Raw genomic sequence first — 72,089 nt, forward strand, 5'->3', positions numbered from 1 at the left:
CTAGGTTCAGCTTCAAAGTTACAAAAACAGGAATAAAATTCACTCTTAGCATAGGGAAAATTCACAAGCCAAAACAAAAGATAATCTAATGCATTTCCTTGCCCACACTTACAATTTTTGTAATCTTATATGCTCATTTCAGGAATGTTTTCAGGAGATGTTTTTCCTGTTTGGTCTCTCTCTCCATCCAGAGAGGGAACAAACAAAGAGAGCACAAACAAAACCTCCTCTCCCCTCCCTGCCCCACCAGCTTTGAAAGTATCTTCCTTCCCTATTGGTCCTTCTTGTCAGGTGCCATCTAGGTTAATTGAACTGATTAACCCCTTACAGGTAAGGCAATTCAGTACAGCTACTCAGGAGGGATTTTATGCCACCCTTAGCTGTATGTTTATGACACAGGCTGTGAAATAGTGTCTGTAAGGAAGAGGTGGAAGCTCCATAATTTGAGTCCTTTAAAACTAGACAAAATAAAAAGCTGGAGAACATACTGTAGGGAGCATTCCTATATTGACAGTGGAAGACTAGATCTAATAGTGCCTTTCCAATTCCAAGAAGACCTAGGCCTATATTGTGATTTGCTAGCATAGATCTTTGCGCTTATACAGAATTCCACTGAAGTCAGTGTTGAGTGAAGGAGTCTACACTTGCATTTCAGATGCAAGGCCAGGCCCTGAATCGCTATGTGACATATACATAATGTTGAAATGAAACTGATCACTTGCCCTGGATAATAGAAAAATGTGGGTTTTTTTGGGCGGGGGGAATTATAGCCATTAAGAAGCCTCTTGAATCTCTTCATGCATATTCCAGCAACCTGCCATAAATGGAAGTTTGGGGATCAGATTAATAAAGCAATAAAATTACTGTCAAGCAAGAACTAATGGGCCAGATCCACAGATTCATGTTCAGCGTTTACTTCTTGTTTATTCAGTCTTTACTTGCACTCACAGTACTACAGTCAGGGGGAGTTAGAACCTCGGGATTTGGCCCCAGGGGCTTGATCCTCAGTTGGTGTAAACTGGCATAACTGCATTCTGCCAGCTGAGGATCTGGTCCTTTTAATGAAGGATTTATTTCAAATATACAAATAAATTGGAAGAAAAAAACCAACCAGATGAGTGATGGGACATGGAAAATAAAATATTACATAGAAGAATGGCCCTACTGGGTCAGACCAAGGGTCAATTTACCCTAATGTCCTGTCTTCTGACAGTGGCCAGTGCCAGGTGCCCCAGAGGGAATGAACAGAACAGATAATCATCAAGTGGTCCATCCCCTGTTGCTCATTCCCAGCTTCTGGCAAACAGAGGCAAGGGACACCATTCCTGCCCATTCTGGCTAATAGCTATTGACGGACCTATCCTCCATGAATTTATCTAGTTCTTTTTTGAACCCTGTTATGGTCTTGGCCTTCACAACATCCTCTGGCAAGGAGTTCCATAGGTTGACTGTGCATTGTGTGAAGAAATACTTCCTTTTATTAGTTTAAAACCTGCTGCCTATTAATTTCATTTGGTGACCCCTAGATCTTGTTTTATGAGAAGTAGTAAACAACACTTACTTATCTACTTTCTCTACACCAATCATGATTTTATAGACCTCAATCATGTCTTCCATTGGCTGTCTCTTTTCCAAGCTGAAAAGTTCCAGTCTTATTAATCTCTCCTCATATGGAAGCCATCCCATACAACTATTACCTGGACTTACAAAGTAAACAAAACTATTTGCTAGATATGGGGCAAATTCTGCTTTTCATTCAATCCAGAATAGTTCTAGTGACTTCACTGGAGTTACTCTACATTTAAACTACTGTCACTGAGAGCAAAATTTGATGTGGGGACTTAGGTAATAATTGGAAATATACCAATCTCCTAGAATTTGAAGGGACCTTGAAAAGTCATTGAGTCCAGCCCCCTGCCTTCACTAGCAGGACCAATTTTTACCCCAGATCCCTAAGTGGCCCCTTCAAGGATTGAACTTACAACCCTGGCTTTAGCAGGCCAATGCTCAAACCACTGAGCTATCCCCCTCCGCTTGATTTTATTTTTAATTTAGATTTGTATTAAAGTGTGAAACTTCTTAATGATAAATAGCTTTGTTGCTATACAGTCTGGCCCTGATGGTTTGTTATAATATTATTTATTGTGCAGGTCCATCACCTCTCGCGGACGTCTGCACTGCTCCATTTATTCTTATTATTTATTTGTATTACAGTAACAGCCGGAGGCCCCGAATGAGACCAGGGCTCCATTGTGCTACTAGACACTGTACACAAACACAGTAAGAGATGGTCTCTACTGTAAGGGGTTTACAGTCTCAATAGACAAAGGATGGGAGGGGAGAGATGGCCCTGAGACCGACTTACCCAAAGTCACACAGAAGGTCAGTGACTGTGCCAGGAAGAATCCAGGTCTTCTGAGTTCCAGTCCAGTGCCCTACGCACACTGCCTCTATTGTAAAAAGCAGGTACCCTGGCATAGGTATTTCCCCATCATACTCTGTTGCTAAATGCAAAGGAATTACTTACAGTTGCTTCTTTGCAATTTTCTGACTCCTTTGATTCCTACATTCTTCACTGCAGTGGCCTGGCAGCTCATTATTGTACAGTGGCTCACAGTACTGGACAGCTGGCATTGGAAAGAAAAAACAGAAGTGGAATTTTTATTTTGAGACTAAAGCAACCCAACTGTTATTGATTTCCCAAAGTGATATCAGAAAAATATGTCAAATTTGGGGCCTTTCTCAAGTTTTGTGGAATTATATCCATTTAGCTATTTCATTCTTTCAGAGTACACTATTGGCCAGCAACCTTTATTATTTACAATATGCCTCATTTAGTGACATGAAAATTAATTGCCAAATTCCCACCCTGCTGACAAGCCTGCACATTTAATGCAGTGCTTTTTTTATTGGCTGTGCTGCGGTATGTAGACCTAAAGAAGCCTGAAAATGGTTAGGTAGTGCATATTACCCAGCGCAGAACGAGTGCATTGTACTTGAGTTGCACACAATGCAGAAACAGAACTCTCTTGGATTGCCCCAGTTGTAGGTAGATATACACTACTGAGCCTCAGGCACATGAAGGGAAATAATGGGCAACCTAATTTAATACAGAATTAGATACACTAGCTCTCACTGTATTCAGTATTAGGCCTTGCTATAAAAATGTCTACACACCTTGGAAATCATCTTTATGTAGGATTTGGGATAGCAAATGAGATCAAGTTTGAAAGGACAGGAACCACTGTATCAAATTCTGTCAGAGTCAACCTCATCCTTCTAAGCACAGTTGATATCAAACCACAACTCCATATTCAAACAGCCCAAGCACTGGGACAGCATGACTCTGAAGCTTGAGGTTCTGACTTATTTCTGCTTCCAAGGCAGATAACTGTGAAGTTTTGCATGAGACCCAAAAAACCAGTGGTCCAAGTCTGATCTCACTTAAAAGTACATCAGGATTAACACTCACATCAAAGTAAAAATGCCATAAAATTGATCGGAGAGATCAGAATTAGGCCCTGATGTCCTAGCTAATCTGTGTGGAACCACACATGACATACTCCAGTCATGCTGAAGGTGCAAGGATACTATGGGATGAAGGCTATATTAGAAAAGAACAGACTGGATATTAAAGATGCCATGGCATTTTTGTAAGAATTTGGGTGTTCCTTCCTGTCTTCACCCAGTATTTCCTCTCTCACCACTGTTATTTCCCCACCTTCTCACTCCAGTGATGGCTGCATTTTAGCTGTGCTGTATGTAAATAGCTTTTATTTTGGATTCCCGCAGGAAAAAGTGTTTATCTTTGAAAAGTCATGGAAGATGGGAGAGATTCCAGAGGACTGGAAAAGGGCAAATATAGTGTCAATCTATAAAAAGGGAAAAAATGGACAACCCGGGGAATTACAGACCAGTCAGTTTAACTTCTGTACCTGGAAAGATAATGGAGCAAATAATTAAGCAATCAATTTGCAAACATCTAGAATATAATAAGGTGACAAGTAACAGTCAGCAGGATTTGTCAAGAACAAATCATGTTAAACCAACCTGATAGTTTTCTTTGACAGGGTAACAATCCTTGTGGATGGGGGGAAGTGGTAGATGTGGTATATCTTGACTTTAGTAAAGCTTATGATACTGTCTCGCAGATCTTCTCATAAACAAACTAGGGAAATGCAACCTAGATGGAGCTACTATAAGGTGGGTGCATAACTGGGTGGAAAACCATTCCCAGAGAGTAGTTATCAGTGGTTCACAGTCAAGCTGGAAGGGCATAATGGGTGGGATCCCACAGGGATCAGCTCTGGGTCCGGTTCTATTCAATATCTTCATCAATGATTTAGATAATGGCATAGAGAGTACACTTATAAAGTTTGTACCCTCCCAAGCTGGGAGGGGTTGCAAGTGCTTTGGAGGATAGGATTTAAATTCAAAATGATCTGGACAAACTGGAGAAATTGTCTGGAGTAAATAGAATGAAATTCAATAATGACAAATGCAAAGTACTCCTCTTAGGAAGGAACAGTCAGTTGCACACATACAAAATGGGAAATGACTGCCTAGGAAGGAGTACTGCAGAAAGGGATCTGAGGCTCATAGTGGACCACAAGCTAAATATGAGTCAACGGTGAACACTGTTGCAAAAAAAGCAAACATCATTCTGGGATGTATTATCAGGAGTGTTGTAACCACGACATGAGACCTAATTGTTCCGCTCTACTCTGCACTGATTAGGCCTCAACTGGAATATTGTGGCCAGTTCTGGGAACCACATTTCAGGAAAGATGTTGACAAATTGGAGAAAGTCCAGAGAAGAGCAACAAAAGTGGTTAACGGTCTAGAAAATATGACCTATGAGGGAAGATTGAAAAAACTGGGTTTGTTTAGCCTGGAGAAGAGAAGGCTGAGAGGGGACATGATAACAGTTTTCAAGTACATAAAAGGTTGTTATAAGGAGAAGGGAGAAAAATTGTTCTTCTTAACCTCTGAGGATAGGACAAGAAGCAATGGGCTTAAATTGTAGCAAGGGCGGTTTAGGTTGGACATTAGGAAAAACTTCCTAATAGTCAGGGTGGTTAAGCACTGGAATAAATTGCCTAGGAAGGTTGTGGACTCTCCATCATTGGAGATTTTAAGAGCAGATTGGACAAACACCTGTCAGGGATGGTCTAGACTCTAGATAATACTTAGTCCTGCCATGAGTGCATGGGACTGGACTAGATGATCTTTTGAGGTCCCTTCCAGTCCTATGATTCTTTGATAAACATAAAATAATATTAAACTTCTCAAGACAATGGACCAGATCCTCAACTGGTGGAACTAAACTTCAGCTATGCTGAATTATTTCTGCTCAGGAACTGGTCCAGTATTTTTAATTGATACACAAATATTTCTAACCTCTTTGTCCATTCCCCCTCTCTCCCCTTTTATTTTAATGTGTGGATGTTATGCTTCCATTTTTAATTTTGATTTCACCCAGGAAATGCTAATCTGGCAGCCAGCCAAATAGCTCTCCTGGTTCCAGGTGGATTTGCTTTCCCAAGCAAAGGAATAACTTAAACCTAATTTTTCTGCAAGGTATCATCTGCACCAGTGGCTCATATCCTTTTTGGCCTCTTCCCATCTGACAACCGCTGTCAACAAACACCTCTTTTGTTTAGCCATAAGATTCAAGTTTAATAGCTGTTCTCACAGCTGCTACAAATCCTCTTCTTGATTAGACTGCAATGAACACTGCAGCACAGCACATCCAAGATTTTTTTTCCCTCCCACCCAGGAAGAAACACTAGTCACACACATCTCAGAATTGCCTTCTTGAATACACTGTCCACATAGCATCTGAATGTAAGCAACCTCTATTCTCAGGGCCCCGGCTCTGTTGCTGAGCTTCTTGCCAATAGTTTGTGTTATTGCTTTAGACTGTTTGAGTTCTTGGAAACGACGACACGTCTTGATTTTTGTGTATTTTCTCTACATGTTTTCCTAAAAATGCCATTATAGTAGGGCTGTCAATTAATCACAGTTAACTCAAGCGATTAACTCAAAACAAATTAACTAAATTAAAAAAAATTAGTCATGATTAATCACAGTTTTAATTGCACCGTTAAACAATAATAGAATACCAATTTAAACTCATTATAAATATTTTGGATGTTTCTCTACATTTTCAAATATATTTATTTTAATTACAACACAGAATACAAAGCGTACCATTCTCACTTTATATTATTATTTTTTTATTACAAATATTCACACGGTAATAATGATAAACAAAAGAAATAACATTTTTAAATTTACCTCATACAAGTACTGTAGTGCAATCTTTTTAATGTGAAATTGCAACTTACAAATGTAGAATTATTTTCCTTACATAACTGCATTGAAAAAACCAAACAATGTAAACCTTTAGAGCCGACAGGTCCACTCAATCCTACTTGTTCAGCCAATTACTAAGACAAACAAGTTTGTTACATTTATGGGAGATAATGCTGCCTGCTACTTATTTACAATGTCACCTGAAAGTGAGAACAGGTGGGTTCTGGACTTGATAATGATCCAAAGCAGTGTGGATTGGTGCACCTTCATTTTCGTCATCTGAGGGTACGTCTACACTACGGGATTATTCCGATTTTACATAAACCGGTTTAGCAAAACAGATTGTATAAAATCGAGTGCGCGTGGCCACACTAAACACATTAAATCGGTGGTGTGCGTCCACGGTCCTAGGCTAGCGTCGACTTCTGGAGCGTTGCACTGTGGGTAGCTATTCCATAGCTATCCCATAGTTCCCGCAGCCTCCCCCGCCCCTTGGAATTTCCGGGTTGAGATCCCAGTGCCTGATGGGGCAAAAATCATTGTCGCGGGTGGTTCTGGGTAAATGTCATCAGTCACTCCTTCCTCTGGGAAAGCAACGGCAGACAAGCATTTCGCAGCTTTTTTCCCTGGATTGCCCTGGCAGATGCCATAGCATGGCAATCATGGAGCCTGTTTTGCCTTTTGTGACTGTCACCGTATGTGTACTAGATGCCGCTGACAGAGGCGATTCAGCAGCGCTACACAGCAGCATGCTTTTGCGTGACAGCAGAGATGGTTACTAGTCATACTGTACCATCTACCATACCATAAATTGGTAATAAGATGATCATGGTTACCAGTCCTTTTGCACTGCACCATTTGCTGTTGTCATAAGTGCCCCTGGCTGAGATCAGCCAGGGGTGCAAAAGCCAAAATTGGGAATGACTCCCTGAGTCAATTCCTCCTTTTTGGTATCTAAAAATAGAATCAGTCCTGCCTAGAATATGGGCAAGTGTACTAGAAAAGCTGTGTATCATAGAACCAGAGAGCACAGCTGCTCTGTGTCAGATCCAGCAGAAATTATGAGCTGTATGCTATTCACAGGGGGTGCTCCTGCAACAACCCCACCTGTTGATTCAGTTCTTCCCCCACCCTTCCTGGGCTACTGTAGCAGTGTCCCCCCACTTGTGTGATGAAGTAATAAAGAATGCAGGAATAAGACACAGTGACTTGTTAGTGAGAAATGAGTGGAAGGCAGCCTTCAGCTGCTATGATAGTCCAGACAGGACATTAAGCAGGGTGGAGGAGAGGAGCCTAGCATCCCGCTGCTAGTCTAGGGACAATTGAATCTTTTCTTTACACATGAAGGGTGGGGGCTGATGGAGCTCAGCCCCCTGTTGCTATGATGAAGACGGTTACCAGCCAGACTGCACCATCTACCAGGAAAAATCAGGAGTTTTTTACACAGGCACCCATGATTGACTTCACTGAATGCTAGTCGGCATGGTTACCAGTCCTTTTGCACTGTCCCATGTGCCAATAGTCTGATGATGACAATGGATATCAGCCATATTGCACCATCAGCCACCCATGGTGGGGGGTGGGGAGTAAGGATGTTGGTGCTGACTGCTGCAGCATCACGTCTATCTGCATCATTCAGTAAAGATAGGGTGACATGTACAAGAGTCAAGAGAGAATTGTTTTCCCTTTCACTTCTGGGGGTGGGTTGGGGGGTGCGTAAATTGCCGAGCTATGCCCTGAACCACCGCGGGCACTGTGTTTGACCCTAGAAGCATTTGGAGCTCAGCCAAGAATGCAAATGCTTTTCGGAGACTGCAGGCACTGTGGGATTGCTTGAGTCCTCCAGTCCCCACTCCAGTCCCCCCTCCATGAGCGTCCATTTGATTCTTTGGCTTTCGTTATGCTTGTCATGCAGCAGTGCGCTGAGTCCCTGCTATGGCGTCTGTGTGGAGATTTTTTAAAAATGATTTTGAATTCCGTCTTCTGTAACGGAGCACTGATAGAACAGATTTGCCTGTCCTTACTGCGATCACATCCGCATGGTCCATGCTGGAGCTCTTTTTTTATTTTGATTTCAGACTGCATCGCCACCCGTGCTGATCGGAGCTCCACGCTGGGCAAACAGGAAATATTCAAAAGTTCGCGGGGCTTTTCCTGTCTACCTGGCCACTGCATCCGAGTTCAGATTGCTGTCCAGAGCGGTCAGTGGTACACTGTGGGATACCACCAGGAAGCCAATACCGTCGATCTGCGACCACACGAACCCTAATCCGATATGGTAATTCCGATACTAGTGCTACTCCTCTCGTTAGGGAGGAGTACAGAAACTGGTTTAAAGAGCCCTTTATATCGATATAAAGGGCCTCTTAGTGTGGACGGGTGTGGCATTAAATCGGTTTTATGCTCCTTAAACCGGTTTAAACGCGTACTGTAGACCAGGCCTTAGTCAGATGCCACCACCAGAAAACTATTTTCTTTTATGGTGGTTTGGGTTCTGAAATTTCTGCATCAAGTGTTGTTTGTCCCTCTCCGATTTTGGAAGGGACTTCAGATTCTTAAACCGTGGGTCGAGTGCTGTGTTTTGTCAAATCTTCAGTAAAAGTGTTCTTAAATCAAACAACATATGCTGGGCCATCATCCGAGACTGTCATAACACAAAATATATGTCAGAATGTGGGTAAAATCATGGAGCAGGAGACATACAATTCTCTCCCAAGGAGTTCAGTCACAAATTTAATTAACACATTTTTTTAATGAGCGTTATCAGCATGGAAGCATGTCCTCTGAAATTATGGTCAAAGCATGAAGAAGCATATGAACATTTAGCTTATCTGGCAGGTAAATACCTTGCAACACCGGCTACAACAGTGCCATGTGAACGCCAGTTCTCATTTTCAGGTTATACCTAGGCATAAGGGTTCCAATCCCTTTCCCTATATCCATGCTTTCACACCCCACTAATTTAGCTGTGCCTCATTTCTTATTGCCCTCAGTTCCCTTAGTCTTATAACATCTACATCAACGAGCTACCATAGCAACTTAAGGTTACTACAGAATCCCCTGAAATGTTACATTCTACAGTATTAACTGGCACACTGCAATATATTTTTCAGACTATTGCTGCATAATTTTCAGAACATCATCACTTAACACATCTTTTACTGTAATCTTACACTTTACTGGGACAAGGTTGTCTTTTGGTCAACTATTCATGCCGACCTGCTTCAGGCCTACAGCCTTGTGTGGCTAAGCTAAATATTTTGCAGGCCTGAGGCTGTAGGCCCTGTGTTACAACATTAATTAATACTAATATTTCACCTCTATATACTAAATATACTTAATATCTTTTATTCTTGGCTACAAGGGGACAGGGCTGGGAAGAAAAGGGTAAGAGGTGGGACAGGTATGGAGTGAAACTCAAGTGATGAGACAGAAAGGGGAGGTTTGGAGCAAACATCCAGTCAGCACTGGGCAGAGAAATGCTGGGATTCTCTCTGAGTAGGGTTGCCAACTTTCTAATTGCACAAAACTGAACACCCTAGCCCTGCCTGTTCCCAGGGCCCCGCCCCTTCCCTGAGGCCCTCTCCCACTCACTACATTCCCCCTTCCCTGAGGCTCGCTCTCCCACACCCTCACTCACTTTCACTGGGCTGGGGCAGAGGTTTGGGGTCTGGGAGGGGGTTCAAGCTCTGAGCTGGGATGTGGGCTCTGGGGATGGGAGTTTGGGGTGCAGGAGGAGGCTCCAGGTTGGGGAGTGGGGCCGAGGGACTTGGAGTGTGGGAGGGGGCTGAGGGTTGAGGCAGGGTGTTGGGGTGCAGGAGGGAGTGAGGGCTCTGGGGTGGGGCTGGAGATGAGGGGTTCAGGGTGTGGGAGGGGGCTCTGGGCTGGGGCAGGGGGTTGGGGTGCAGGGGTGTGTGGGCTCTGGCGTGGGGGTGTGGGCTCTGGGCTGGCGCCTGGGCTGTGGGGTTTGGGGTGCTGGAGGGAGCTGCTGGTTGTGGCTGGGGGTTGTGGTGCAGCGGGGATGAAGATTCCATTGGGGTTGCAGGCTCTGGGGTGGGGGTGGGGCTGGGGGGTTTGGGTGAAGGAAGGGGCTCCAGGTTTTGGGGGGCTGAGGACTGGGGCAGGGGGTTGGGGTGCAGGGTGTGTGTGTGGGCTCTGGGCTGGGGCCAGGGATGAGGGGTTTGGGGTGCAGGAGGGGCTGCAGGTTGAGGCAGGGGGTTGGGGTGCAGCAGGGGTGGACTCCGTCTGGGGATGCAGGCTCTGGGGTGGGGGTGGGGCTGAGGGGTTTGGATGAAGGAGGGGGCTCCGGGGTGTGGGGGGCTGAGGACTGGGGCAGGGGGTTGGGGCATGGGTTTACCTTGTGCAGCTCCTGGTCAGCAGTGCAGCGGGGGGAGGCAAAGGCAGGCTGCTTGCCTGTCCTGGCATCACATTGCATGCACACCAGAAGCGGCCAGCAGGTCTGGCACTAGTAGACAGGGGAGAGCGACAGGAGGCACCTCACGCACTGCTCTTTCCTGCAGGCACTGCCCCTCCAGCTCCCATTGGCCGGTGCTGGAGTGAGGGCAGCACACGGAGCCCCGTGGCCCCCCCACCTAGGAGCTGGACGTGCTGGCCGCTTCTGGGACACAGCACGGTGCCCCAGGACAGGTCGGGACTAGCCTGCCTTAGCACCGCAGCATTGCCGACCGGAGCTGCCAGGGTCCCTTTTTGACCAGGTGTTCCGGTCAAAAAATGGACACCTGGTCACTCTACCTCCGAGACCTCTCCAGTCAGCTTATCTAGAACACCTTGTCCAGTCCTGGAAGAACACTTCATACAGTTCTCTGGGATCCAAAAAACTCAATTAGTCTTCAGCACATCATTCAGGTTACTTTATTAGGCCTGATACAGCTCTTTGCCCACTCTAGACCCAGACATAGGGGGTTTAGGTACAGGGTGATATCACAGTTCCAATTCAAGTCACATTCTACTCAGTTTATATACATCTTTCCTAGCTACAGAATTCTCTACTTTTTGCATGTAAGGACCGGTCACTTTGCAGATTGTATAAGGACCAGTCACTTTGCAGATTGTGTAAAACAAATTTATCAATTCAGGGCATTCAGGCCTGCTTTGTTTACCATAAACATACCCATATTAGTTTAGTTAGTTTCTGCCTCCCTTATTTACTGTAAACATTCACAGTAGGTAGTTGTTTCTGGAATTACTTGTTTTATCCTGGCTTGTTCAGGCTTGTCTCATTTCAGTTAAGTTAGACCTACAAGAAAGTCTGCTCAGAACTATAGAAAGTTCTCTGACTGTCCAAAGGTCCCTGCTTTGGCTGTCTCTACTCCTACCGGCTGGAGCTTCTGGTTGGCTTGGCTGCTCTCTGCAGTTTTTCTCCAAGATACATGGTTCGGGAAGGGGAGGCACCCACTAGGGTTGCCAACCCTCCAGGATTGTTCTGGAGTCTCCAGGAATTAAAGATTAATCTTTAATTAAAGATTATGTCATGTGATGAAACCGCCAGGAATATGGCACCACCTGGGTCCCAGTGCCCCCAGAATGTGTGTTGGCGGAGTCCTCTGCACAGTTCTGAATTCAGGGAGGTGTTGGGGGAGGGGTGGCCCAACCTGCATCCTATTTTCCCCGTCCCCTCCCAGTGTAGCAGTCCCGCTTTAGCTGCTTCTATCGGGAGTCTGTCTGGTTCTTCTCTGCAGTTTTTCTCCAAGTCCACATGCCAAGCTGAGGGCATTTGACTTCCACCTTTTTTCAAATCTCACCTGACCAGATGTCTTGCAATCCTTGCCTTGACCTGTCTGCCTCCCTGTCCCTCATCACTGAATGCTCTAATATATTTGCCATACTGCCCTTTCCTATGGTGAATACTACATAATGGTCTGCTTTCTTGAACTTTTTATTTGACATCATCTGGACTGCTCACATGCTTAAAGTTAAGTGCATGCATGAGATTTTGCAGGATTGGGGCCTGTGGGTTTATGTACCTCTTAGGTGGGATTGAAGTAGCACCTAAGCCTTGTGCTGGTCTCTGAACAGGGGTGGATTTCATGCAAAATGTGTAGGTTTTTTTGATCCCTTCAAAGAGAGATCTGCTGGTAAATATCTGCAATCCCATTAATATGTCACCTTAAACCAAATTATGGATTTATCCATGGGTGAAAGTAGAAATAGGGACTTACCGGTATGGGGCTGGGTTGGGGCCAGCTCTGGTGCCTGGAAGGGGCGGGGCCTCGGGTGGATGGAGGGGGGATGGGGGGGTCAGAGCCAGCCCCAGCCCGCCCTGTACCAGTAAGTGCCCTCCCCCTCCCCTGCCAGGATAGCAGCGGCAGCCGGGGGCTCTGGCAGCAGTTTAAAGGTCCCAGGGCTCAGCCACCTCTACTGTCCTGGGCCCTTTAAACCGCTGCTGGAGCCCCCGACTGCTGCTGCTACCCCAGGGCTCCGGCAGCAGGGCTCCAGGGGCTATTTAAAGGGCTTCTACCACCCCAGCCCTTTAAATAGCCCCCGGAGCCCTGGGGTAGCGGCAGCGGGGCTCCGGCGGCTATTTAAAGGGCCCAGGGCAGTAGAGGCAGTGGGAGCTCTGGCCCTTTAAATAACCCCTGGAGCCCTGCTACTACTCCAGACTCCAGCAGCAGGGCTCAGGCGGCAATTTAAATTGCTGCCTGGGGAAGCCGGGCCACCCCCAGTACGGTGCACCGGCTCTTGCCAGTACGCCGTACCGGGGCTTACCAGCTTACTTCCACCTCTGGATTTATCCACTGTAGCATATGAGGGGGTAGGGAGCAGCCTGTGCCCCAGGGTAGGTTGGAGAGTGGACTTACAGCTGTAGAAGTCGTGGGAGTCTGTGAGGAGCATGGTTTGCACTGTCTCTTTGTGTCCCTGCTGGACAGACATATAGTCTGTGCTCCCCTTGCAGCTGCTTATTGGTACCATGGGAGGAAGGGTCATGACCTTGCTTAGAAATGTTCTGTAAGGCCACCTAACACTGCAGGCAGCAGTAGCTGCCCTTTCCTGCCCTAGCCAATTCTGACTTCCTTCTATGCACTGAACAAACAGGACTTTGGGGCCCTATGTCCCCTCGGTCATGCACTCTGAAGGGTCGCATGGTTTAACCTATTCACTGGGCGTGATGCTGGTCCCACTGAAGTTAGTGGAAAAATTCTCTTCTTGAGTGGGAACAGGATCAAGCACATTATTTGTTATGGCTGGGAATTACACTGACGTACCTTCACTAGGTGCCTTTCTAAATTAGCAACACAGGAATGTGAAAAGGAGTCCAGCTGCAATGGCTGTCATGTTTTAGGGAGTTTAATTATTTTTCAATTACTTTTTAATTTTTTTTTTCATGTTTAATTACTTTTTGTTTCAATTGAACATTTCTTCTCATCCATATTTGCTCAGTCTGCCTGACTATTGAATGGCAGCTCATGTGTAATAGCAGCATTGCATAGTCTTTGATGCACAGAAGACCATCTTGAAGTTCTTGGCTCCTTGGATAATGCAAATAAGGCTGATCAAAAGATTTTTGACTGAACCTGAACATTTCCTGACAACACTATATGAAAAGACGCCAGTGTCTTATATTTTCCAGTCATGATATGGGGAAGACAAAGATTAGACGATTAATCAGCCTTTAGGCTGTAGAAAAATCCATTTTGATCTTGCTGAAACAGTCAAACTACTGCTGTATCAATTTAGTTATTTCCACATGATGCAGAGACTGAGAATATAAATTCGTCCCAAACTTTAATCTCTTGAGCTTCCTCCCCAGAGGAAAATGAAGAATGGGCAAGAGAGGGAAAATTGGTAAACGTGATTGTACAAAGAACTTCCAAAGGAAGGATGAAAGTCAAATGTTGAAAGCCCGCTGATATTTCCTTTAGTCTCTTCCTTGTGTGAGTCATGAAAATCCCAGTTATACGCTTCCCTCCCCCCCCACCCCCCCAGCCCCCCAGCATATTGATTTTATGGCTTGATGGAATTCATACAATTCAAACCTTCCTTTAATCTTTAAGTTTTTAAGTGTGCTTTCTTTAACCTTGCCTAAACCAAGCAAGCATACTTCTGTCCTCACAAAAGCTTACAACTATAATTGACAAGCTGATATAGAAGGTTCTGCCAAGGGAACAGATCATAAAAAAAAAGTAATTATGTCGAACAAACAAGGTAATACTGGAGAAGGCAGGAACTAGGCAAACTGGGTGACAAGGGCAGACAAAAGCAGAGACAACAGCTGATTGATAAACGTTAATGAACTTATTTCTCAGCAGGGAGTAACTAAAGTAGGCAGCATAGCACGTTGCAAACTCTGGTAGTGTTGGACCAATACTCCACATATCTTGTTAGGAAGCAAAATGAATCATGATCAAAGTAGGTTTGGAGCTGTGGATATCATGTTGGACTATTACTTTTCTTTTTGGAAATGTTTCTATCCAGCTCTCCAATTAGGGCAGGCCAATTTTAAATAGATCCTTCTGTTAGAACTCAGCAGTTGATTTCCAAATGAAGTCTACAACTCATCTTAATGTTTCTTTGTTCTCAAACGAGGCTACATTTTCAGCATGCTGGATCACTTCCAGCAACAATGATGGGAAATGGGCATTTAATTTCCCACACTGCTCAAAATGTCTTGGAGTAACACAGCTCCAGGGGAGGAGAGAGGTAATCTCAGCAAATGGCAGGGCTTTAACGTGGCTTGTGTAGTCATGGCAAAGCGCTGGGAGAGAGCTCTCCCAGTGCTCTAAAAAAACCCACCTTCATGAGGGGCCTAGCTACCAGCGCTGGTGCACTGTCTACACTCATGCTTTACAGCGCTGAAACTTGCTGCGCTCAGGGGGGTGTTTTTTAAAGTGCCAGTGTAGACAAGCCCTCTGATAAGGCCCAATTTTCAGAAGCACTCAGCACCCAACTGCTCACATTGTCTCACTTGTGGTGAGATTCTCATGGAAGCTCAGTACTCAGTGTGCTGGATTGTCTTGAAACTTTAGCTTGATTGTGGCTTAGAGCCACACCCTCTGCAGGAAGTGTGTGCGAGGGGGATCTGTTGCAATAGGACTGGAGTCTTCATAAAAAGCTGCTAGTGAAACACAAACTAGCCCGGAGGAATTCTGGCCACTGTACTTCCTCCGGAGGAATTCATGTCTCAGTGACAGCTCTGCTGGGCCAAAGGGCATAATATATGCTCCACTCTGTGACCAGCCAACTCCAGTGGCTATAGTTGACTGAGTTACATCCATGACCCCACTTGCCTCTCCCCACTTCTTTTTGGGGAAGACTAGGACTACCACCAGTACAAGTCATATGGAGGCACTGTAGTTGCCAGTTGTCCCTCACGCAGTGTGTGGTCCCGTCCGCATAAACCCATTCACAACCTTAGTGATTATAACAATCCTTATCTATCTCTCAGGGGTAATTACTTGTCCTATAGTTCTTTGAGGGTACTAAATATCATCATCATTAGTGTTTCACCACCCTTTCCCCATGCAGTATCTCACCCAGAATGTCTGACCAGAGCAACTGTGTGTGGAAGTTTGTCAGATGAATCTTGCTGTGCAGCATTTTGTTGCATGCGATTGCATTTAGCATGTGGAAATGTGTGCTTACACTGGCGGATAAACTCCGCCCAAGTTGTGCCCATCCTTTCCTGGTTAGTAGTGCCATCAGATACAACACAATCAATAATGTGTTCCTTTAGAGAGTCAGCAGCTAATTAAAAGCCTAATGAAGAATTAAAATAAAACAACCTACCCATCCACATGCTACAAACAGTATTTCCCACTGGAAACTAGCACCTAAAGTAGAGCTGTGCAAATAACTGTTTTGTTTTTTTTTGATTCGCTGGCAGTTCCAAAATATTGAAAATGTTTAATTTTGGATCAACTGGAACAGAAAAATGTTTGTGAGACAAGAAGTAAAAAAAATCACTTTGAGTTGAATAAAATGTTTCATTTCCCCTAGAACAAAGTGTTTTGTTTTGATTTGAAACAAGTGAAGTACCCGCGGCCAAAGTGCTGCCGAAGACCCAGACCACTGCCGGGTGAGTAAAAATTAAAAAGTTAGGCGCTCTTCTTTAGGGTGTGGGGCCATCTAAGGCGTGGGCGTGGGGCCCTCTTAGGCGCAGGGCCCGATTCGGGGGAATCAGGGGAATCGCCTAAAGCTGGCCCTGACCCTGGCTTAACCAGGAGATCTTCAATGATCTGAAACTCAAAAAAGAGTCCTACAAAAAGTAGGAACTACATCAAATGATAAAGAATGAATATAAATAAACAATACAAGCATATGGGGACAAAATTTGAAAGACCAAGGCACAAAATGGGATTAAACTAGCTAGAGACATAAAGGGTAACAAGAAAACCTTTTACAAATACATTAGAAGCAATAGGAAGACCAAGGACAGGGTAGGCCCATTACTCAATGAAGGGGGGCAGGGGGAAGATGGAAAACAATAACAGAAAACGTTGAAATGGGAGAAGTGCCAAACAACACAACAAATCCTGTATCTTGGCAGGAGGTAGACTAGATGATCCATACAGTCCCTTCTAACTCTATGGGCTTGGATACACTTGCAAGTTAGAGCGCATTAAAGCAGCCACGGGTGCCCTGACTCCTGAGGTGTTCACACTAGCAAGGCACTTAGAGTGCCTGGACTCTGCAGCTGGAGCGCTTCTGGTAATCCACCTCCATGAGAAGCATAAAGCTTTCTGTGCCCCAGCTGAAATGTCCGGGCATCAGTGTGGATGACGTGTTGCATTACTGGGCTGTGATTGGCCTCTGCAAATGTCCCATGATCCCCTGAAGTCAAGTGGCCACTGTTCTCATTGTTTTGAGCTCAGCTGCAGGAATGTTGATATCCCCTTTAAAAGCTCCGTTTCTGACAGCCGGCATGCTTATCTGCTCCAGGACAAAGCAACCATTACTGTGGAATTCTGTGTGTGAGAGAGAGAGGGCGGGGTGGAGGGGGTGGAGGAGAACCTGCTGTTGTCTGAACTTACAAGACAGCAGGTGGACACACTCTCTGCCCCCCAAAACACACTCTCTCTCCCCCCACATACAAACAATGCACTCCCTGTCACACTCAACCTCCCCCCCATTTGAAAAGCACGTTGCAACCCCTTGCACACTAGGATAGCTACCACAATGTACTGCTCTTTGTGGCATTGCAAGAGCTGCTAATGTGGCCACAGCAGTGCGCTTGCAGCTGACAGTGTAAACACACAGCAGCATTTTCCCTGCTGTGGTCTCTGAAGGCTGGTTTAACTCCCAGCGCTCTACATCTGCAAGTGTAGCTAAGCCCTATGATTCTATGACTTTTGTTTCAGTTTTCACCAAAGATTTTTAGTAGCAATTGGACGTCTAACATAGCAAACACCAGTGAAAGTGCAGTTGGATCTGAGGCTAAAATAGGAAAAGAACAAATTAAAAATTACTTTAAAAAGTTAGATGTCTTTAGATCACCAGGGCTTAATTAAATACATCCTAGAATGCTCAGTGAGCTGACTGAGGAGATATCTGATCCATTAGCGATTATCTTTGAAAACTCATAAAAGATGGGAGAGATTCCAGACGACTGGAAAAGGGCAAACATAGTGCCAATCTATAAAAAGGGAAATAAGGACAACCCAGGGAATTACAGACCAGTCAGCTTAACTTCTGTACCCAGAAAGATAACGGAGCAAAAAATCCAGCAATCAATTTGCAAACACCTAGAAGATAATAAGATAAGTAACAGTCAGCATGGATTTGTCAAGAACAAATAGTGTCAAACCAACCCAATAGCTTTCTTTGACAAGGTAACAAGCCAGTAGATGGGGGGAAGTGGTAGATGTGGTATATCTTGACATTAGTAAGGATGAAATTCAATAAGGACAAATGAAAAGTACTCCACTTAGGAAGGAACAATCAATTTCACATATTCAAAGTGGGAAATTACTGCATAGGAAGGAGTACTGTGGAAAGGAATCTGGGGTTATAGTGGATCACAAGATAACTATGAGTCAACAGTGTAACTGTTGCAAAAAGAGTGAACATCATCCTGGGATGTATTAGCAGGAGTGCTGTAAGCAAAACCCAAGAAATAATTCTTCTGCTCTACTCTGTGCTGATAAGGACTCAACAGAAGTATTGTGTCAAGTTCTAGGTGACACATTTCAGGAAAGATGTGGACAAATTGGAGAAAGTCCAGAGAAGAGCAACAAAAATGATTAAAAGTCTAGAAAATATTACCTCTGAGGGAAGATTGAAAAAATTGGGTTTGTTTAGTCTGGAGAAGAGAAGACTGAGAGGGGACATGATAACAGTTTTCAAGAACATAAAAGGTTCTTACAAGAAGGAGGGCAAAAAAATTTTCTTGTTACATCTGAGGATAGGACAAGAAACAAAGGGGTTAAATTGCAGTAAGGGCAGTTTAGGTTGGACATTAGGAAAAACTTCCTAACTTCAGGGTAGTTAAGCACCAGAATAAATTGCCTATGGAGGTTATGGAGGTTTTTAAGAACAGTTTAGACAAACACCTGTCAGAGATGATCTAGATGATACTTAGCCCTGCCTTGAATGCAAGAGACTGGACTAGAAGACCTCTTGAGGTCCATTCCAATCATATGATTCTACGTGAATCCTTCCACCAATTGTACAAAGACTTCTTATAGGAATAAACCACTGTAGTAACAAAGAGAGTTGTTTAGTAGCTGAAGGATATAGCAAGGAAGATGAGAGGTGGGGGTTGTGACAGATTCACTGTCTTCCACCTTGTATCTGGGATGTTTAAGGGGTGTGGAAGCCCCATCAAAGTTTCTGGAGTGATTTTCAGAAAAGGTGGGATTTCCTGCTAGTAGGAGAATAGTAAGATTGGCCCTCAGGTTCAGAAAACATCCATCATTGGAAATCCTGGCTCCCCACTGCTGACTTCCTCCATTATGGTCACTGGTGCCAAAGAAACATGCTCTGGGTGTCCAAAACTGCATAGGCTCTAGTTTCTAGAAAACTCTTGGCTTGGCTAGCTAGAGGATTGTTGTCTTAGGCATTGCGGAGCAGGGAGAAGGAGAATATTGGTGGAGTGGCCTGTGTGTGTCTTCAGTTTATGCAAATGAAAGGGACTGGCTACTTTGAGCAGCTTTGCTTTGATAGGCAGCCTAGGGAAGGGGTTGTGGAGGACAGAGTTGAGAGCCAGGATCTGCTCACTTGGGGCTTCTCATAGTGCTCTCTCTCTCGTGAAAACCAAATTGCAGCAACAACCAGTTAGAGAACAACGTGCCAGAATGGCCTATGACTGGCAGGGTGGGTGCTAGTTAAAGCTATGTTTCCAGGGATTAGTTCTCTATGGTGTGGTGTCTTCTTCTGAGCATAAGAGTGACAGAAAGCACCATTTTGTAGTAGCTGCTTTCTGCTGTAAAAGAGTGTCCTGTTTTTTTCTGAGAAGAGACAGGGACACAGTCTGAGTGATTAACTATAGGCTTGTACTCTAGGGTGTGATTATGGGGAGCTGTGCTGCTTGTGGGTTTGGTAGGCTAAGCCTGCAGCAATGAAATGCTCTGTTTCTTTTCAGCTGCTTAGAGGTGCTGACTTCCTAATATGCTCTAGGCAGTGGCCCTGCCCCCACTTCACCTTTTTCCCCAAGGTCCCACCCTGCCTGTTTCTGCTCCTGCCGCTGAGCACACCCCATTCTCATTTTTCCCACAGCACCTCCTACACTCTGCACAACAGCTGATCCACAGCAGGTGGGAAGTGCTGATGACAGGGCTGCCAGTGGGTGTTCAGCACCCACCATTTTTTGTCATGGGTGCTCCAGCCCTGGAGCACCCATAGAGTTGGCACCTATGCAGCTGCTGTATGACTGGGCTGTACTTTTGAACAGTCTTTAGAGAAGGGCTTTTTTTTGCATGCATACTGTGCGCCTGTTAAGTCTTTGTTCCCAATATCTGCAGTCAGATGGCTTACCATTAAATGATTATATTTTTCTCCTTGTTTTACTTCATATTCATAGCTATTTCTGTCCCTCCATTAAGTCTGACAGTTCCTGTCCACATGGCACTTCAATTATCATCCACACTGGGATGATTGGATGACACTTTGCTGCTAACACCGCCAGAGCAATTGGTGCTTGGGAAGATTTTGTCTGTTCCCACCTGGCATTTCAGAGATCAGGACAGCAGCCTGTATTTTCGCCATTCTTGCTCTCTGAGGAGCCTAGAACACGCCACCAATTCTAGGTTACACACTGCCAAGCAACTTTCTTCCAAATGAATAGCGATTGGACATTTTGACAGGGTTTATTGGGACTCTGGTCTGGTTCAAAGGAAAGCCTATGGCAATATATCTTTGCTTTAAAGTAAAAACTGAAACCAGAAAAATTGGGAGCTCCTGCTCCCTGGAGAATGGTGAGACTGGTCTTCAGGTTCAGGAAACACCCCTTGTTGGACAGCCTGGCTCCCCGCTGCTGACTTCCTCCATTTTGGTCACTAGTGCCAAAGAAACGAGCTCTGGGTGTCCAAAACGGCATAGGCTGTTGTTTCTAGAGAGCTCTTGGCTTGGCCAGCTAGAGGATTGTTGTCTTAGGCTCCGTGGAGCAGGGAGAAGATTGGGGGAGTGGCCTGTGTGTGTCTTCAGTTTATGCAAATGAAAAGGGATGGCTGCTTTGAGCAGCTTTGCTTTGATAGGCAGCCTAGGGAAGGGGGCCATTGAAGGCAGAGTTGAGAGCCAGGATCTGTTCATGTGGGGCTTCTCGTAGTGCTCTCTCTCTCGTGAAGGCCAAATTGTAGCAACCACCAGTTAAAGAGCAATGCACCGGAATGGTCTGTGACTGGCAGGGTGGGTGTTGGTTAAGGTTTTGCTTTTAGGAGTTATTTTTCTTGTTAGTAGCTGGAGAAAAATAGCTGTAAAAGACTAGACTTGCTATCTATGATGTAGTACTGTAGTGTTTCTTTCTGACTAGAAGTATGATAGAAAGTGCTGTTTTGTAATAGTTACTTTTTGCTGTAGAAGAGTCTCTTGCTTTTTTTCTCAGAAGAAGAGAGCAGAATCTAACTGGTTAGCTTTGAGCTTACTGTGTTGGGTGTGTGAAAAAGAGTTTGGGTGGGGGGTGCTGGGATCTGTACTGCTTATGGATTAAGGTTGCTGAGCTTTGAGCAATTAAATACTCTATTTGCTTTCAGGTACTGTGTGAGTCAGTTGTGTTTTTCAATAGTTTTTAGGAAAGGGTTTTCTCTCTATGTGTAGTGTGTTTCTTTTATGTTTTTGCTCCAAACTCTGTAGACAACAGGTTTACCATAGAAAGATTGTCTTTACTCTCTTGTTTGTTCTGCGTCATCTTCGTAGCTATTTCTGCTCCTTTGCTAAATCTGCAGATTATCTCTTCATGGCGCCCTGTTGATTGTCCTCCACACTGGAATGAATGGATGATTCTTCACTGCTAACAACACTGGATCCACTGATGTGTAGGAAGTTTTTGTTTCTTCCCACTGGTATTTCTAAGATCAGGAGAACAGCAACCAGCATTCCCACCATTCACACTCTCTGGGGAACATTTTTGAGATCAGAAGGATAGTGGCCAGCATTCTCAAAATTCAGTGTCCATGAAAAGTCTAGATAGAATACCTCACCAACTCTAGGTGACATACTGCTGAACGACTTTCATCCAGGTGCATAGTGATTAAAAATTTTGGCGAGGTCTATCTGGACTCTGGTACAGATCAAAGGAAAGCATCTGGTATATATCCTGGCTTTTAAGTAGTATCCCACATTTTCTTTTTTTATTTGTAAAAAAAAAAAATCTAGGAACTTTTCAGTTTATTTTCCAAACATTAAACCTGGGATGAAATCATGTTAAAAACAAAAATAAGAAAACTGTGAAAAATTGGGGGGAGGGGGGGAGGGAAAGAAAAAAAAAGCTTTTGTAATATACACATTTTACTATGGTATAATTGAAACTTCTTTTTTTAATGCACAAAGATATATTTTGTCTCTCTCAGAGCTGGTAGTTTTTTTCTAGAAATTCTGGTTTGTGTATACGCACATAATTTTCTTCAAAGTATCCTCTTGCTGGCTTAGAGATAGTCCACCTTTGAAAATAAGTGCTCTGCATCAATAGATAAGGGGGTACACTCAAAGCTTGCCATGCCACTCTGCCGAAGTTGGGAAGTGTGTCTTGATGACTGTTCCAATAAGCCAGCACATCCAGTTTCACATTGTCAGGGTAAGGCAAGTTCATATAAGTAGTAAATTCCCTTTTCAGATCTGAAACTTCATCTTTAGTGACAAATAGTTGAGCAGCTCTGGTATAATGGTCGCAATCTGCTGCCAAATTCACTTTGAGAAAGGGGGTGAAACACCTGGATGACATTCCAAAAAGAAGCTTCAGCAGTTTCTGATTTAGAACCAACAAACTCAGCATGATCTAGGCGATGCATTAGCACAGTCCACACATTATTTACATGGCAGGCAGCAAAGTACAAGGTCATCCACCGATGTGGCACAACAGGAGTAGGTAATCAGCTGTTGGCTCTGTACTAGTCTCGCATTGTGTAAAACAAAGCCTTCAACTTGTTCGCACGCTTGAAAATGGTCCCAAATCCAATGATGCAAAATTTCACTTCTTTCATTTCTTCTGTAACAGTAACTGCTGATGGTGCAATGTTGAGCAGGACAGGTAATACATAACAGCTCCAGTTTCTGATTGAGTTTAATCTCCTGTGTAAATTTAACTATGTCGGAAGCAGAATCTGTGTTAGTTGTGGCCACGTTTTCCCAAGTTAGTTGGTCCTTCTCAAACATGTCAGTTATTGCTGTGTCGACAAAACCAGTGTCAGCAGAGGGGACGAATGTCACCTCAGCACAAAACAATGCAGATTTATTCACTTTGAAATAAAAAAACAAAACCAAAAGGCCAAGAATCAGATGGTCGAAAGCATCAGGAGACTAATAAAAAATCAGACTAGGCACCACATTTCCTGCAATTAATTCCATCATTTTCTTTCAGATACTTATGAGTGAAGTTGTCCACATTAGGAAGGGCTTTTGCTGCTGGACACTATTGCTGCACAAAGTCACCAATAGGCCTCCCAGCAATTCATAGAATCATAGAATCTCAGGGTTGGAAGGGACCTCAGGAGGTCATCTAGTCCAACCCCCTGCTCAAAGCAGGACCAAACCCAACTAAATCATCCCAGCCAGGGCTTTGTCAAGCCTGACCTTAAAAACCTCTAAGGAAGGAGATTCCACCACCTCCCTAGGTAACCCATTCCAGTTCTTCACCACCCTATTAGTGAAAAAGTTTTTCCTAATGTCCAACCTAAACCTCCCCCTCTGCAACTTGAAACCATTACTCCTTGTTCTGTCATCTTCTACCACTGAGAACAGTCTAGATCCATCTTCTTTGGAACCCCCTTTCAGGTAGTTGAAAGCAGCTATCAAATCCCCCCTCATTCTTCTCTTCTGCAGGCTAAACAATCCCAGTTCCCTCAGCCTCTCCTCATAAGTCATATGCTCCAGCCCCCTAATCATTTTTGTTGCCCTCCGCTGGACTCTCCAATTTATCCACATCCTTCTTGTAGTGTGGGGCCCAAAACTGGACACAGTACTCCAAATGAGGCCTCACCAGTGCTGAATAGAGGGGAATGATCACATCCCTCGATCTGCTGGAAATGCCCCTACTTATACAACCCAAAATGCCATTAGCCTTCTTGGCAACAAGGGCACACTGTTGACTCATATTCAGCTTTTTGTCCACCGTAACCCCTAGGTCCTTTTCTGCAGAACTGCTGCCCAGCCATTCGGTCCCTAGTCTGTAGCAGTACATGGGATTCTTCCATCCTAAGTGCAGGACTCTGCACTTGTCCTTGTTGAACCTCATCATATTTCTTTTGGACCAATCCTCTAATTTGTCTAGGTCCCTCTGTATCCTATCCCTACCCTCCAGAGTATCAACCACTCCTCCCAGTTTAGTGTCATCTGCAAACTTGCTAAGGGTGCAGTCCACACCATCCTCCAGATCGTTAATGAAGATATTGAACAAAACCGGCCCCAGCACCAATCCTTGGGGCACTCCACTTGATACCGGCTGCCAACTAGACATGGAACCATTGATCACTACCCGTTGAGCCCAACCATCTAGCCAGTTTTCTATCCACCTTACCGTCCATTCATCCAGCCCATACTTCTTTAACTTGCTGGCAAGAATACTGTGGGAGACTGTATCAAAAGCTTTGCTAAAGTCCAGAAATACCACATCCACTGCTTTCCCCTCATCCACAATTAACAGTGGTTGTCCAGCAAAACAAAGATCACACACACATTCATGGCTATATTCTCTCTTTTATTAAAGCCCTGGTGAAAGCTCCTGATACTGACTGTTTATCCCAAAGCTCATCTTCTTCTTTAAGCTTCTTGTGTTGCTTGCTTTTTATTCTGTCAACGTGAGTACTGACCTCAATGCTGCCGTACTTGCAGCGCAATGCATCCTCTTCACTCCTGTCTTTATTTGTCTTGAAAAGTTCTAAGCACTGATTTTCTTGTTGGTATTCAGGCATATATTTGTGTTTTCATCCCATGTTTACCTTTTTACCTTATCTTTATCTGTGGAGGATTGATTAAATTCAGTGCCACACTAAACAGATGCAAAGAAATAGGCAGCATCTCCTTGTGAGCCAATCATAGCGTGATATTCACATTCTTTGATTTTTCTGACCTCTGATGTGCGTGTGTTCTGTATTTTACACTGCGAGACTGCTTCAATCTCAGAGCTTCAGGACACAACAATTGCATAAAGTGTTAGTGTTTAACAAAAATAAATACCCCAAAATATTGAATGGCTTGATAAATGGGTGTAAATCAGTAAAATCTGAACTCCTTTAATTAAAAAACCTGGTAACTTATCAGTGAATATCTGTAAAAACTGAAAACATAGCACACTACTTTTAAGTCAAAGCTTCTGGGGTGGTTCCCCAAAAAATTGGGAGTTCCTGCTTCCTGGAGAATGGTGAGACTGGTCCTCAGGTTCAGGAAACACTCCTCGTTGGAGAGCCCGGCTCCCCACTGCTGACTTCCTCCATTATGGTCACTAGTGCCAAAGAATCGTGCTCTGGGTCAGTGCCGTAACAAGAGCGAGGCTAGTGAGGTGCTTGCCTTGAGTGCGCAAAGCGGAGGGGCGCTGCTCTACCGCGATCAGCAGCAATTCGGCAGCAGCTCTACCGTCACTGCTTCTTCGGCGGCAATTCAGCGGCGGGTCTCTGAGTCTCTCTCGGAGAGAAGGACCCACTGCCAAATTGCCGCTGAAGAATGAATGAAGCGGCAGCTGCAATTTGGCGGCAGGTCATTCCCTCCGACAGGGACTCAGGGACCCGCTGCCGAAGAGCCTGGAGCCGGCCCTTGCTTGGGGCGCAAAAATTCCTTGTTACGGCTCTGCTCTGGGTGTCCAAAACTGCATGGGCTCTAGTTTCTAGAGAGCTCTTGGCTTGGCCAGCTAGAGGATTGTTGTTTTAGGCTCTGCAGGTGAAGTGGCCCGTCAGTGTCTTCAGTTTATGCAAATGAAAGGGGCTGACTACTTTGAGCAGGTTTGCTTTGATAGGGAGCCTACAGAAGGGGCAGAGTTGAGAGCCAGGATCTGTTCACATGGGGCTTCCTGTAGTGCTCTCTGTCTTTGAAGGCCAAATTGTAGCAACCACTAGTTAGAGGGCAATGCGCTGGAATGGTCTCTGACTGGCAGGGGGTGTTTGTTAAGATTATGCTTTCAGGGATCATTTCTTTATCTGATGAGTGGCTGTGAAAGGTTGGTCTTGTTAACCTTGATGTAGCCTTGTGGTGTTTTTTCTGAGCATGAAAATGGTGGAAAGTATTGTTCTGTGGTAGTTGTTTTTTATTGTAGAAGAGTGTTTTCTTCTTTCTCAGAAAAGCAGGAATGAAAAACACAGTCTGGTTAGTTATCTTTAAGTGTGCTTTGCTGGGTATGTGAAAAAGTGCTTGGGTGTGTTTGTTGGGAGCTGTGCTGCTTGTGAGTTTATTGCGCTGAGCCTCTAGTGGTGAGATGCTCTGTCTGTTTTTCTTTTGCTTGTTTTGCTTCATCTTCATAGATATTTCTGTCCTTCCACTAAGTCTGACAGTTCCTGTCCCAATGGCACTTGTTGATCTCCACACTGGGATGAATTTATGATGCTTCCCTGCTAACTTTGCTGGAGCCACTGATACTTGGGACTATTTTGTCTGTTTCCTCCTGGCATTTTGGATATCAGAGGATAGCAGTCAGCATTCTCATCATTCGCTCTCTCTGAGGAGCCTAGAACACGTCACCAACTCTAGATTACACACCGCCGAGTAACTTCCATCTAGGCAAATAGTGATTAGACATTTTGATGGGGTTTATCTGGACCCTGGTCTGGTTCAAAGGCAAGCCTCTGTCTATATATCCTTGCTTTTTTGGAGCAGTTCCCCAGGGTGGGGGGGTTTCCATGCCTCATCACACAACTGCCCATCATGTCTAGCTACTTGGGCTGGGTGAGGGCAGAGGGATGTTGCCTGAATATGCAACATGTATGCCCAAGCTGTTGCTCGATGAGTCGGTGCAGTAGCAGTCTCCAAAAGGCATACCGTGCCAACTCTTCCAAACACTGACCTTAATGAGGGTCATTCCTCAGCGATTCTGAATTAAAGGAAAATGGCCAGCACTTGGCAGGAGCAGGCTGAGGTATTAGTTAATTAAATTCCTTGTCATTTTTCCTTTCATGAGAATGCTAAATCCAGGGATAAGTTGCTTGGCAACAGCTCTGGCTACTACTATTCTTCCAACCCTTGCTTTTAGGCTTGAGATTAAACGTACTTGAGTATGTAAATCACCAGCTGAGGCCTGGCAGATTTTATGTATTTCTTAGAAAAGAGCCAAACATTAATTGATAATACAATGCACTTTCATTTACGTTTGAATAATAAAGCAATGTGATCATTGTTCAGAGCTCAGCCCTCAGCCAGCTCCGTATACTATTCATGGTTTCAAAATGTAATAAAGATACATACTTAATATCTGTTTTCCAATTAAAGTTTATGGCTGGAGGTTGATGATGGCTGTATTTTTGGCATTTCTTTTTAATTTTCTTCAAATGGTTCCCTGGGAATTCCAGAGGCAGTTTCAAACATAAAGACATTGAGTCTTTTAAAAAAAGTGATGATGTATTTTGTGGCCGAAATGGTATATATGAACATATGTGGAAATTGTCACATATGGTGGCTAAAGGTAGGCACTTAAATAGATATCTGGGCACCTGAGCCAAAGTAGCTTGGCTTTCCAGTGGTGCTGAGCAGCCACATTTCCCACTGATGCTGATGGGAATTGGATGCACCTTAGCTAAGTAGCTTACTTTTTCAGATGGTTAGCATCTGGGGCTCACAATGTGATTCATTGTGAAAAATGCTAATATCATTCTGGGGTGTATTGACAGGAGTGTTGTATCTTAGACATAGGAGGTAATTGTCCTGCTCTACTCATCACTGGTGAGTACACCGCTGGAGTACTATATCCAGTTCTGGGTGCCATACTTAAGCAAAGATGTAGACAAATTGGAGAGAGTCCAGAGGACAGCAACAAAAATGACAAACGGTTTAGAAAACCTGACCTATAAGGAAAGGTTCAGTGTTCAGTCCTGAGAAAAGACAACTAGGAGAAGACCTGATAACAGTCTTCAAATATGTTAAGTCTTGGTTATAAAGAAAACTGAGATCAATTTCTGTGTCCACTGAAGGTAGGACAAGAAGTAATAGGCTTAATCTTTAGCAAGATTAGATCTAGGTTAGATATTAGGAAAAACTTTCTAACTATAAGAGGAGTTAAGTTTTGGAACAGGCTTCCGAGGAAGGTTGTGAAAACCCCATCACTGGAGGTTTTCAAGAACAGGTTGGACATTCACCTTGCACGGAAGATCTAGGCTTTCCTGGTCCTGCCTCAGTGCAGGGGACTGGGCTTGATGACTTCTCAAGGTCCCTTCCAGTCCCAGGGCCGCCCAGAGGATTCCGGGGGCCCGGGGTCTTTGGCGGCGGGGGGCCCTTCCGTTCCGGGACCCGCCGCGGAAGTGCCCCGAAGACCCGCGGTGGGAGCCCCCCGCCGCCGAATTACCGCCGAAGCGGGACCCGCCGCTGAAGTGCAGCCCGGTCTCGGCGGTAATTCGGCGGCGGGGGGTCCCCGCCGCGGGTCTTCGGGGCACTTTGGCGGCGGGTCCCGGAACGGAAGGGGCCCCCCGCCGCCGAAGACCAGGCTGCGCTTCCCGCCCCGCCCCCAACCTCTTACCCCCGGCTCCCTCCTCACCCGGAGTCTCAGCGCCTCGCCGGAACAGCCGCAGCGTGCGGCCGGTGGGGCCTGAGCTCCGTCCCGCTCAGAGCCGCGTGGGGAGGGGGCGGGGCTGGGAGCTCCACGCCGAGCTGAGGGAGCCGAGCTCAGCCCGGAGCTCCCAGCCCCGCCCCCTGATGACGCGGCTGTGAGCGGGGTGGGGCTCAGGGGCCCCGGCGGAGACTCGGCGTTTGATATGCCGAGGCTCCAGGAGAGGGGCGGAGGCGGGAGCCCCCGCTGTTCTCTTGGGGGCCCCTGCGGAGCCCAGGGCCCGGGGCAAATTGCCCCCTTTGCCCCCCCCTCTGGGTGGCCCTGTCCAGTCCTACATTTCTATGAAGCATCTGTGCCCTCAGTGCATATAGACTGGGGCTCTCAAGGGTTCTGTTGCCTGGTGTTCCAGGACATCCAAGGCATCAGGCCATTCGTGGCTCTTCACAGCATTGCAACCTACTATGCTAGAGGAGAAGAGGCTGCAGTGCTGCTGGAAGAAGGAAGGTAGTTGGGGAAGTGAACAGTGGAATGTAGAAGAGGTATTGAATGATTTAACTGCTTGTTTCCTGATTGGCATTGGTGGACTATGCTGCCTCACAACCATAGGGCCTGATCCAAAGCCCACTGACATCAATGAAAAGCCCTTAATTTGTAAGCACTGCAGGGCAGGAACAGTCTTTACTTTTTCCCATGGACTCAACAGCAACAAATGATATGTGTGGGGGCTTATCTGTGATAGTTCAGCCCTGCTGGTTAGAAGCTAGTAACACAGACTGAACACTACAATTCTTTTTTTACCCTCTTTTATTCCAATTACAGCCTACGCAGTCCTGAATCTTTTTTTTTTAATTGCAATGTCGGTTTTTCTAGAGAAGGACGTTCAATGAGATTCTTAAAAGGAGTTTAACAGGAGGATAGTGTCTCATAACCCCACTGTGAGTTAACTGGAAATGGAGGAATGTATTAACATTTTTATTCACTGCATTTCCCCCTCAATCAAACTGACATCGTTCCTTCTTCTCCGAGCATTTAGAAATAAAAGGGGAGGCAATTAAAAAGAGCCCTGGCTGAATGCAGCTCCACAGGGCACTATATTCTCGGTCGCTAGCCCTGTGTGCAGCTGTAGTAGCATGGCCTGAATCACGGCTCCAGGTAATGGGAAGACAGCAGGCTTGTGGAACCAACGCTGAGTGCCTGCCAGCACAGCTGGCTGCATGAACAGGGGAAAGCATACTGCACCCTTTTAAAGGATGTAGCAATTGACTTCCCGCTTCTCTACAGCACAGCAATCGTACTCCAGAAGCACTGTGTCTCTGAGGCCCACTGCCTCCTAGTGCTTCCCTTAGGGAGAGTGTGCCTATGTGCACAGTTTTCTATGTGTGCCATGCCCCTCACTCAGGGCTATGCTTGGACTCAATCCTTAATGTTACTGACTTGACTTCTGTGCCATATCCTGTGAGCAGTGCTTGTGCATCAATGGACTCTATTGTGGGTAAGTGGCAGGCTGTTCAGGACAGGGGCTAGTAATCTGTTATCCGGGTTGCAAGTCTGGAAAGGAAACGGTAGGTGGCTTTAAGTCACCTTTGCTATCCCACCACCAGGCTAGTTTCTGGCATAGGTTAGAGCTTGCTCTACTCGACCAAACAGCCTTTAGGGTCCATGAAGGCAGCTGGGCACAGGAAAACCCCATCCACAGCCCTGCTTCCTTGGTCATGCAGTCCTCTAGTAGAGGGGATGGCTCTGAAACCACTACAGAGGAGGCAGGGGGAAAACTCTAGTGGCTAGTTAATCTGTTTTAGGGGTGCTCCCCCCGACCTGTGGAACAGGGCAAAAAAGTCCTAATGTCCCAGGGTATCAGGTCTTTATCTGCACTTTGTTCTGGGCCTAGCAAGGTTTTGCATCTTTAACATTAATAATGAACAAAGTTGCAGCAGCCTAACTTGCCCCACTCTACAAACTGACTTCCAGAATCCAAGAGCAGCAAGTGTCAGACTCTCCAGCAGTGCCCCGCCTCAGAGCCCAGTAGGATGGCCCCTAGGGTAGGGAGTTATCGAGAGGAAGGTGTGATGTTATTCCCATTCTTTTCAAACCTCCTAGATACTTTAAAATTCATGCTTCTGTTACAGAACAGCTGAGTTTTAGATTTGCCTAGTCTATTCCCCTTTTCTCTCTATGCGGATGCTGCCAGCCTCCTGCTTTCTTTTGCTCAATTTCTCCAATTTCTGCATAAGCCCTTTAATAACATTTTTGGAGGTTTCAGTGCTTCTTCCCTTATTAGTACTTTCAAATCCCAAATTTAATCTGTTAGATCGTTCATTTCATTTGCAAGCACACTCATCCTTTTTGTCTCTCTCCTCAACCAGATCTTTATGCTTTGAGCTTTCCTTTCTTCTCTTCAATACTGCTGTGTAGCTGGCATTCCCCCGTGAGTTCTTTCTCATGAGTCTATTGTTTCTGTCAGAACCTTGTTTGGATGAAATCTGCCCCATCTGTATAGGCTTTATGTACCTCAAAATGACACTAATATGCCACAAAAGTAAAAGCCTCTCTTTATATCAGCTCTCCATCCATACATTCAAGTTACTATTGTGTCTTGGCCTTGTTTTCTCCTGAACAAGTCATAGGTAATAATGAAGAGGAACAATTGCAAAGGTTGTCCCGACCCTTCTTCCCTACGCTTTACATTTGCTTCCTGTAATTCCTGGTCAGAAATAGCTCAGTTTTGATAACCTTTGATAACTTTGCGGCACACTGCAAGACATGTTGTCTTAGGAGGAAAGCAAATATTGTTGCAGGTGATGTTTAAAGAAAAAAAGCGGGGGGATTTGGTGTATTTTTGTGCTACTCAGTTATTGCTGTATTTTAATACCCTAAAGAGTTGCTGCTGCTTTTTTTGATTTGTTGGGCCTTATTCTCATTTGCTGTAAGAAGGCCACCACTCTGGCAGGGTCTTTGTGTGAATGAAATTCTAGCCCATTGTGGTTTGAAAGTATGTATCAGAGGCCTGGTGTGTTCAGTTAGGAGCTTCTTGTTACTGCTATGTTATAAATCTAAAGAATAAATTCACTTATTTTTTTAAATGTAGAAAACTTATAAACACCTCTTCCTCCTCATCTGTTTGTTTAATCAACATGGAGAATGGAATAAAGAAGAAAAGGGAATTTGGGAAAATATTTTTGCATTCAGGAAGAGATTAGAAAAGAGCAAATGCAAAAGAGAAGAGGATTCAATTGGGTTCAATATGTAACACAATCACATGCTGAAACCCTTGCTTATCCCACTGCAGATGAGACTGTTTATTTTAGAGGGGAAACAGGTTAGAGGGGACATAGGATGTTCAGAACAGTGACTGGAATATAGTAGATCTGGGACTTCAATTCACTCTCTTTTCTTAGGGGAACAAAGGGACAGCCAATACAAATGAAAGGCAGCAAATTTAAAACTAAAAAGATATTTTTTCATTCAATCCACAATTAGCCTGTGGAACATATTGCCATGAAATAATGATGAGACCAAAGGTGTAGCAGGATTCGGGGAACCAGGCATTTATATGGATAGTGAAAACAGCCAGACTTAAAGCAGTAAGACTTTTTTTTTAAAGGGGGAGGGATATAAACCTCAGGTTTCAGGGCACAAGCAGACCTCTGAGTCAGTGGTTCTCAAAGTTTTCCATCCTGGAAAGACCCTCTTAGTCACCTCCTATTTAGCAATATGGTGGGGAGGCAGTGTGCATGCAACCCCCAACACCTGTTTGTGAGCCCCCCAGGCTATGAAAAATCTTTCTCTTTGAGGAGTGTATGAAGCATCGGCTTTTATATTTACACATGTCAGGAGTCTGCTTGCAAAGAGGCAGCTTTACATTCCATCCTCTGCACTGCACCAGCATATTATTTAAGATCTCTGCTGCAGCTTTAGGTTGCTCCTTCACTGGGTTTTAAACCTCTGCTGTCCAGCGGCTCCGTGTTGTAAAGTGAGGGATTCAGTGTGTGGTTCTTGCCTCTGGATACAGATGCTTAAAGTATTCAAAGTCAGTATGAAAGGTTCAGCGGTAAGGCTGAAAGATATGTTACCAGAATAAATGGTACAGCCATGCAGGGAATGAGATGCATCTGACTGACAGATGATCTGTTATATATATATGAAAAAAATGCTCAGCAATCATAGATTATTTGTCTGCAATTTTTCCATCATTTCTCACAAGTAATTGTTAGCATTATTTGACATCCATCTTCCAATTTGCTGCAGTGATGGACTCCAGCCTGCCAAGCAGAGGGATGAAATCCTGCTTATCTCTGTTTTCTTATCTTCCCTCTGAATAAAATCCTGCTACATACAAGTGTCTTGGACAGAGAACTACTTGTATACCAAGGCACTTCCTGGTCTTTCAGCATTCAATTTCCTGACGTACCCCAACACTCAAGTTTTTGTTGTGTTCTGTCAAGCAATGGAGATGAAGGCAACACACCACGACTTGCTTACTGGTTCATGTCTCATATTTAATTGTTTAAATTGTTCACTGTGTGCTATATTTAGCTCCTAACTATTTATTAAAACTGAGTTTCAGTTGGTTAATCTATAAAAAATCAGGGGGTTTTGTGGCTGGGTGAAGATGAAAAGATTCTGAGGTTCTTATCTGGACTTATTTATCCAAGTTATTTTGTTTTGGAGATTGGGATGGAAGAATGTTGTATCTAATATTAGCTGAATACAGCTATAGTTTGTAAATTTGGTATACACTTGAGAACAATGGAAGGGGCTTAGGAAATAAGGCAGGATGTTCTCAGATACAGCAATGAAGGCCATAAATACCTAGGCAAGTAAATAGAAAGAGAAGAAAGAGTGAAACAGAAGTTAATTCTCTTGCCTTTATTTGAATAAAGAATCCAGTTTAATATTGCTCACTGCTTGACTACTACAGTCAAAATTATAACAAGATTTCCTAATCTCACTAAAAGCCTGATCTTTCCAGCACTTCCTGGTTCTGACGAGGTTAGACACAACCTCACAAAAAGGTCTTCCTATTAAAACCATGAAGGAAATAAACAAATACAAATAAATCAAACTGTTTTGAACCACCACCCCCCTCCAAATAAGCAGGGATTTGGTTGTGTTCATTTCTGGAGAATGGCTGACTGATTTTAACTCTGTCCAAACTGGCTGACCCATGCACAGTGTGGTTATGTGCAGAGAGCTGACTAACAAGAACAACTGGTGACTACCTGGTGGGTTACATTCACCACTGGAGCACCCCTTTGCCATCCAGTCTTGGTGCTGCCATTCTCTTTGGCTACCAGCACCTCCCTCAAGTTATCAGCTGGCCTCTGGGGGTCTGTGGCTCAGCCAAACAACTGGGTCACATACTCCAAAAGCCATTCCAGGGCATAACAAACTCAAAGAAAAAAAGTTAGAAACAGTTCCTCACCCTTCAGGGCCAATTATAAACAAGATAGGCTCTTCCCCTTTCTGGGTTAAATTCCCTCTCTGGGATTGAAGCAGCAGGGTTTCTTCTTAATCCTTGCCACCAATAGTGGCCAGTAATTGGCACTTTGTTGGCTCCAGCTAGGAAATGACTTGCTGTCTGCAGGCAAATCCCTTTTATTTTTATTGGGCCTTGTTTGGCTGTTGGTGGTCCCCAGCCCTTCTGGCTGCTGGACGACCAGATCTTGCTGGTTTCCAAAATGGCTGCTCTTTTCTTCACCAATAACTCTTTTAACTGTTTTTTTCGGGAGGGATGCAGGAGATCAGCAAGGCCTCTGTTAGGTTGCCACGAGAGCCTGGTACACCCAGTCACACTGCCCATGTAGTCTCTGTTGACAAATATTAAGATTTATGTCATTGTTGCTACCATATAACTAGCCCTTATCAACAAAAACAAGACTTGCCTTAATTCTGCAGAAATAGCAGATTATCAGTAGTGAGTGAAATTGCTTAAAAATATTAACCCCCAAGTCGACTCAAAACTATTTCCCATTTCTAGGTTCTGAATATTGTTTATCACCACTGTATATGTATGAATTTCCACAGATCCCTGATGAATATCTACTGTTGCTGCTCTGTTACCCCTTGTATCCTTCAGATTCTCAGATATTCATGGACCTCATGGGATCTGTGGATTCAGAGAGCAGAACTCCAGCTTCTGGTCTGGTAGGGCAGACTCCACTGTGTGCACTTGTGTACATGGGTTACACAAGTTTCAGGGCACCAGTGAATTGGTCCCATTTTGTTTTTTTTTCCCTTTATATCTCCTAAATGTCTATTCTGCTTTGCTTCAAAACATCTTAGGAAAATTCTACCTTTAGATCAAGCCTGACAGACTGCAGGTGGATTAATTTAGTTTTGAGAAAGCTGGGGAGAGGAGTCAAAATGGGTTTATAATTGGAGGCTTGTTTCACCCTTATCTGTGCAAGAGATTAGCACCTCTCTATTATGCAATGAATACATAATTGATATATGCTATAGCTAGAAATAAAATATATACATCTTAGTTCAGCTGATTAAATATTTTATTTATTGCATGCATCTTTATGAGTTGATTGTAATATTTTTTTCTAAATAGTGAAAGTTAAAAATATTTAACACTCTCACCCACTAACTACTCAGCCTTGATTCCACAGGGATGCCAGCAAGTAGATTCATTTTTGGAGGATAGAATAAATCTTGCTTCCAGCATTTAAAAACACTTAACTCTATTTTAGTTGACACAATGTGCAAAGTCTTACACCAGACAGTCTGAGTACTTGCAAAACTTAACTGATCCAATCTGCATGTTTTGCCCTGACCAATCTGTCTGCGCAGTGTACTTCTATCCCTTTTGGTCCAGATGATCTTAGCTCTGTCACGTGATGTTTCTTAACTAGCATATACAAAACCTACCAGTACCGCAAACTTTTGAACCTCGTTTTCAATGGTTCCTTCATTAGAGTATGTTTTGCGCATTCATTGTTACTTGTCACCATCAGTCAATTCACTCTTAATTCTGTCTATTAAAAAACCTTTTCTCGCCCTCTGCATTAAACATGCCCCAATAATCTTCAAAAAACTTAAAAGATGCTCACATGCCCTGGAAAGCTTCAAAATTGTATGTAGTGTCTTGTAGTCCTTGTGTTAATAAAACTCTCACTGAGGTTGATGGTAGTGTTGGTTGCATGCAGAGTGTGAGATAAGCCCCGATGTTGCTAAGACCAAAAAATGCTCTAACACACCAGCTGCATATTGATCAAATGGCTCTTTGTTTCCTTAAGATGAAAAGCAAATTAGACTTCCCAGTGGTTTCTGAATTCCTTGTGCAGGCAAAATCTCCATTGTAGTTAATGGAGACATTGCCTATCTGAAGACAGTAGGATCAGGCCCCTTACTCCTTCAGCATATTAAAGCCAAACTCTGGATATATTTATTGTCTTTTTTATTACACTAGCCCTAAGTACCACTTTATACCAGGCTTGAGACAAACAGATGCTGTGCTTGCCCCAATGCTGAGCAATAACTGAGGATTGGGGGGAGAGGGGACAATCAAAATAGATACATAGCTAGAAACTCTATTTTTGTGTTACATCAATATGTACATGTATGCACTGAGGTAGAAGTGAGTCTTGAGAAAGGGAGAGTGGGCAGTAGCTTTATGGATCTGTTCAGGAATGGTGGGACAGTGTTGGGAAAACATAAAAATGTCTGTGGGAAGGAGGAGCAGATAAGCTGCCATCACTGGAGAGCAAGGCAGGTGGTGGAAGGGTTGAAGGTGTTGAATAAGGAAGGGCAGAGTCAGGAAAGGCCTCTAAACATGTCATAGCAAACTCCTGTTCTACTAATTGCTACTTCTTACAGATTAGTGAGGGAATCCTGGAGCTCTACTTCTGGGCTCTTAGAGGACTAACAGCTCTGTTGAACCCAGGCCTGGGGGCATTCATAGAAGCAGCTATAGGCTAACCATCCACCTGGAAGCCATAGCTTCCCTGGAACCTGTAAACCCAACCCCAGTATGAGGCTCCACCCCCAGAGCAGCTGATTAGCCCATTGACCTTACATAAGCCAGCAGTAGGAACAGGAAGCTGTCTGAACAGCTTGGTGTCAGGTGCTCCTCTGGGTTGATTTCCTAGCATCTGACTTGTAGTTGCTAACATCCAGCTTTTCTCCTGATAGGTTCTGATCTCCAGTTTGTCTCCTGCTTCTGACTTCCTGGTATCCTGACCCAGCTGACTCTAGCTAGCTGCCCATGACCTGGCTATGGTAGCTCCTCCTACATGACTCCTCAGCCTCACCTTTTGGGAGCTGGAGGCTGTGTTAGCAGCTGAGCATACACACAGCTAGTGCCAGAGACAGGCTGGAGGAAGGTCTTTCCTGTGCTCACAATCTCTCTTCATGACCACCTGGAGGATTACTAAGGGTTTGAATGGGGAGGGGAATGTATGGGCAGGTGAGTTTGGGTTATACTGAACTCAAAATCCTAAGGTGAAGTTCTCTTGGCTTCAGGTTATAGGCCAAGACTCCCCAAGCAGTCCATAACAGTGGTAGCATGGACCAGTGCGTAAGGCAAAGGGCTACGCATCAGGAGAGCTGTGTTCTAATCCTGGTTCTGTCACTGACCTGTTGTGTGAACTTGACTAGCTCCCTCTTTTTTTTTTTTTTTGCCTATGTTTCTCTTCAACCCAATTTCTGTTTTGTCTGTTTAGATTGTAAGCTTTTGGGTTCTCTCTATCACTTAGTGTTTGTACTGTCCCTTTACAAATTGGGAATTTGGGGTCCCAATCTCCACTGGGATCTCTAGGTTCTACTATGATACTAATATTTATTAGTAATTAAGATTTGGGTTTATAATATGACAAAACCCCAAACCATGCTAGTTTTGACTAGTTTTATTATGAATCTTATCACAACTCTTATTAGCTGTTGAAGGTTGTGCCATAGATCAGTGGAAAGAGCCCTACACTTTCAATAAGGTCTCAGGTTTGATCTGCAGCCTCTATTTCACAAGGTCTTAATGATCTCCTTATTTTAGATGTGCAATTGCTTTATACAAATCAAAGAATGCAGTGGGAGGCTTAGTCTGCCTTCACCCATTCTTAACTTTTCATTGCAGGTAAGGAGCAGGGTGAATATTCCTGAATGCATTGTTACTGTTGAAGATTCCATCAGTGAGTTAGCCACAACAAACTTTTCACCAACAGCCATTCACCGAAAAACATAATTTGTTTCTGTGTCATGTCTGACATTTAACCCTCTAAAATTATATTAAATATAACCATATGGTTCTCTCCGTTATTTCCTTTTATAAAGTAACCTTTTTTGTGTGTGGGGGGGAACCCTATACTAATTACAATAAGTAAAACTAAAACCAAAGGTACATTCAATATATTCATTTGACATTTGGTCACTGCTTTGGTATAAGAGACCTGAAAGAGATGATCAAATTGAAGCGGCAAGAACCTAGTCTGAGGAAATGAGAGAAAGTTGACACACGCAATGATATGGGGATGGAAGAGCCAGGGATTTGTCATCCTATAACAGTGACATCAGTCTATAACTATCTCCAGCATGACTTCAGCATCAATAGCGCTCCCCCATACATATCACCATTCTTTATCATTTCCTTAGCTACCTGTCAGTTGAACAGCTCTAAAAATAAAGCCCAACTGTCATGTCATTAAATTTGTGCTAAATTTGTAAAGAGGCCAAAGACTGAATGGCTATGAAAACTGAACTATCCTGTGATCCTCGGAGATGGTCCCTCCAAATCAGGGCTGAGGTACATTGTGGGAGGCGAAAGGGAAATTTCCTCACTGCTGGTGCCTATGTTATGCCAGTAGCATGGATAATTAGGGGATTTTTTCACAGGATTGTGCATTGGGCTTACAATTTTGCAGAATCTACTCCTTCACCAATAGACTACTGATTTTTTCTCAAGTTGGACTCTGAACTAAGAGTATCCAAATGCATACTCCCCAGATGCTTTCACAAAATACAGTTCTCACTGAATGTCTATTTCTCAGATTTTCCATTCCACCCCTATGAATTATTTTTTAAATCAGCAGAGATCTGTGAGTTTTTTGCCTTTCTCTGCATCATGGGGCATGGGTCGCTTGTAGGTTTAAATTAGTATAAATAGTCGATTCTCTGTGACTTGAAGTTTTTAAATCATGATTTGAGGACTTCAGTAACTCAGGCCTGGTCTACACTGGTGAGAGGTTGAGGAGGGGTGGGGATCGATCTAAGTTACGCAACTTCAGCTATGTGAATAACGTAGCTGAAGTCGACATTCTTAGATCGACTTACCATGGTGTCTTCACCGCGGTGAGTCGACTGCTGCCATTCCCCTGTCGACTCCGCCTGCACCTCTCGTGGCGGTGGAGTACACGAGTCGATGGGAGAGTGCTCGGGGATTGATTGCTGCCCACCGATCCGGCGGGTAGTGTAGACATACCCTCAGACAGTAGTTAGGGGTCTATTACAGGAGTTGATGGGTGGGGTTCTGTGGCCTGCAATGTGCAGAAGGTCAGACTAGATGATCATGGTTGTCACTTCTGACATAAAAGTCTATGAAAAGTCCTCGGGGGATTTCTGGAATTGTTTAGACTGCTCCTGGAGCTCCAAGGGCAAATAGTCTTGCCAAGAAAAGGGAATGTCATTCTTGAATCTCTGACTTTACTATGTACACCCTAAAGATGTCGATTGCAGTCTCTTTATCACATCAGAACAGAGGTGTAGAAAATGGCTGGCTGTTTCTGTATTCCCTTTTGACCCTTTGTGGGTTAAGGAAATGATAAGTTATGCACAGTGTTAACAGCCACTAACCCCCATTGCCCACCTATTCATGAGCTGTCCCCTCAAAAAAGAGAATAAGACCAAATACTGAAAACTTAATAAAGAAAGGCATGGAAATGTCTCATTATAGGGGATGGTACATACTTCAAGTAATTTTTGCCTGAATGTATTATGGTATCAATGACTTGAATTATGATAACATCAGAAGCTGCATTCAGGATCAGGGCCTTGATTTGCTAGGTGTTGTACAAACACAGAAGAAGAAATTATCCCTATCCTGAAGATCCACAATCTAGACTATGGACAAAGGTGCAACAAGGAGTAGCAACAATGGGCTGGTGTCATGGGGTGTATATACCCCATTCTACCATGGCCCCTAAGGTGTTAACAGGTAGGCCTGCTTTCTCCTCAGCTGTGGCCGATTGCTAGGCCAGCAACAGCTGGGGGATAAAATGGCTGCAGAGCAGAGGAGTGGGGCAACTGCCGGAGAGACTACTGAGGAGACACTCTAGTAGCAGGCTGTCAGGAAGCTGCCTAGGAAGTTGGACTTCCAGAGAGGGAGAATCAGTCTTCGAAAGTCTGCCTAGGGAAGAGTTGAGGTGGGAAGCAGCAAGCAGGGGCAGCTCCAGGCACCAGCGCACCAAGTGCATGCTGGGGGCAGCAAGCCACAGGTGGGGGCGTGTCTGATGGTCGCCATGAGGGCGGCAGTCAGGCAGCCTTCGGCAGCATGCCTGCGGGAGGTCCACCAGTCCCGCAGCTTCAGCAGTAATTCAGCGGTGGGGATGCCGAAGGCACAGGACCAGTGGACCTCCCACAGGCATGCTGCCGAGTCCGCGTTACCAGCGGATGTCCCGCAGGTGCGCCACCGAAAGCCGCCTGCCTGCCATGCTTGGGGTGGCAAAATATATAGAGCTGCCCCTGGCAGCAAGGGATTATGAGGAACTGGTCCCAGCTGCTAAATGCAGGGTCCCTGGGCTGGAACTCCACCCCAGTTGCTGGAGGCCATGTAGGGACTTCATGTGGGGCTGCTGCTGGAGCCTAGTGTTTTCAGGCAGTTTCATGTGGCTCTGGGTGAGGGATGGGAAAGGGAAGGTTAAAAATCCTGGCTGCCAATGCTGCAAGTAAATATAATTTAATATAAGAAGATTATGTAAATGAGTGATGGTGTTAAGATGGGTTGGAGGGTCTTTGCAGGAGTAGAATGTTCAGAGGCAGAACCTTTACTGAAGAAAAATTATGGAGAGCCACATCAAATGCTTTATACACAATAAAAGCTCAACAGTGGATCCAAGAGTGCTATCCTGAAAAATGAATTTTGGGACACCACTATAATAACTCTCTATTATGCCCTTGGTCTGTTCTTCCCGAGGTATGAGTTCCTGGGGCTGTTAAGAAAACATTAAAGGACATGGATATAACCTTCCCATAAAGTAATTGACACTGGCAGCATTCTTTCCAAAACAAAGTATCTTTTTATTTATGTAATTTATAATCCCTACTACAATATGATCTAAAAATCCAAACAAGGCACAAAATCCCTGAGACACAAATCCCTTATTGCAAGATAAAGAGCATTCAGACTACAATAGCATATAGTTTAAATTATTCTAAGCGAAGCAATTTGTTGCAAGTGGCCAGTTTGCAACAAATTGCTGACAGCAGATCTTAAATTGCTTTAAAGTTTACATAGATATTTTGCAATTAATACCAGAATTTTATGCATTCTTATCATCATACACACACACACAAACCCAAAAAACTATTGTATATTTATACTAAACGATAATTCAAAGAATATCAATCTTACTCTATAAATCCATTGATGTTTCCTTTTAAAAATCGCTGCTGCTGTTCAGTTCTTGTCAGTCAGCTCTGCTCCACTCCAGTTTTCTTTTCCCACTCTGCAGTAGTCTTTTTATTTGTCTTCTTCTGCTGGCTTCTTGGCTCTGTCTGAATGCCTCTTTCTCTCTCAGACGCAGACTCCGGACTCTGAAACTGTTGCTGGCAGCTGGCCTTTTATGCTACATTGTAGCTCTCTCTTAATATATCTATTCTTAATATTACCTCTCTTAATATATCTATTCTTAGAAGCAATTACCTCACTCGCACATGCCCAGTCTTAACTGTTACCTCAGAATTCTGATTGAAAGCTCTGATCTTTAAAGCAAGTTGTGACTGGTATGAGTGGGCTCTGACCAGCTAGCAGCTCAGCTAACTGACCTCTCTGTCACCCCTTACTGCATGGTGTTTCCTTCAGGTTCCCTGCTTTTGACCCTCACACCTGTCCATTTTTTCTTTTGTTATCCCCCATATTTATTTGAGGCCTGGGCTCAGTGACTCCTGCCCATAGGCTGGGGGAGGGGCCGTAAGCCATAGGTGGGCTTGTACCTACCCACTTCCCAGAACCCAACAGGATCCCTTACTGCATATGCCCAGTAGCCACCAATTTTGTACATGCTCACTGTTGTCGTTTACCTCAGAGCTGTGATTCAACTGGTCTACACACATATACTTGGCTCTTAGGGCCACCATTTTAGAAATCCTAAGTTCTCACTGAGCATCCAGCTCAGGGTGAAGAAATTTTTACTTATTCAGAATAGAGGTCATAAATACAATGTAGAGGCTGGAGAATTTTCTCTGGTAATAGGAGGACCATGTGCAAAGATTTGGGGAAGAAGGTGCAGGAAGATTTCCCTCACTTCTTGCATTTGCACAGTCCTTGTCTTCCCCTGAGTGCAAGGATTCCAAATCTACTGCTAGTAGGCCACCTCAGCTGACCGCATGTTGGTGGGTTCAGCATGTGTTCATAGATCAAGGGTGGCACAGCAGCCACACTCCCTGTGGACTCCAATAGACACTGTGCCTATCTGAGGCATGATGCTTTCTGAGGCTTCTCTGCTGATGGGAAGGCTGTATGCCACTTGCTATGCTCTGAACATAAGAATGGCCATACAGGGTCAGGCCACTGGCCCATCTAGCTCAGCATCCTGTCTTCTGATAGTGGCTGGTGCGAGATGCTTTGGAGGCAATGAACAGAACAGGGCAATTATTGAGTGATCCATCCCGTCATCCATTCTCAACACAAATTAGCCCTAAAAGTATGCCAAAAAACTTGGGCTCAACAACTTAGCATGCAGAGTTGGGGAGAAGGCTGGTAGAGAGTTGATTGTGTGAATAATTGCAATTTTCCACCGCAAATGTGTTGTTTGCTTCTCAACTTTATCCACACAGGAAGCAAGTTTAGAGATTTTCCTCTAAAATCAGTTACTTTTAAGTTCTTAATATTAAGCTAAAAAATCTCTAAATAAAAAGCATTATTTTGTAAGTAAAACTCTATTCTCTTTCTCCTAGACTTAAGATTTTTATAGCATTTGGTATGTAGCTTTCATTAATAAGAGCTAATCTCAGTAAGCAATGCTGCACATCATATGGGAACTTTCGTTTTACTTTCAACTTTCCCAACTGTTAATTTAGTAAAGTTCCAACTCAGATTATGCCAAATCCTCCACAATTAGAGATCTAAATTCCCCAGGTTGAATAAATACTAATCCAGTCTTTGAGCCTCATGAAGGGATCCGTTTTTAATCCCCAAAATAAAGTCAGGACACAGTACAAGCCAGACTTCAGTTCCCAGTTTCTAAAAAAAAAGTTCCCTTAAGCCTTGTCTATACAGGGATTTGCCCCAGTTCCAACTGTTAGTGGCCAACTGATGGTATAGCTCAGTATTGCCAACCCCAGGCATTCGAAGTCAGGAGGAAGGCCCAAAAATATCATAATATTTAAAATAAATATTATATTCTTTTTAACTTGTCTTCTGGGTTTCTGAACCTTTAGGTTACATTTACTTCACATTTTCAAGGTAACCCAACAAGGCTAGAATCCCTTGAGAGGCTAGAGAGAGAGAGACAGAGAGATGAAATTCTCAGGTAATTACTTGTCCCCATAAACTGGGGACTTTAAGAAAAACACCAAGTATTGCAAGGGCTGTCAACAAAGCCCTAGTATAGACAGAGTAAACCACAACTGGCACTGGTTCTGCTTGGCAAATCAAATTGCATACTCAAAAAGGAGGGTTTAAGTACCAGGGATAAAATGGGCTGAACGGATTATCAGGCATTGGACAGAAAGATGGGGATCTCATTGGAAGAGCTTCCATGCTACTCCTAGGAAAAGAAAGACAAAGGAGAAACCACAAGAGATGGAAGGCCAGGAGGATATGGCTTAGTCTCACCTTTACAGATGAGAGAAGCCCAAATAAAAAATCCTGGTGTATTTTTGGTTCAGTTCTCAGTATATTTGTACTGATTTATCCAACCTTCACTTTAAGTCAAAGCCTAAACTGACTATTAAGGCCATCACTTCATTTTTCAGTCACCTGAAGCCAGTATATACATGTAAATTATCTAGTGGTTGGAGACCAGCTGTAAAACCTGAGCACAACTGGGTGAGTTCAGCACAGCATGGCATCCCCAATCCTGTGGGGAAGATTGGGGTTGCATAAGTGTGACTGAGGGCATACGCTGGCCTTGTGGCTTTAAAGCAGAGCACAGTTTGAAATGTATTTACCTAAAATTGGTTTCTCTACTGCAGGGCATCCCAGGTTCATTACAGCTGTAAATACTGGGAATCCAAGCAATTCAGTTGATTCTCGCTGCGTGCTTTACACCAAATGTTGACTGGGGTCTTGTCTCACACTAGTGTTAGTAGCTGTGAGGGAATGTATCAGTCTTTATGTAGCAGACATTGCTCATGAGCATTGTAGTCTTAATGGTAATTGTACCATATCCTCAGGTCCCTGAAAAGCAGAGAATGTGAACTGATACAAGGACACACTTTTCTTTGTGGCTGGAAATCCAGGAGGAAGGAGCTGCGCGCACACACACACACGTACGTACATACGTCAGGTATCTATCAGCAGAGCTGCCTAAAAAGAAGAGACACTTTATTCTACAATTCTTCAGATTATTGATAATGTTATGTAATGGGTAAGGAGTGTTGTTGTGTAATGATAAGAACTAGAGCAGGGGAGTATGAGTCAGGACTCCTGGCTTCTGTTGCCAAATCTATGTTGCTGATCATGACAGCAGGTAAGTCACTTGATGTCTCTGTACCTTAGTTTCTCCATGCATAATGTGGGTATAATACTGTGACTGTTGGTGCCTGGTGGGACCACATCAAGAATGCTTAATCAGGGCAAACTGCAATGAATAGGGAAGACAATCCCCAAAACTGGTGTTTATTCTAATAATTAGATTTATTAAACCAGCAATAAAACAGCTTCTACAATATCTTACTGGTTACCCAGAAGCCAAAACCATAGCTCCCTTAAAGCAAACCAGCTGTGGGCTCCCACCCAGACAACCAAGTCAAATATGATGAGGAGTACTGAAAATCTTCTTCATAATATATAAAGTTCTACCAAACCCAAGAGATCAGACACATTAGCCACTAAGTCAATGAATATTTCAGATCTTCTCCACATACACACTTACAGCTAATTCTTATTAACTAAACCAATATTTATTTATTTTTTAAAAAGAGATAGCATTGTGGTCAAAAGATCATTATACATACAGATGTGAATAGGGTTCTTAGGTCAGTTTTATGATAGATATGGTGAGCTGCTTAGTTACAAAAAGTTCTTTCCAGAATCAATTCTTCAAGTTATAGTTTAAATAGGCAGTCTATATGTAGAGTTTGTTCCAATTCTTACATGAGAATTAACAGGGTAATCCAGATTGGAGCTGGAGACCTCAGTCTTGTGACTCGAGCTTCCCCATACCAAGCTTAAGCAGATCTGAAATAACAGGAGCAGAGCCTTAGAGTTCTTTTATCGATTTCTGGCAGGCTATTGATAAATATTCCTTGGCATTCCTTGGCTGAAGAATAGATAATATCAACTGTGGCTTTAAAGTAAAACCTTCAATTTTCTACGTATACACACATATTTAGTTGCATTCATAAGCATAAGGGTAATTATCCATTAAGCAGTTCATAGACAGTTTACTACAAACTTCCAAGAGAAATGTAGACAATGATATCATCTAAATGTTAATATTCCCCTTTGATCTCTGAATCAATAGAATATAGTAACAGACAGGAACTGTCTGGTTACATGTGTAACATCTAACAAGATATAAGTAAACAAATACAGTTAGTATTTACTTCCAATTCTCTAACAATACAGGGTTGCATTTCAAAGCTCTAGTCTATCTAACATGGCTTTGTTTGCTATTGATAGGGAATAGCCCTAATTACCATTTACATACTTTTCTAATATGTCATTAAAAGGTAGAATTTGGGTCATTTGGCCTGTAAATTGCATAACCCTTTCTGACTCAGTGTCACAAATATAGTACAAATATAGTACTTGCTGCACAAGGAGGCTGTGCCAATTAATTAATTGTAAAGTGCTTTGAGACCCTTTAATGAAAAACCATAAGTACATGGGATTATTGTGTTAGTATGTATAGAGAGTAATTACATTTGAAGAAATAAAGTTCTTTGCAAAGATCTTCTGTAATGGCAGCCCAACACTGTTATTGGTGTAATTAACTTGTGCACAGTGAATTCGTATCCATTAAAGTCCATCAGATCATAAGCACTTGCTTTCTTTGTACCCAACTCTTTACCATTGCATATTTTGAGTGTAAACAGGGCCTGAATGAGCTCTTCCCTGACATCTAGTGATGAGCTGGGGAAGAAGTCTTCATGAACCAACCTTGTTTGCATAGACATAACAACTATGCCGACATGCACAGCATGATGGGAATACTTTGCCCAAATGATGACTTTTGGCTGGTGTTGGATCACAAGTCATTTTGTTATTTGGACAGTAAAGTGGGAATAAAGAGTTGTTATCCTTGATGTGCGAATCAAGGGCATCAGAACTGTGCTTGGCATACCCTGATTGACTCACCCTCAACAAAACTGCACTCGCTAGGCAGGGGTCAGAGGTGCCAACAGCTAGTAGAGTTAAGGGAGGAATAAATATTTATGGTAGGTAGTAGGGCTCTCCTTAATTACCCTAGATGCTATTTAGTTCTTACTCTCTTTGCTATGTAATAACAGAGCTGATTAATACTCCATTAAGAGTGCTTTGTTGTAGACCATTATAGCTGAAATCACTGATAACTAGGTGTAAATATTAAGCCTGCTTTGGGACAGTATCTCTAATGTATAAAGCCACCCAGCCTGCACTATCAGTGAAGTTCTACCACTAACAGCTAAAATCAGTGGTAGCTGTGTTAAATAGTGAGATTTCAAGACAACCCAGAGAAGTGGAGTAGAGAGCAGCTGGTAAGGTGGCCAGCAGAGCAGTTGGTGCTGGAGCAAGTGCCCAGACAACAGAGCAAACAAGCTGCCTTTTTCTGCCCTGTTGCCCCCAAATGCCCCTTAACAGCAGGGTAGGAGGTGAACTTATGTAGATATATCTCTGAACTCTGGGTCTTCACTGACTACAGATGACAACTGTGAGTGGAGTGCAGTGAAGAGAGAAGGGAGGGGCAGGTTAAAGGAGCTTTTGGTCATTGGACTTAAATACCTGAGGCAAAAGGACACTACCCAACATACTTTGGGATGTGGGTTTTGCTCATGGTTTTATGCTTATGAATTCTGCTTGCACTGTTTCCCCAAGTTGATGCCGGGTTACTTTCCTCCTTTTTATTAAAAGTTTGTTTTCTACACTCAGAGTCTGTGCTTGCAAGAAGGGAAGTATTGCCTCTTAGAGACACCCAGGCAATGATGTGTAATTGTCCCAGTTTACTGGGTGAGGGCTTGAGCTGGTTCTCTGTTGTATTGTTCAAAAGCAACCCCTAGATATTGAACCCAGCCCTTGCTGCTACCGACTCCAACTGGCTGAAAGGTTACAGGAGTAATCCCTTCCATATGCACACATGAAAATCAATATATACATAATAACTTTAAGCACTTACAAGGTGCTTTGCATCTGGGCAGTAACTGAATTTTTTATTTTATGGATGAGAAAACTGAGGTAGGAAATTGAAGAATCTTATCCAAGACCACTGAAGTTGCCAGACCTGGGAGTAGATAGCATTTCCCATATTTTTATGCAAAATCAAAACTAAAATACATATTTAAAAATGGTGTGGCAAAATAGTGGGCCATATCGTCAGCTGGTGTAAATCTGTGTCACCCCATTGACTTAAATGAAGCTATGCTGATTTACACTAGCTGAGAATCTGGTCTATTCTGTCCCTCTCCAAGCCTCCCTCTTCCCCCTGCATCAAACACAAGTTCTACTGGACTCAGACCTCTAAAGGTTTTGACTGTGATCATTCGGTTGTTGCACCCAAGCCCAAATGCAATCTAAGATTATAGCTCAGTGAATAATGGATTTTTTGACAATTCTGAAAAATGGGAAGGGTATTTTGGGCTAATACCCAAATTTCTTCAAAATGTTTGCCAAATTGAAAGTGTGTGTGTGGAGGGGGAGGTGAAGTCTGGATCAAATGTTTGTTTTTTATTTTGAATATATTTTAGTGGGTTTTTTTTAATTGAAGAAAACTTCAAAACAAATTTGTTTTGGTTTAAAAAAAATCCAAACATTTTGATTTGGGGGAGGGAGGGATTTCTTTCCCAGTGGAAACTTTTTTGGGAATTTGATTAATGATTTGGCATCACCTATCTACTTTGTTTTTCCCTGAAAAAAATGGTCAATTTTTTTTACCCAGCTTAACTTTATTATATAGTATAAAGTAAAGAGCGAGGCATATTTCTCTGAACTGAGTGGAAGGAAGTCTCCAGCTCCCTGTGCATCTGCTCCCTACACTGAATTTTGCTGAATCAAGAAAAGATAAGGGTGTGGACATGGGGTGGGTGTGTCTCAGTAACTTTTAAAATGCAAACTTCTTCCTACTTAGGGATGAGCTCTTCCTAGTTGCCAGGAGTTATGCAGGGCTGGTCTCCACTACGGGGAGATCAAAGCTGCTACAACTGATGCAGCAGAGATTGATTTAGCGGGTCTATTGAAGACCTGCTAAATCAATGGCAGAACGCTCTCCGGTCGAACCTGGTACTCTAGCTCTCTGTGAAGAATAAGGAAAGTTGAGCAGAGAGCGTCTCCTGTCAACTCAGCGCCGGGAAGACACCGGTGTAAGTCAATCTAAGTTATGTCAACTCCAGCTATGTTATTCACGTACCTAAAGTAGTGTAACCTAGGTCGACTTAACCCCGTAGTGAAGACAAGCCCTCAGTGTCCACATGGCACCTCTCTCATTAAAGTAGCATCAGATTCTCCTGCTGCCTCCTGTGCATCATTCTTTCGCTGAGTATATGTGCACAACACTGCTCCTGTGCAAAGCAGGGTTAAGCCTGTTTTTTTTTAATTGTAGACTTAAATCAAATAGTCCTTTATATGAATGCAAAGTAATCTTGAGCATAGGCCATTGTCCAACTAGTAACCAACATGTTGATTTCTGAGTTTGCATGATCCATGCAGACAGCAATATTATCCTAAGAAGCTCTGAAGCACCAGCTGCCATATCTATGAATCTGTGACACAGATGCCCATTGGTGCCAATGGGCAAAGGGTTCACTGTTCTTTACAAGCAACTCCTGCCTAAGAGCTGACAAACTCACCACACCTAATTCACCACTTTAATGGTGTTTACCTGTGAAGAGTAGCATGGGTGATCTCTACTGAAAGCTTGTAACTTATCAATACGCACAATTAGTGTGAGATGTCTGTATGGGTAATATTTAAGGAATAATGTAACTATATTGAAAACTATGCCTTATGGTCTTGGAGTAAAAGTCACCACGGAATCAGATGACTTGGTGATGGCCCATTCAAGCAGGAGGGAATTGTCACAATGCCCTGGTCAGCTGGTGATTATAATGCAAGTTTCAATTGTCTACTCTTGTCCCATCCCAGAACAGTCAACAGAAACCATCAAAGACAGCTGCAAACAATCAAAACCATTTGGAGGTAAAAGGGAACATTATAACAGACTGGGGATCACCTGTCTGTGAATAAAGACAAAAGACTGATTCAGTATGTCACAGGTGGAGAAAGACACTCTTCATCCATTCACTGAAGAGACACCATGTTGAACGGGTGTGTTTTATGAAAGATTGATCCTGGTTCCTGGGAAGCCAGCCTGCTCTGCAATAGGCTGAACTTTGTATGTGTGTGCGTGGGGGGAAACCTACTTGATTAGATAGGAAAGGTAACTATTAATAAGTTTAGGCCCTAGTTCAAACTTTATGATTTTGTAACCAGATATTTCCATCACTTACTTATTTCTAGTGGAACCTCTTTTTGTTCTTAAATAAACCTTTTTGTTGTATTACCAGTGCTGTGTGTTATACAGAAGCGGCAATTTAAGATAGAACTAGTAAACTTGGGGACGGAGAGGCTGGGATTTCTGTGAGTTGGGCTGGATATCACAGAAGAATTCAGGGGATCTCAGTGACTGAGGTGCACCTCTTGCTAACCTGCAAGGTAGAGACAGGGTTGGCATAGACCAGAGAAGAGAGCTTGAGTGGTTGATGGAGCTAACAGCTAGCCACCACAGGCAAGACTCCCTCTTGGGAGGCAAGGGCTAACTAGCTGATTTACAGTGAGAACTATCACAGCATCTTTATCATGAAACCTAAAATCCTTGCATTAAGTTAACGTTTACCAAACTCTGCTTCCGCTCTTTATGCTGCAGATACCATCTATACTCCTATAGAACCTCTCTTCCTTGGTAAGCACCCTGGGGCAGTAGTCACACCTTTAGAATCATAGACGATTAGGGTAGTAAGAGACCTCAGGAGGTCATCTAGTCCAAGCTGCTGCTCAAAGCAGGACCACCCTAACGAAATCATCAAGCCCAACTAAATCAGCTTTGTCAAGCCGGGCCTTAAAAATCGCTAAGGATGGAGATTCCACCACCTCCCTAGATAACCCTATCATACTCTTGCCATGCATTTCTCTATGAGGAAACTAATTAAACTTTCAGAAAGACCAGAACTGGGCACAGTATATCAGCAGCAGCCTCACCAGTTCCAAATGCAAAGGTAAAATTACCTCTTTCCTCTATTCAAGATTCCCCTGATTATGCATCCAAGAATTGCATTAGCCCTTTTGACCACAGTGTCAAACTGTGTCAAATCAGTGTTCAGTTAATTATCTAGCAAGGCCCCCAAATCTTTTTTCAGAGTCACTGCTTCCCAGGATAGAGTCCCCATTATTCTTTGTTCCTAGATGTATACATTTAGCCATATTTAAACACACATTATTTGCTTGTTCCCAGCTTACCAAGTGATCCATACCTCTCTGAGGGTATGTCCAGACTACCTGCCGTATCAGTGGGCAGCGACTGATTTTTCGGAGATCGATATATCGCATCTCATCTAGACGTGATATATCGATCCCCGAACGTGATCCTGTCGACTCCGGAATTCCACCGGAGCGAGCAGCGGTAGCAGAGTCGACACGGGGAGCCGCGGACGTCGATCCCGCGCTGTGAGGACGGGAGGTAAGTTGGTATTCCTGTAGCTGAAGTTGCGTATCTTACATCGACATGCCCACCCTAGTGTAGACCAGGCCTGAACCAGTGACATGTCCCCTTCGTTATTTACCACTCCCCCCATTTTTGTGTCATTTGCAAACTTTAAATGTGGTGAGTTTGTTTTCTTCCATGAGCACCATCCTGCCAAGATTCTGTATCAGAGAGATGGGAATAATTTGCTTTCAAATCATGGAGTACTGAAGCCCTAGCCACTGACTGGACAAGGAGGCCTGTGTCCAATCACATTATAATGGTGATTATAATCATCATTATATTCAATGGATGGCTCAGATTAAATCACTCAGAGAAGCAGGTAGTTCTGAAACTGACCAACTCTGCAGCTATTTCCTCCAGTGCACTGCACAGTGAATCAAAGAGAACTGGAAAGGCGACGTGGTTACTTTAACTGTCTTCTGCCTAATCATTGTGGGATCCACGTGCGAAACACAAAGTCAGTAAAATTTTTCATAAAGACTTCTGCTATCCATCACTAGGCTTTGCTTCTATTTACTCTGGGCTACATAAGGCCATTTAGGCACCACTCTGCACTGGGGGTTGTGCGAAGCTTTGGAGTCCTTGGGGTGCACCAGAAGTATTTCTCCCAGAGTACATGGAGGAGAATCCAAACTGCTACATGGACATAAGGGGTGCAGCATGCATTATGCAGTTCAGATGGCTGATGTGGCTCATTGACACATAAAGGAGAGGAGTCATGGCTCTGCCTACTCTCTGCCTTTTCAGAGCATCTTGGTAGCAATCCTGCAATCTTCTGGATGCAGGGGCTGTAGTTCTGGTCATCCTTGCTCCTTATGTGCCCATACAGAGGGCTAGCCAGAATGCAGGCCTTTGTTTTTGTATCTTTTTTTCTTCCTTTTGCTTTCTCCCTTCCCCTTCCTCCTTTCTGTCTCCAGGAAATACCCAATTTTGTATGTACGTCTGAATACAATCAAAGGCTGAAATCTGAATTAAGAGCCTATCCTGAGGTTCTTCTTCCTGATGCAGCTACTTGAAATATGAGGCTTATTAGCGCCAGTCTTTGAGTGATTGCCAGGAGGCAGCTCTTCTAACCACTTCTGAACAGGTTACAGAAAGTGCTTTGACAAAACAACATCAAAACACCTAAGATAGAATTAACACAGCAAGTATTTATCTAAAATCTTGTGCTGAAACTTCATGCATGCTTAAAATATGTTCTGGTTAGTTTTTCTTATTACCCATCAGCCTCCAGACTTTTCAAAATCTGATTTAATTGATGGGAACTAAATACAAGAGCAAATTAATGCACAGTGTTTAACATGTATACCTAAATATATAATTGGGAGCTTAACAGATAATAATGAATGCAGCACTCTTATAATAACAAATACAGTAACGTTATCAGCATTTCTGAGAATGTATAACAATGGTTTTGATAAATGTAGTTCTTATTGTAGTAAAAATATTGTCAAAGCTGCATTCAATACTGCAGCTCTATCACTTTGTCCTTAAGAATCTTACACAAGCCTGTAAAACCAAGTTTGTGATTCTTGCTATGTAATATCCTAATGAAATCAATGGCATAGGAATCCCATTATTTTCCATGGGATTTTGGTCTTCATTAAAAATGTATTACAAAGTTAACTACACAGTGTAAAGTTTTTTAAAATGTTATTATTTACCTTCCTAGAGAGAAATAATACTGGGGCTTGGAATATTGTTAGCCAATTAGCTTGCATATACAAATTGTTGGCTCCTGCCTGATTACCTCTTCAGAAGGAAAAATAGTTGTTTGTGGCTTCCCACTGTTTCCCCCAAGACTACTAGCTTCATCTCATTGTTTAAAATAGTAAATGCAAATTCTACAACCAGTTGCTCTGGTCTAACTGAGCATAGAGCAGGGATTTAGCGTATTAAAACTTTTACACTTAGAATAGTAGGGCCAGATTCACTGGTGTAAGTCTGAAGTAATTCCAGTGACGTCAATGGAGGTTCTTCCAAGTTTACACCAGAGTAAGTGAAAGCAGAATCTGGCTCATGAACATCAGAATGGATATTCATATTTGGGTATTTTATCAAGTGTATTGACTCACAATTAACCTCAGCTTCACCTCTGTTGTTTTTCATAAAGCACTGGCTAGTTTATCACCATCTTGTAAGAAATACACCTAGTTTCGCAAGACTTCCCATATAATTGAAAAAGTTGGTAACACTGCTGAGAGAATCACAATCTGACTCCCAGTCTTTCCCCAGCTGTGCAGAGGAAGTAAACTGGACTGGGCCTACATCCACCACAGTGTATGTCACTAGACAGCGAGCATAGCTATGCCAAAGTTCCAGGCAGTCCCGAAACCCTCTCCTCACCTGTGCTTGAAGAAAGTAGTGACTGTGTCTAGAGCTTGTCTCTCCCCATTCCCCAAGGCTGCTACCTGAGGTATAGGTAGCCCACACCCAAAGGAATAAGGGGTTACTTTACACACCCTTACTCCTTTGCACGGAGTCTGTATAGGCTAGTGACAATGTAGTCCTTCAGCTCAAGAGATAGGAGCCTGTATTATTTGGAGCAGAAAGACTTGATTTCATAGACATAGGCATTCTAAGGCCAGAAGTGACCACAGTGCTCATGTGTTCTGACCTCCTGTATAACACAGGCCGTAGAACTCTGCTGAAATAATTCCTGTTTGACCTGAAGCTTATCATTTAGAAAAGCATCCTATTTTGATTTCAAAATAGCTAGCGATGGCTCATACTGTTTCACTGCATGGCTTACCGGGCATCCACCTGACCATTCTCATTTGGCAGTGTGAAGTAGTTCTTCTCTCTTCCTCATTGGCCAGCATTCTGACTCATAAGTTATGGCTGGCCTAATCATGATTTTATACACGTTGTTCTTTAGTTTACGTTGCATGTTCTTATAGCCAAGAATTCCTGTTATCTGTTCATGTGATTTCTAACATCTACAATCACATTCCCATCACAGCTCAATACCGAACAGAGTTATTTCAGTTGTTGCACAGACTTGAACTCTATTTCTTCTAGAGTCCATAAGCATAGAATCATAGGACTGGAAGGGACCTTGAGAGATCATCTAGTCCAGTCCCCTGCACTCATGGCAGGACTAAGTATTATCTACACCGGGGTTGGCAACCTGCGGCTCCAGGGCCACATGCGTCTCTTTGGCTGCCCCCTTGTGGGCAGCCATTTTATGAGGGGGTGCGAGGTGGAGGCTCTGGCCAGGGGGTGCTTACTGCAGGTGGCTCCCAGCTGGTGGCGCAGCAGGGCTCAGCAGGTCGCCTGCCTGCCCAGGCCCCACACCGCTCCTGGAAGCAGCTGACTGCTGGCACGTCTCTGTGCACCACTGGCAGTGGGGTAGGCAGCTCCGCTCACTGCCCCCACCCCCAACACCATCCTCACAGCTCCCATTGGCTGGTTTCTGGCCAGTGGGAGCTGTGGGGGTGGTGTTTGCGGGCATGGGCAGAGCATGGAGACCCGCTGCACCCCTACCCCCAAGGGGCATGCAGAGACTTGCCAGCAGCCAACCGCTTCTGGGAGCAGCCTGGGGCATGGGGAGGCAGGCAGCCTGCTGAGCCCTGCTGCGCAACTGGCCAGGAGCCAACTGTGGTAAGCACCTCCTGGCCAGAGCTTCCACCTCACACCCCCTCAAAAAATGGCTGCCCACAAGGGGGCAGCCAAAGAGATTCAAGGGAACAGCCAAAGAGCTATATGCAGCTCTGGAGCCGCAGGTTGACAACCCCTGGTCTAGATAATATTTAGTCCTGCCATGAGTGCAGGGAACTGGACTAGATGACCTCTCAAGGTCCCTTCCAGTCCTATGATTCTATGACTCTATGAAATAAGAATTTTTACCGTGTTTCCTAATTTGATGTGTTCCAACTCCAGTTTGTACTAAAAATAAAAGCACAGTACTGTGGGACAGATCCTCTGCTGATGTAAATCGGCAGCAATGGAACAATACCAATTTATACCAGTTAACTATTTGACCCTGTAATAAAGCATGTATCAGACAAAGCAATGCAATTCTAGTGCAGTGCTTTCAAACTGAATTTTCTAAGGCAGATTTTCTGCTCATTTTTGTGCTTAGCTTTTTGAAGATGCATTTTCATCCTTTCAGGATGGCCATATGTTTGTGTGTCGTATTGCCAGAGAGATCCATATTTTTGGTGTTGTAGCGAGACTTGACGTGGATCTGAGCCCATCAGTTATTGGCAGTAGTATTACATGCTTTTTGCACTGTCTAAAAAATTTTGCTGGAAAAACTTCATTCCCTTAGCAATGTGCTGTCAAGATGATATTCATCATCACAGTATAGAACAGTAGACTCACAGCAATCATCAAATGTGGAACTTCATACCAAAGAGGCAAGAAGTAAATTCCAATAATGGCTCAAAAACCAGAGCTCACTTTTAAGATATATATAAATTTTCTTGGCCTGCACAATCTTTATTTTGTATACAAATCCTGACTTGCATATGAATATAGGTATCTGAGCATGCAAATCAGTTTATATAAGTGCACTGGAATCTGTGTGTCCAAGATGTGAATGTATGAAAAGCATGCGCACAGTTTAGCATGCACACTTGGAAATATAGCCATACTGGTTTTAGGCTGCCCTACATACTCCTGATAGTGAACAGATCACATGTGACTGAAGGGAGTAAACTCCATAGAGGAATGGGAATTGCTTAGGGTAGCACAAGGAGGTATAACTAGGGCCAATTTGATAACATTTAAAGATGGAATATTTAGCTTGGCTATCATGACTTTTTTTTAGAACTCTTCTATTCTGACATTGTCCTCCAAGGAATGCTGGAAGTCCCATTGCTTGAATCACTTAAAACACTTGTGTCACAGTGGGGCTTCCATCACTTCCCTGGAGGCCTGTAGCATAGTCCAATAGATCTTGTTTACTATTGAAAAGAAAGGAAAGAGCACTGTACTCTCTAGGGAACAAGCTCGCATTGTCAGGGGAAGGGACTAAATAGAAACAATTGAGAAAATACCTGTGACTGAGGCAGAATTCATGGCTTTTTTTTTTCTGCCTGATGCATTCTACATTAAAGCTCTGTATAACGCTTTATTGGGGCCCTTTGTAGCTCTCTCTCATTTTATGGTTATTTGACTCTAGGTCATTTTTATGTTCATATCATTGGCTTATTGGATTCGACTGCTGACTACAAGACTGTCGGCAGTAGAATATCACATCACTGAAATGAAAGAAAATTCAACTATTATACATTTTGATGCTATTCGTTGAGCTAAACAGAATCATTCCTTGATATTTTCAACCCTTCTCTTTCCCTGGAGCTTGGCACTTGTTTTTGTCTCACATACACTTAGGGCTATTATGAGGTGTGGGTAAGTTACTAAAATAGTGCCTCGCCCTACATCAAGGGAACATCCTAGACCAGTTAAGTAGTCATAAGGCAGAGCGTAAGGCATTCTAGCTGAGTCTAAATTACATTTCAGCTCAAATTTTGGCCCAAAGTATTTGGGAAAAGAAATACTGTAGTGATCCCTAAGGAGGGAAGGGGACAAACAAATCAGTTAGAATGGCATTAGGATATCCTCTTTGTAGTTATCTATAGACAATGATAGACCCGTGAATCTTATGTCAAAATGTTCATATTAAATCTTAGCCCAGAAGTTTTCCAGATACAAATCTGAGCTGAAAAAGCAACTATAGTTTAATATAAGATGACACATTTTCTGCAAAAATTTCTGTTTAAAACAACAACAAACAAACAAAAAATAAAACACAGTAGCCTGACGGCAAGCATAGATTTTTATTCCCCCATGACAAACTTAATCTCACATAAGGGCTCCAATTGGCATCTGAAAGAGAAACACTGTAAAACTTAAACTAAGTCCCTTAAATTTCTTTATTTTCACTGATATATCCAATAAGCAACATTGTCATTTACCCTGAGAACTAAACAGTGGTGTCCACTAGGCTAAATAATGGCTTGCCGTGTGTAAATCAGCTAGAGAGGCAAGAAGGAGCTGACCCAGGGAAATAACTTTTTACCATATTGATAGAATTGCACAATACAGGGGGAATCAGTGATCACCTTGGTTGTAGGAAATTTACTTACAGGGGTATAAGAGATTAGAACTAGGAGTAATGAGATGAAATTAAACAGAGAATTTCCTAACACTAAAATCTTGCACTGCGGAATAATTTCCTAAGGGAAGTGGTGGGAACCCTACTGTTCGAGTCATTTAAAACTGGCCTGGAGAAACTGCTAGAAAATACACTGTAGGGAACAATCCTGTAGTGTTAGGGAGATGGATTAGATGGCCTAAGAAGTCTTTTTCATCTCTATTGTCTCTGATTGCCTGCATTAATATTTTCTGCAGCTCCAGTGAAAACAAGAGATGTTCCTTTAGTGACATTCCAGTTATAGACACTGAGAGGATGAGCTTTTAATTTCTTAATGACTTTACCTAAGTGAAGAACAATGACCTTTCCTTTAAGGAGAAGAACAAGAGACACATTTATTAACTGAAAAGACAAGAAAATGCCAGTGTGTCAGCTTAAATCTGAGTGGAAAGATCAAACATTGAATTCTAAATCTGTGACAGGAAGTCCCTTCTGACACCTGCAAGTATAATGCATGTTTAATAAAGGAAGAACAATTTCCTTCTTGTAAAAGTGCTTGGAATTTCTAATTCGTTTGGTTCAATAGTTATTAAAACTTTGGCTGTGTAGCTTGCTTCAGCGTTTTTTTATAGTATCTCTTTATTTTTCAAGAGGACAATTAGGCAGTTGTTCTATTCTTGTATGTGGGCTTGGCAGAATTGAGTTTTTTTTCTATAATTTTGATGGATAATATAGTTTGTTAAGCATTTTTATTTAATAGATTTAAATTTCACAGTTGCAAGAAATTATGGGAGGGGGTCAGACAATAACCATTTAGTGACAGATGTTGAGATTCAAAGAGTTAAAGCTTTTTATAACTCTTAAAACACAAAGTGTCATCACAGGTCAATATGTACAAACTACATATTCTTAAATCAAACTAAATTCTCAGGCAGCATTTTTTTTACTTTGCCTAGCTGTAAATTTCTGTTATTATCACTAGAAATATTTTGTGTGTGTGTGTGGTGAAATTGATGTTTATTGACACTCATCAACAAATATCTAATGCTTCTAAACCTACATATATGCTTTGTGTTTGACCAAGACTCATTTACAATTCTCTGGAAATGTAAAGGGCGGGGGGTAGGGAGGGCTGGCAAGGGAGTAAGTTACAGTTAAATACACCTTAAGGACTATGAACCTTATGCTGCTAGAGTGATGTAGATGGGCTTGAGCATAAATGAGAATCAGGCCCTCTGTACTTAATAATAATCTAAATCTAAGGGTTGGATTCTGCTTCCACTGGAGTCATTAGAAAAACTACTGGTTTCAACAGGACTAGGATCAAGCCTTAAATCAGGAAATATATATAGAATATTACATTATTGTGGAAATGACAATGTTGCATCAGAGAACATGAAGATTTTCTGGATAGAAGTCAGTGTTTGGTGCTGGAAGCACAACATGCTGAAGAATCAGAGAGTGCAGTGCATAATGGGGAAGAATATTGGCAGCATGTGACCTTCAGAAGAAGAAAAAGGAGAACCTATGTACCCCCAAAGCAGATAGAGGTGCGAAACCGTTTTCAGGCTCTCTGCACAGGTACTACTGTAGAGATGCATTTCGAAGAGACCTCTGAGGGAAGGGATCAGAAAGAGACCCCATCGGCCGGAAGGCATGGGATGCATTGTCCTAGGGATGGGAGTTCCATGACCACCACTCCCAAGAGGTAGAGACAGGTGGGGTGGTCAGGGACTCCCTCCTAAGTGGGAGGGAGTCATCCATCTGCCATCCAGACTGGGAAACTCAAGAAGTGTGCTGTTCGCCAGGAGCTAGAATCCAGGATGTGACAGAGTATCTGCCGAGACTGATCAAGACCTCGGACCACTACCCCTTCCTACTTCTCCACATGGTCACCAATGATACTGCCAAGAATGGCCTTGAGTGGATCACTGCAGACTATGTGGCTTTGGGAAGAAGGATAAAGGAGTTTAAAGTGCAAGTCATGTTCTCCTCCATCCTTCCTGTTGAAGGAAAAGGACCAGGAAGGAACCGTCAAATTGTGGAGGTGAATGCGTGGTTACGCAGGTGGTGTCAGAGAGAGGGCTTTGGATTCTTTGACCATGGGATGTTGTTCCTGGAAGAAGGATTGCTAGGAAGAGATGGGATCCACCTAACGAAGAGAGGGAAGAACATCTCCACAGGCAGGCTTGCTAACTTGGTGAGGAGGGCTTTAAACTAGGTTTGCCGGGGGATGGTGACCAAAGCCCAGAAGTAAGTGGGGAAGTGGGATACCGGGAGGAAATAGAATGAGGGGGGTACAAGATGGGAAGCATCCTGATTCATAGTGAGAAAGTAGGGCAATCAGCTAGTTATCTTAGGTGCAAACGCAAGAAGCCTGGGAAACAAGCAAGAAGAATTGGAAGTCCTGGCACAATCAAGGAACTATGATGTAATTGGAATAACAGAGACTTGGTGGGGCAAGCACTTGGAGGAGAGGAAGGTGATCAGGAACAGTCAACATGGATTCACCAAGGGCAAGTCATGCCTGACCAACCTGATTGGCTTCTATGATGAGATAACTGGCTCTGTGGATATCGGGAAAGCGGTGGGTGTGATATATCTTGACTTTAGTAAAGCCTTTGATATGATCTCCCACAGTATTCTTACCAGCAAGTTAAAGAAGTATGGATTGGATGAATGGACTATAAGGTGGATAGAAAGCTGGCTAGATTGTCGGGCTCGATGGGTAGTGATCAACGGTTCAATGTCTAGTTGGCAGCCGGTATCAAGCGGAGTGCCCCAAGAGTCGGTCCTGGGGCCGGTTTTGTTCAGCATCTTTATTAATGATCTGGATGCTGAGATGAATTGCACCCTCAGCAAGTTCGCAGATGACACTAAGATGGGGGGAGAGGTAGATACGCTGGAGGGTAGGGATAGGGCCCAGAGTGACCTAGACAAATTGGAGGATTGGGCCAAAAGAAATCTGATGATATTCAACAAGGATAATGCAGAATCCTGCACTTAGGAAGGAAGAATCCCATGCGCCGCTACAGGCTGGGGACCGACTGGCTAAGCACCAGTTCTGCAGAAAAGGACCTGGGTATTACAGTGGATGAGAAGCTGGATATGAGTCAACAGTGTGCCCTTGTTGCCAAGAAGGCCAACGGCATATTGGGCTGAATTAGTAGGAGCATTGCCAGCAGATCAAGGGAAGTGATTATTCCCCTCTATTCGGCACTGGTGAGCCACACCTGGAGTATTGTTTCCAGTTTTGGTCCCCCCACTACAGAAGGGATGTGGACAAATTGGAGATAGTCCAGTGGAGGACAACGAAAATGATTAGGGGTCTGAGGCACATAACTTATGAGGAGAGGCTGAGGGAACTGGGGTTATTTAGTCTGCAGAAAAGAAGAGTGAGGGGGGATTTGATAGCAGCCTTCAACTACCTGAAGGGGGTTTCCAAAGAGGATGGAGCTCGGCTGGTCTCAGTAGTGGCAGATGACAGAACAAGAAGCAATGTTCTCAAGTTGCAGTGCGGGAGGTCTAGGCTGAATGTTAGGAAACACTATTTCACTAGGAGAGTGGTGAAGCACTGGAATGGCTTACCTAGGGAGGTGGTGGAATCTCCATCTTTAGAGGTTTTTAAGGCCCAGCTTGACAAAGCCCTGACTGGGATGATTTAGTTCGTGTTAGTCCTGCTTTGAGCAGGGGATTGGACTGGATGACCTCCTGAGGTCTCTTCCAACCCTATTATTCTATGATTCTATAAAATAATAACAATTTAGAGTGGAGTAGTGCCTACATGTTAGAGATGGGGATGTAGGGTCAGGACTTCTTGGTTGTATTCCCAGTTAAATACTGAACGAATTTGACCCTGGCAAGTCAATTAACCTTGGTGTGCGCCTTGTAAATAATTTTTTCATGGAAGACAATTGTGGGGGTGGGAAGTGTTGAGACAGACTTTCGCCTCACCCAAAACTGGAGAGCAGTCAGCCTTGCAGCCACTCAGCAGCAATTATTACAGCCTCACGCTGTAACACTGGCTGTTGCCCACTTATGTGCTGTTGGCCAGAGCAGTACAGGCTGTTGTAATGGCTCTGAACCAGTGAGTTTGAGTGGATACAAAGCACCAGTGTGAGTGGAGAATTCTGATTAATAGCATTTTACATTCACTTGGTACAAATGGAAATGGCCACCACCCAAGGCGCAAGGCTCTGCGGAATCCCTCCTAGTGCCTCAATACCCAGTAGTGCCAATAAATTATTCCGTCAGTGCTCTTTATTTCAAGATTTGCAGGGCAGTGTGATAAAGACACGGCACCAATATGCATTTTCTGGTAGCTTTGGGAGTTTTCTAGTCACAGAGAATAGCAGCTGACCAAGCGCTACCTTAACAGAAGGTCAATGACTCAGAAGGAAGAGCCAAACATGAGCTCTTCAGATTGTTGTGGTGTTTCCCATAAACAAAGAGCAAAATGTGTTTTCAGTGTCAATGACTGACTTTTAGTTCAGGTTTAAGACAACAACCAAGAGAGAGAATGAATGCTAAGCGCCTCAGATACCTCATTGTGACTCAGGGAATCCCATGGTTAAATTTGATGTAAGCAAATGGAGACGCACACCCAAAGACTCCAGGAAAGAGACACCAAACTGTTCTGTAACATTCTGCATCTGAACTTAAACAGAAAATAGCAACTGGGTTGTGGCTGCCCCTGCAGCCGGTTGGGAGACCCCTCTACTTTTAAAGGAGCACTGCACAGAAGACAAAATGAAAGTTGGCATGAGAGTAGGCATTGGCGGCAAAGGTAGCTTTTCACACTCCCTATTCTGGCTTGTTGTAAAGTTATGGCAGCACTATCCCCAATACTGATGAAAGGAGGGCATTTTGTTTATCCAGTAACATTCTGAGACCACTGCATGCAGCTGGAATACCAATTGTTATGCTTATTGCTGAAAGCAGCTAAAAGGAGGCCTTTCTGAAACCTTAGCACGGGGTCGGCAACCTTTGGCACATGGCCCATCAGTGTAATCTGCTGGTGGGCCTCCAGACATGTTGTCTACGTTGACTGTCGGCAGGCACAGCCCCCTGCAGCTCCCGGTGGCCACGGTTCGCCATTCCCGGCCAATGGAGCTGTGGGAAGAGGCAGACAGCACATCCCTGCAGCCCATGCTGCTTCCTGCAGCTCCCATTGGCTGGGAACGGTGAACCGCAGCCACTAGGAGTTGCAGGGGTGGCCGTGCCTGCAGATGGTCAAAGTAAACAAAACATCTGGTGGCCCGCCAGTGGATTACTCTGATGGGCTGCGTGCCAAAGTTTGCCGACCCCTGCCTTAGCACAACTAACAGGCCAGGAGGTGAATGACCACAAGCAATAAATGTGACCCTATGCCCTCCTGACATGAGTTGTTTTTCTGAAGCATGCGGTTTTTGCAAGATGGAAAGTCTGGCAATCGTTAACTATTGCTATGTGAAATACAGCTGGTTAACTGATGGAAAACTTCACACTGCAGGCTGGAAAACTCCACACTTAATTTAGTTTCTGCTCAGCAGTTTTTGTTTTTGATGAACAAGCTATGTAATAACAAATTGGGTATAAAAAAGGAAGAAATCTGAGCTCGGTGAACACTTGGACACCCCTTAAGTTTCCCTGTGGATGGAAGGCTGGTCACTGGACGTCTCTCCTTCCTGATTCAGAAACTACTTGCTGGTAGCTGCCCTTTTTATGCTGTACTCTGACTCTCCTCCAGTTCTTAGAAGCAATTACCTCATTCACACATGCTCAGTATCAGCCATTCCTTCAGAACTGTGACTGACAGCTCTGACTTTTGGAACAAGTTATGACTGGTATGAATGGGCTGTGACTAGTCAGGTAGCTGACCACTCTCTCACCCCTTACTGCACATGCTCAGTAGCCACTAATCTTGCACATGCTCACTATTGTTGTTTACCTCAGAGCTGTGATCCTGCTTGTCCACACACACACACACACACACACCTGGCTCTTTTCCAGGGCACCATATTGGAAATGTAGGGCTTTCTGCCAGTTGACTGAGCTTTTTACCTTATCTCTAGGGCCCTATCAAATTCACAGTCCATTCTGGGCAATTTCACAGTCACATGATTTTAAACATAATAAATTTCATGATTTCAGTTATTTAAGTCTGAAATTGCATGATGTGGTAATTGTAGGGGTTCTGACCTAAAATGGAGTTGGGGGGGGGGGGTTCGCAAGGTTATTGTAGAGGGAGTTGTGGTAGTGCCACCTTTACTTCTGTGGTGCTGCTGGCAGCAGTGCTGTCTTCAGAGTTGGGCAGCTGGAAAGTGGTGGCTGCAGGCGGGGAGCCCTGCTCTGAAGGCAGAGCTGCCACCACCAGCAGGAGTGCAGAAGTAAAGATGGCATGGTATTGCCACCCTTACATTTGTGCTGCTGCCTTCAGAGCTAGGCCTTCGGTCAGCAGTCGCCACTCTCTGGCCACTCGGATCTGAAGACAGCAGCGCAGAAGTAAGGGTGGCATGGTATGGTATTTCCACCTTTACTTCTGCACTGTTGCTGGCAGACCGCTGTCTTCAGAGTTGGGTGCCTGGCCAGTAGCCGCCACTCTCTGGCCACTGAACTCTGAAGGCAATGCACAAGTTAGGGTGGCAATACCTCGATCCCCCTACAATAACCTTGTGACCCTCCAATGACCCCCTTTTAGGTCGGGACTCCCAGTTTGAGAAACGCTCATCTCCCCCCATGAAATCTGTATAGTGTAGGGTAAAAGTACACAAAAGACCAGATTTCCCAAAGGGAGACCAGATTTCATGGTCCATGGTGCATTTTTCAAAGCCATGAATTTGGTTGGGCCCTACTTATCTCAGTACTGAGCATGCTAAAAATCAGCAGCTTAGAGTGGAGCAGTTACTGTTTGTTCGTTCAGAATAGAGATCAGGCACACAAAATGGAGGCTGGAGAATTTCTCCAGTAACGCGTCCTCCTCAACCAAACTATGGGCTGGGATTCCTTTGTGACTGAGGGTGCATCTGAGGCAGTTGGAGCTGTTTTTCTGCTCACAAACCTGCTTCTTTCTTTGAAAGCAGCAGGACACATCATATACATTTATTGTTCTAACTAGTCCCAAAGCTCACAAAATAGGAGATTAGCATGCATGTATGGATAAAAGCTGCCTAATCTAATTTAGAGCCTAAAAGCTTTATGTTCCTCCTCCCAGGGCCAATGGAACTGTAGAGACTGAGGCTATGTCTACACTACTGCGATAAATCGACCTAAATTATGCAACTCCAGCTACATGAATAACGTAGCTGAAGTCTGTGTAGGTTACATTGACTTACTGTGGTGTCTACACAATGCTGGGTTGACAGGAGACACTCTCATGTTAATTTACTTTACTCCTCTCGTTCCTGGTGCAGTACCGGGGTCGACCAGAGAGCGCTCTGCCATCAATTAACAGGTCTTCACTAGTCCGACTAAATCAACCCCCGGTGCATTGACTGCTGGAGCGTCGATCCCGTGGTAGTCTAGACATAGCCTGAGTGTAAAATAGTGAACTGCTGTTAGAATGTATCCATGGTACCTAAGTAAGGTTGCCAACTCTCCAGGAGTGGCCTGGAGTCTTCAGGAATTAAAGATTAATCTTTAATTAATGATTCTGTCATATGATTAAATTGGCAACCCTATATCAAAGGCCCTTATTGAGTGGCACTCTAGCTTTGTGGGTAGGCTGCTAGAGTAGGCTGCCAGGAGTCTGGGTTCTATTCTCAGCTTTCATACTAACTTGCTGTGTGACTCTTTTGTCTATTAGATTAGAAGGTTTTGGGGGCAAGGATGTCTCTTGCTATGTGTATGTACAGTGCCTAGGACAAAGGGGTCCCTCTCTCGATATATTTAGCTTAATAAATTGAAGCTTAAGCAATGACTTGATTACAGACTATAAGTATCTACATGGGGAACAAATAATGGGCTCTTCAGTCTAGCAGACAAAGGTATAACACAAACCAATAACTGGAAGTTGAAGCCAGATAAATTCAGATGGAAATAAGGCATCATTTGTAATAGTGAGAGTAATTAACCGTTGTTCCAACGTGCCAGGGGCTGTGAGGGATTCTTCATCACTGATGATTTTTAAATCAAGTTTGGATGTTTTTCTAAGTGATCTGGTCTAGGAATTATTTTGGGGAAGTTCTATGGCCTGCGCTATACAGGAGGGCGGAATAGATGAATAGAATAGAATAGGATAGAATGGTCCCTTCTGGCTTTGGATCTGACTGATTTGGGATCTCTAGGCAATACTGCAATACAAATAATATACTTAAAAAGAGCAATTGTGTGGGTGGAAAAGTAATCATGACCTTCAATGTGCTTAGAAAAGCTTCGTCTTCACTAAGCTGGTAATATTTTTATTATTATATTATCACAAAGCATCTTAGAACATCTTTGACGGGAAGCGTGCTCAACAAGCACATTATTGTTAGGGCTAGAAGTTTCTCTTGCATGCTATGTAAACCAATACAAATAAAATATTTCATTCTGTTTAAAATGTATATTGCTTTTATTTCGCAGCAGCTTGAGATTGAAAGCCCCTACAATGCTGTAAAAAGCGGCTAATAGGAAGCCCCACGATTTACTTCCTTTTATTTTCATTCTTGTTTTATGCTGTGCTGGACAGTGTCTTATTTATGAGCCATTCATGACCCTGTCATCAGAGGTACATTAAATGATTAACTAACTGCCCAAGACCTATTCAGAAAAACTTGTGAATCAAGAGATTAGTTACATATGATAAAAATTTACTTTGACTCTTCAGGAATTAAAGGGCCTCCGGTTTCAATAAACAAATTAAGAAACACATAAAAATTACAACCCTGCAGAGACTCATCTGAGTGCCACTGTAATTGAGGAGTATATTTTCTAAAATAAAGGATGGATGATCCCTGACATTAAGGCGTGATCTTGCTACAAATGAAGTCACTTGTCCTTGTGGCCCTAGTCAATTCCCTTTGGCTTGGACAGGTCAGGATTGAAATCCTGAATTCCGCCCCCCCGAAAAACAACATACTTAGTTTTTGATGAAAACTGATTTTTTTGGCACCATTTCCATTCAGTTGGAAAGGCATTTTCCTTCAAAGATATGTTTAACCAGAAAATGTTCTGTCATCTGTACATTGGCCCATGATGTGTGCTAATACCCATTTCACTATAAAACTGTCATCACATATAGCACAGCAAGCAAAGCAACAGTCATGAGTAAATTCTGCCCTGGATGTTCATATGTGGTGTAGCTGCTGCTGTGTAAGGTGTGTGAAGTGGTGACCGAGGTCAAACAATGTCCTTCTCTGTTGGAAGGCAGGGCTCTGACTACTCAGCAAGGCAGAGAGCTGCGGTCTGCGACTAAGAGCAGCTTCTGCTGTCTGTGATGTCAAGTAAGAATTCATTAAGGTAATTCCTAAATACAAACGCTTCTGGTTCTAATGAAAAGAACACCACAAGAGCAGCATGTGGGCATCCAAAAGCTTACATTGACTATACGGAAGGGATGGTATACAGTGCTCTGGTTTATGCTATGAACTTATGTCAGTATAACTAAGTCACATAGGGCCACCGTACGCCCCTGAGCGATGCAGTTATACTGACTGAACTCCCGTCAGTGTAGGTAGCGTCCTCACTCTGCGCTACAGCTGTACCGCTGCAGCGCTGTAAGCCTAGACAAGTGTACGCAAGTGTTTCATATTTAAGACAAAGATCCTCATGCCCCAAAGCCTGATGTGAGAGCTCTTCTCTTGCTACTGTCCTGCCATGGAACCTGGTACTAATGAGGCCCCACTCCCAGCTCTGACAGACGGGTGAGGAATCCTAGGCAGCTGTCCCACTCCATGGACGTTCCTCCTCTCCCCCCTTCCATCCCAGTACAATGGGCCCAATTTGCCAGGAGATTTTCTTGTCTCCCATCTCACAGAGCAAGTGGCCCGAGATGGCCTTCCAACTCCCTGCCCATTCCACACCCACCTGTGTAGCTGCAGCTCCATGCTGCAAAAGTCCTTTGGGCAGAAATTTCATTTCCCTCCCTCCAGACCAATCATTTTGTGCCCTGGTAATAACTATGTGTGATGTTCTGCTGGTGTTATCTGGATCGGTGATCTGCTAGGACACTCCAATCCTTGACTCTGGGAGCCAGCCTTACCCTGCTCTGCTGTGAGAACCCCCACTCCCGGGCTGTTCACACACAGCCTCTGGCATGTAAGCTGCTCCCAGCTACGGGAGTGAGCACTTTTGGCCAGCCACTGTTTTGATTGTACAACCGAATGACACTAGCCAATATCTCTGGTCCCAGACACAACCCTAGGAACCTCCATCTTGCAGTGTTCAGTTATGTCTGCTGGACGCTGCAAGGTTATATGAGTTCATCAATTTAACAAAGTAATTGATATGTACCAGGCTTTTTATCCCAAGGGAAGTCTCTGACACACTTCAAACCAAACACACTGCTTCAGGTAGAACAAACAAATAAATTTCTTAACTACAAAAGATAGATTTTAAGTGATTATAAGTCAAAGCACAAGAAGTCAGATTTAGTCAAATGAAATAAAAGCAAAATGCATTCTAAGCTGATCTTAACACTTCCAGTGACCTTACAAACTTAGATGCTTCTCACCACAGGCTGGCTGGTTGCCCTTCAGCCAGGCTCTCCCCATTGATAAGCGCTTCAGTCACTTGGTGGTGGTATCTGTAGATGGAGGTGGAAGAGAGGAAGAGCATGGCAAACATCTCTCCCTTTCATCATGTTCTTTCTTCCCTCTTAGCTTTGCCCCTCCACCCCCTTCAGAGTCAGGTGAGCATTACCTCATCATAGTCCCAAACTGACCAAGGGAAGGGGGGTGACTCACTTCAGAGTCCAACAGATCCTTTGTTGCTGCCTAGGCCAGTGTCCTTTGTTCCTATGAGGCTGGGCTGGGTCTGTCCTGTACATGCCCTGATGAGGTGTGAATTGCCCCTCTATTCCTGGAGAGTTTTGCTTGGGCTTGTTTTAAACTATGAAGACACATTTTCAGCTTCATAACTATATACATGAAATTACAACCTATAACATTACTATAACAATGCTCAGTGCATCATTAGCCTTCCGAAGACACCTGACATGACAAACTTTGCACTGGATACCACACACTCATGAGGATGAACATGGGGATGCAGGGTGTTCCTCCGAGGTACAGAGAGTCACCCAGGTACTGTGTCCCAATTCGGAAGGAAGCCATAATGCTTAGGATCAGGGTGTAGTAAAGGGAACTTTGAAAATGCCCCTTAGTCTTGCACTGGGGCTGCTTGTTCAGTTAAGGGCAGGAGCCTCCGCTGAAAGAACTTCTGTATCGGTAGAGCCCCCTAGTGGAAATGCCCTGCAGAGTCTGAGATACAGGCACTGTTGTCCCCTGCACGCATCCTTCATTTGAAAGAGGGAGGTGCTAGGCTGTTCAATTAACAGTGCATAGAATTAGGAAACTGGCAAATGTACAGCATTTCCCTTTGATTTGTTTTCCTTTCTCATTTTTCTGGCTGGGGCAGTGGTCCATGAGTCCCAAAGGCAAACTCCACTGCTTTGAATATTTAACCTAAAACATTAAAGTAATCTTTGCCTTTTGCCCCTCTAGACCTCAAGTGTTAGAGAGTTTTGTTTGGTGCCTGGCTAATTAGCTCTGTAAGGGCTAGTCTACACTTACCAGCCGGGTCGACGCGGTGAGTTCGACTTCTCGGAGTTCGAACTATCGCGTCTAATCTGGACGCGATAGTTCGAACTCCGAAAGCGCCGCGGTCGACTCCGGTACTCCACCACTGCAAAAGGCGGTGGCGGAGTCGACCTTGGAGCCGCGGACTTTGATTCCGTGGCGTCTGGACGGGTGAGTAGTTCGAACTAGGGTACTTCGAATTCAGCTACACTATTCACGTAGCTGAATTTGCGTACCCTAGTTCGACCCCGCTTCTTAGTGTGGACCAGCCCTAAGAGATGTTAATAGTTAAGCTAATAATTACTACACCTCCACAGCTGACCTTGAGGTAACTAATGCAAATACATTAAAGATTAATATAATTATTCCTGGAAAAATATCTTGTCAGAATAAAGTTATTAGCATATTTATAACTACTCCTTTCAGAAAACATGGGCATTCAGTAACTGCCAGCAGCATTAGAAGATTGCTGAGTTCAAGCATCAGGATGGTGTGACTTGGTTGATAACATACCGTCTTTCACCTGTGACTTTGCAGTTCAAATTCAGCTTGAGATCCTAAATGAATGAATCATGCTAGGTATTATTTAGTGCCATCCCTTGGTATGTATCTCTCTGGGGTCATGGTGTTCCCTTAGTCAGTGAGGACAAGGCAAACACAGGCACATGCTCTAAATAGCTGTTTTTCTTTTTTATGTTTTGCATGCAGTCAGATCAATGCTTTGTCCTGTACTGCCAGAGTACTGTTTTGCCAATAGGGTTCGGTGGCCCTGAGAGGTGTGGGGAGGGGAGAAAACAAAAGTGAAATCCCTTACAAGTACAGGAATAGAAAAACAAAATCCCCATACTACTGCATATCCAGAAGCTGCCTGATCAAATCCCATAGCACATAGAAATACAGAAAACATTGATTGTCATTGTTTTCTATATTTGTCACCTGATACAGGTCTTAGACCATCAGGGTTGGAAGGGACCTCAGGAGGTCATCTAGTCCAACCCTGTGCTTAAAGGAGGGCCACTCCCCACACAGATTTTTGCCCTGGCTCCTTAAATGGCCCCTTTAAGGATTAAACTCACAACCCTGAGTTTAGCAGGCTAATACTCAAACTACTGAGCTACCCCTCTCCCCCATGGCTTAATCCTCATGGTGTCCCCCATGGAGGAGATAAGTATGTATTAGAACTATCCCGCTCTCACGAATGGGGAAATTGCGGCACAGAGGTGTTGACTGGCTTGCCGAAGTACAAGCGGCAATATATTTTGCATGTGTGTGAGGGAGAGAGAAAGAGGGAGATCATGTTACCGTTATCCCAAAGGAGACCACAGGGGTCCTGCCATTTCAGCCCAATGGGGAAGATCTCCTTTAGATCAAGTGGTGGAAACCTGTGTTTCTGGAACCGCAGGACCCGTGTTCTTGTCACAGCTCCTGTGTGTGAGTGCATGAGAGTGATTTATCTAGTAATTATGTCTGCAGCATATGGATTCGTTACCGTGTGACCTTGGGCAAGTCATTGAAGGCCTCACTTTCAGAGGTGCTGAGCCAAGCAGGTCAGGGATTCTTCAACTAAACTTTTTCTTGTTGGAAAATGATGATTCATGGGAACCAAAACTTCCTGGGGGAACATATCAGCTTCAACAGGCCCAATATGGAATTTCTGGTCCACACAAGACAGAAAGAAACCCCCAAATAGTCAACAGTCTATGCTTAGGGCACTCACCTGAGATGTCAGAGAAGTGTGTTAAAGCCCCTGCTTTGAATCAAGCAGAGCAAGATGTTTGATCCTGAGTCTGCCACATTCCAGCTAAGTGCCTGAACCAGTAGGCTAATGGCTACTCTGATTTTTCATGGCAAACTTTGAAAGGTCTCAGGTTCATCCTGTTGTGTAGTGAAATCAAATGCTGAAACCTCAACAATTATGGTGAAATTGAATTCTGGTCTTCTAGCCAGCCCGAATGCTGAGCCTCTCCACTTCCCATTGATGCCCATTTAAGTCAATAAGACTACTTGGGCATGAAATTAATAATGGATTAAGTTGCTCTGTGGGGCTCAAGCCAGAGGTCTTAGCACCTTGCAGGGAAGAGCCCATAATAGCCCTTTAAGCAACATATTCCCTATTTGTTTCTTGCTAATTCTTATGATTTTAAAGTGGTAAGATAGCATGGGACAGTATAAAGTGATACTAAATAATTCACTGAAAATGGAGACTGACAAACTAAGCATTTTCTTCTCGGACCAGCAAATATGCCAGCTTGCTGATCATTCACTTTATTTGATCTGGCATATCTGTAGCATGAGTCATTCTCTGCAGCCTTAGGAAAATTTGTTCTCTATAAGCATCTGAGAGTCATGAATGTCTCAGTGTTAGGGGACAGAAGGAAATTCCTTCTGAATATGTTTCATCAAAACAGAGTAGTTGATTTTCTTAAGGCTTGAAGCTTGCTATAAAAAGGGAAAATGGCACACTTGTATTACTACAAAGAAAGGGAGCTTAGTTTGCAGGCTGAGACACAGAGATAACGGAATCATGTTTCATAGAAAATGGAACACTGTACTAAATATGCCAGGCAGTAAATGATTTTGTGTACAGATAATAAGGGCCTGGGCCTGCTTCCATTGAAATTGGTGGAAATTCTGCTGTTGCCCTTAAGAGTAGAATTGAACCTTAGATGATTTTATTATTCATATTATAGTAACAGTGAGGAAATCCAGTCAAGGATCAGGGCCCCATTGTGCTAGGTGCTAGACACCCCACACCCCAGAGCTCTCGCCATTTGCGGCAGGCAGAATGCTACCACTGGATGAAACAGCCAAACAGATGAGGTGGGTTAGAACAGAAACCAAGCTCGTTTAGCAGAAAAGTAGAAGTGTCAACTCACTACTAACCTCACACATGCTTGGAAACTTTCAAAGCTTTGCAGTTATATATTAATTTCATAGGTTTGTCTTGTTCAAGCTGAAGTCAACAAAAATAAATGAATTTATACTAGATGTACACTAGTGTAACTGAGAGAAGCACCTGTCCCCTAGACTATATGATTTTTCTTATAGCAACTCAGTTTCCTCACTACAGTTAGGGTCATGCCAAGTTTTCAGAACCCTCTTTTCAGTCTTTTGTGTCTGCACAATTTCTCTTTACAAAGTGATAAACTGGGGGGAAGGGAGGAGTTGATTCTGATATTCTGGGCTAAATTTTCTGCCCCCAAGTTTCTCTTTTTGCACGTCTGTGATGTGAGGTTAAAGATCTAAGTAGGTATCCAGACGTTTGTGAAATACATTAATTGAGTTTTGTGTGCACTACAAAAACTGTGCTCTGCTAAAGTGAATCCATCTTTCTACGCTTGACGTAAATGTGTCAAAAATCTACCCACACAGAGAAAGGAGGAGCTAGTTCCTTGAAGTATTGATCAGCTTTCCAAAGC

The 72,089-nt window shown here is 43.8% G+C and overlaps 1 pseudogene; it reads left to right on the top strand.

Moving 5' to 3' along the window:
* Positions 1-26,020: 26,020 nt before the first annotated feature.
* Positions 26,021-26,223, top strand: LOC120399702 (annotated as a pseudogene).
* The last annotated feature ends 45,866 nt before the right edge of the window (positions 26,224-72,089 follow it).

Source organism: Mauremys reevesii, linkage group 2 (genome assembly GCF_016161935.1).
Source record: "Mauremys reevesii isolate NIE-2019 linkage group 2, ASM1616193v1, whole genome shotgun sequence".
In the NCBI taxonomy this organism is placed as follows: Eukaryota; Metazoa; Chordata; order Testudines; family Geoemydidae; genus Mauremys; species Mauremys reevesii.